Source organism: Dama dama, chromosome 28 (assembly GCF_033118175.1).
Source record: "Dama dama isolate Ldn47 chromosome 28, ASM3311817v1, whole genome shotgun sequence".
NCBI classification, from domain to species: domain Eukaryota; kingdom Metazoa; phylum Chordata; class Mammalia; order Artiodactyla; family Cervidae; genus Dama; species Dama dama.
Genome location: NC_083708.1, coordinates 2,334,866 through 2,406,954, shown reverse-complemented (window position 1 = coordinate 2,406,954; position 72,089 = coordinate 2,334,866). Strand labels below are relative to the sequence as shown.

At 36.7% G+C, this 72,089-nt stretch overlaps 1 pseudogene; it reads left to right on the top strand.

Annotated features, from left to right (window-relative positions):
* The first annotated feature begins 45,026 nt into the window (after positions 1-45,026).
* Positions 45,027-46,296, top strand: LOC133048107 (zinc finger protein 322-like; annotated as a pseudogene).
* The last annotated feature ends 25,793 nt before the right edge of the window (positions 46,297-72,089 follow it).

Genomic DNA, 72,089 nt, shown 5'->3' with positions numbered 1-72,089 from the left:
CAGTAATTGCTACCTTAGTAGCATTGTTAAGGATCCTCCTGAATCCTATTTCTCTTTCTAGATTTCAAAAACAAATACTAACTTATGTGCAAAGATTTAAATAAATTCATCAGGAGGTAATGCTTTAATGACGATAGGGTAGCATTTCTAAAAATTTTGATCTGTGTTATCTTTTTCTACCATTTTATTTGATTTCATTAAAATGTGGCTAAAAGAAGAGCTCAAAAAATAGTTTGAATAGGCCATTATTAGTAAGACTTCGTTGCTTTGATTGCCATTTGCTTTGTGTCTAAGAATATGTGAGTTTTAAAAAATAAGTGAACACACTCATAATGGTACTTATTTTTAATTGGTGGATAATTACTTTACAATGTTGTGTTGGTTTCTACAGTATAATGACACAAATCATTCATAATTATATATATGCAAGCCACACTGCTTACTTGATGTGAAAGCAGCCATCAGTTCAGTTCAGTCGCTCAGTCGTGTGTGACTCTTTGTGACCCCATGAACTGCAGCATGCCAGGCCTCCCTGTCCATCACCAGCTCCCAGAGTTTACTTCAAACTCATGTCCATCGAGTAGGTGATGCCATCTAGCCATCTCATCCTCTGTCGTCCCCTTCTCCTCCTGCCCTCAATCCCTCCCAGCATCAGGGTATTTTCCAACGAGTCAACTCTTCACATGAGATGGCCAAAGTATTGGAGTTTCAGCTTCAGCACCAGTCCTCCCAATGAACACCCATGACTGATCTCCTTTAGGATGGACTGGTTGGATCTCCTTGCAGTTCCAGGGACTCTCAAGAGTCTTCTCCAACACCACAATTCAAAAGGGCATCAATTCTTCGGCACTCAGCTTTCTTCACAGTCCAGCTCTCACATCCATACATGACCACTGAAAAAACCATAGCCTTGACTAGATAGACCTTTGTTGGCAAAGTAATGTCTCTGCTGGAAAGCAGCCATAGATGTTATGTAAATACTGGGTGTGGCTCCAATAATATTTTACTTGCAAAAAAAAAAGAATACATTCCGATTTGATCTGCTTGTCAACTCCCGAGAAGACTGATGTCAGCAATTTTATAACCATTTTTAAGCAAGACTATAAGCAACAAGATAGTTTCACAGTTAATAGTGAATGGTCTTGACTTAAAGAAAAGCATACAACATAAGAAATGTGAGTTTAAGTTCTCCTTAGGATCTTACTGAGAACTATAGCCCAAGACAGCTCTGAGGAACTGCTGTGAAAATATTCGAGAAGAACTAGTGTGTGTGTGTGAGTGTGTGTGTGTGTGTGTGTGTGTATGTGTACATATATATATATGTGTGTGTGTATATATATATAAGCTGGGAAATACATGTAGTCAAGCACACATCTTGGTAAAATGTTACCAATTAACGAGAAAAAATATTTCGTTAATGATTTTAATGCTTTTCTATGTATGAAAAGATGCAAGACTCTGGAATCATTGGAATCCTTCCAGAAATATATATCTAACCATCTAGGGGTTGCTTATCCAAAGCACAGAAGGCCTTATCTTGATTCCATCCTGAATTCTCCCTGGGGGGCACTGTCAGTTGGCAACTGCAGTGGGTTGACCCTTGTAGAACAGAGTGGTGAGCAATGCTCTCTATTTTTTGTTCACAGTATACAAAAGAATATAGTCATGGTCACATTTTGCAGTACAGATACTATAATTCTGTTTAATGCATTACCATGGTGAAATTTACATTTGAAACTAACTTCATCCAGAAAAAAAGAACAGATTTTATGTGTAGGATTTTTTCCTCCATTCTTCTTATTCTAGGAACTCATGTTGGGGTCCTTTAAAGGACCGGAATCTGGAGGTACGGAGTTGACGATAAGAAAGTGAAAGAGGCTTGGTTTACGCAGAGGACCAATAAAGTCCTTGACACAGGACTTGGCGCCCTCTCAAGGGGGTCTTAGAAGCCCGGGCAGAAAAGTGAGCACGACGGGTCTCTACGCTCCAGAGAGTCAGCCAGAAAAGGAGAGAGAGAGAGAGAGAGAGAGAGACAAAAAAGACCCGGGGACCCAAGCTCTGATGGAGCAAAGGTGCTTTAATGATTTTTCTATGAGTATATATAGGCTGCAGTACAAGAAACTTCTTTCGGGAATGATAGAGATCAGAAAACCAAATGTACAGCAACCGTTACCAAGGGAACAAGGGGTAACGTTAGTCACAAGGTCAGGAGACAATGTATATCTCAAGTAAGGGGAAGGAGATTAAGCTGTTTTGTCCTAAGGAGAATGTTTACTAAAGGAGACTCATGCTTGCCTCACACAATGACCTCAGTCCCTGGGAGCAGCGTGCTGTTCCGCTTAAAGAGGGACAAAGGACTCATGAGAGACAGCACGTAGGAATCCTCCCATCAAACATTCCCTGACAATTCCCCCTTATTTATTTATAATATTTGTAAGAAGAGTCCTGACCATCAGAGTTTGTTTAGTTTTTACAATCTTTGCATGAAGGCAACAGTCGACAACAAATATAATTGTTAAGACAATCACCAAAATTATAGTTCTAGACCCAATGCTATGAGTAAGGCTTTGAAACCATCTATGTGGGTCTAGCCCAGATAATTGATTAGCCAATTGTATAGCCAAAGTTTTCATACCAGTGGAAGAGGGCAGATTATTAGAAAAGGTTTTACATATTTCTTTTTGTAATAATTGTACATTCAGAGAGGCATTATCATGTATGTTTTGTAACTGAAACTTGATTTGTTCCCAGTTGTAGGCACTATTATTAAAATGAACAGGAGTAACACAAAATTGAGTAGAATTCCAGTCACATTTTAGCATCACCTGTTTTTGTACATCTGTTAATTGATCTCCAACCCATTTGATGGCTGTTTTCAGTTCCTGTATTTCTTTTTGAATATCCTCATCTATTTGAGACTGAGTGCCCCCCATAGTATGAGCATTTTTAGTCCAATTTTGGATAAAATTATGTGTTTGAATTGAGGTTTGTAAAGTAATGCTAGTGATGACAGCAATGGTGCAAATAGTTATTAATCCTATAATGCCAAAAATCAGCCATCCAATGAATCGTTTACATCGCTAGAGCAATTTAGTAAGCAACCGGGAAGCAAGTCCAGCCATGGGACCTTCTTCCCAGGGCCGTTGGAGATTTATTGGTAACCATAGACTACGTCGAGATCAAAGAATTAAAAGAGAATCATATCTTAAGGAAATAGAGGAGTTAAGACAAGTATATAATCTGCAATTTATGCAAGTTACAAAACATACAGTCTTATTGAATTGTAAATTTTTTATAGCTACAACAAAAGGAAGTGGAACATAGGCTTGTATAAAATATGATTGATTATAGTGAAAGAAATAATTGCTATAGCTATGATTGGTCCCCATGGAATGTTTTTCGGTGTATGCAGCAAGTTTTCAGATGTCCCATTGTTTAGGCCCAATCTGTTTATCAAGGATGATTCGAGGACGAGGCGGGGGCCATTCCATCATCAAGCTAGCCAAGAAGTCCTTTGTCATGGTAATGTTCCACTGATGTATTAGTAACCTTTCATGTTACTTGAGTAATATAATCATACATAGTATTGTTAATATCATCTGAGCAGTTCAATAACCACATATTATGGGGTCCCCAATTGATAATTGTATGATTAGCTATAAACATTAATTTTCCTGGTTTGGCCTGACATTTGTCCCAGTGAACAGGAATATATTTAAAGTTTTTATTAGTAAACCCTTGGCATGTTGTTCTTTGTTCTTTCCCTAATTCTTTTTCTAAAGTTTCAGTAGTATAAACATGGTTTACTGACAAAGAAAGGGCAGTAAATAATTCAAGTAGTGTCCGAAAATCCTTTTCTGGAGGCAGGATGAAAGCCCAAGTTTGTCGACTAACGTTTATACATAATTTTGCTGGGCCCATACATAAAGGAAGGACTTCATAACCTAGAACGATATTAATTAGTTTTTCTTTTTCTTCAGGATGAGAGGGCCCCTCCAAGTTCTAAGGAGGAGGCATATGTGTTGACTCATTAGTGGATATGATTGGTTTTATATCTCTCCATTTTACAGCCTACAATAAAAAAGGGGGGTTAGGTATATAAGCCCAGTAAGTGTGATCAATCAGGTCAGCCTGAGCGGGGGAAGCAAAAGCAAGCAAAGCAAGCATAGCGAAGAAAAATATTTTTAGGATTTTGAGGCATTCCGTGTTGAGAAATCAGGTTTTCAGTTTAATTAGTAAGGGTTTTTATCTGTCCCCAAGTAGGGAGATCATAAGGTTGATGACATCGAGTGCGGCGTTTTTTGGAAATATTTAATGTTGCCATGGCTTATATTGGAATTCTTTTTTCCTGGGTTTTTTGCTGCTTCATCTCTAGTCTGAATGCTGGGGGCCCCCTTAGGTTGAATCTTCTGAAGAGGAAGTCATGTGAGCTTGTTGGATCCATCTGGAGAAATAGAAGCATATCCTTTCCCTGTAAGATTAGTTTCTTAGATTTTTATTGATCAGTTAACCCGCCTTGATATCAAATGGGCAAAGGAAAGGAAGTGTCCTATTATGTTTTAAAACTTCTTTTTTTGTTTGTTTGTTTTTTGCTTTTGTCAAAACATCTCTTTGTGGTAAGTTTAAAAACTTTAAAACAAATAAGGCTATATTAACAATAGTTATAAAAAGAGAGGAAAGTGGTAACGATGAAAACATTCTTAGGAAATATTTCAGTCTAAAAGAAAAAAAATCATTCAGAAATCTGTTTGGGACTGGTATTTGGCTGTGGTTTGTGTTATTTGGGGCAAAGGATTAGGAGTAACCATTCAAATATTTTTTCCTAAGTGAAATTATTGAAAACGTGATGCAGAACAACTTGACAAATGAAATGTTGCTCACATCCAAATATATTTGACCTTGTCTTTGAAAAAGAAATGCAGCTTAGCAACTGTTGAATCTCACTGTTCAGTGTGTTAAAGAGGATGATTACACTTCCAAGACAGACCTGAAAAGAAGGCAAACATTCTACATTTCTGATATTCTTAGGAACAAATAATCTATTCGGGAAATGGTGTCTTTTTTTTTTTTTTTTCGCCCTGTTTTAAGAATCCTACACACTGGGGACAGAAATAGTCACACCAACAATAGTTATAGGCTTAAAGACTACACTACACCAGAATCTAGCAAAGTTTGCTCTGGACAAGGAAGACAAAAGTGTTCCTGTGTATTTTCTCTTATTTAATTTTTTATTTGCAGTTACAGTGTGTAATGTGTTTGTCCAATCATGTCTTGTGTTTGTGGACTATAAGGAATGTCTGCAATCTGTTTAATAGAGAATGAATGTAAAAATTGTTTGAGCTGCTTAGAAATATAGGCAGAGTCATTGTCTGTTTTTATAGAATTAGGTGTTTCCATTATTGTGAAGTAAGTTGATAGGTGAGTTATAACATGTTGTGTAGTCTTACCTTAGAGAGGTGTTGCCCCTAGAAAAGAAGAATTTGTATTGATTGAGACATGTAAGAAGGAAGAGGAAGAAAGTTCAGGACAATGAGTTACATCAATTTGCCATAAAATTTTCCTTCATTTGTCATAAGCCTTTTTAAAATTCTAGCACTAAATATCTTTAAAAGTTAAAAGGCCAAAACAAAGTATGATAGCATAATAAACAAATCCAATGTTTATTTTAAATAAACATACTATACTTTGTGGTTTTTATTGGGATCTACCCAAGCATTTCAACTGCATTTTTTAATATATTTGCAGTCTGAATGTATCTGCTGACCAAAGTTAATTTTATTAAATATTGTTTTCCCAGAATTTTTCTCTTGTTTTCAATTTGGTTTAATTTGGAGAAAGAACATTTGCTGTAGCTAGAACGACAATGAAAAACTAGTCTAGTAAAGTTTATGTAAATACAACTTTATTCTATAATAAATGTTTTAACAATTAAAAAAATATTTTTGTATTCATCATTTTATTTGCCATTTTTTATATCTTTCTATTAAAAGCATATATTTTACTTTTCTATAGCAACCATGAAATGTCTTGTATGTTAGCATTTTATAGACCGTTGAACGTATTTCTCAAATCATATTATATTATATATATATATATCCATTCATATATAAATATATATTTATATTCATTAACAGCTCAAAATCTCTTCAGCTCTTTTGCAAGAAAAACCCCTTTTAAGAGTAAGCCAATGTTCAGCAATTAACGCTTCAAAATCCTACTTCATTTGGAAATGACCCAGCCATTCAACAAACTTCTACTACTTAGTTCAGCACAACTCTAGAAACCTAAGTCACTCTAATCCCAAGAGATGGCTCCAGATTATAGATAATAGATCATTCTATCAAAAATACAATTATTTCTAATAGAGCTTATCTAAAAGTTTTTATCTCATCTATATATTTGTATATATATATATATATATATATATATAAAGAGTTACCCTTTTGTTGACAAACTTAGTTTACCTTAAACCAAGGCATAATAAAAGTATTATATAATGTTGATGACTCAAGACATGTCCCAATTAGATTAACAAATAATTATATTTAAATCACATTTACATTTAAATAAACATTATACCCAACATTGAATACCCTTCAGTTCACGTAAAGCTGAATCTAAATAGAGCTCATTAACTCCACACTATCTAAAAACAAAGACATACATTGAGACATAGATAATTTTAGATACATAGGCATAGTTCTCTGTTTGAAATTTAAAATATCCTTTTGTTTTATTTATTTATTTTGAGTCCACCAATTTGTTAATGGCTGGAGTCCTAGATAGAGTGGGCTGTGTATCCCAAGGACATGATAAGAGTTAACTTAAGGTTTTTTCTTAGGCCTATTTTTGTTTCTCAGGCAGAACTGGAGCTCCAAAAAAAAAAAAAAAAAAAATATTTTAACAAGTTAACCTTTTCCTAACTGCACGTGCAAGAAAAACCGGTTTTGCAATTTTAAAAAATATTTTATTTTTATCAGTTTCCTCCGGAGTCTAAAGAATATCATAGCCATTCAGTGTCAAAAATATCATTTCTCCTTTTTGTAGCTATAGTATATTATTAATGATATATGCATGAGGGAATTGTTGTCACATAGGAAGTAAAGCCTTGGCTACAAAATTCTGACAAACACTAGGACTGTTAGGGAGACGGCGATGGCATCCTGTTTCAGTACTTTTGCCTGGAGAATCCCAGGGATAGGGGAGCCTGGTGGGCTGACATCTATGGGGTCGCATAGAGTAGGACACGACCGAAGTGACTTAGCAGCAGCAGTAGCAGGACTTTTAAGCATACCTTGAGGTAACATAGTCTACTGAAATCTTTTATGAGGCCCGATATGATTAGGATAAGGGAGAGAGAAAGTGAATCTCTCCCGGTCTAAAGGGTGTAAAGGTATATTTAAAAAGCAATCTTGTGAATCAGTAATAATAATGTGTCAATTTTGAGGAATAGTAATAGGTAATGGGATCTCTGGTTGCAAAAAAGAGCAAGATTCTTCAATATGTTTCAATTTTAATTGTGTGTTTATAAGTTCTTTAGTAGCTTGTAATTTTTCTTTCGTAAGGGGCCATTGCTTTGTCTAAATAGGCTCATAATTTTTCTTAGTTATTTTAATAATTGTTTTGTTTGTTAAATGAGCAGTGGCCCCTAGGAAAAATGTGGAATGCATATCTGAGTTTGCCATTGTATAAGTAAGTCCCTTCTTATTAGATTAAAGGGTACATTTATCACATAAGGTTTTAATGTTGCAGGTTGGCCTTCTGGTCCCTCACATGAGTATATTTGAACACTTTGATAAACTTTTTGTACTTTAGTTTGAGAAATTCTTGTAATTTGGCAGGAGACCTTTTGTACAGGCCAGGATTTGGGCCATAAATGTTTGGAAATAATAGTAATATCAGATCCAGTGTCGAGGAGACCAGAAAATCTTTTACCATTAATTTTGATATTTATATTTGGTCAGGCATAGTCAGATACTAATGATGTCTACAAAGACTGTTTTTGATCTGTCCTTTAAACCCATCTGTCCGTACATTATTAGAGGAATTAATAGAAATGTAAGGTAAAAGAAGTAATTGAGCAATTTTTTCCCCCTTTTTGAATTGCCATAGAATCTGAGATGACATTAGAATTTGAATCTCTCCTTTATAATCTGAATCAATTATTCTAGGGTGAACAGTAATTCCTTTAGAAGTCAGACTAGATCGGCCAAGCAAAAGACCAAAAGTTTGTGGGGGCAGGGGTCTAAAAGGTCCGGTAGGCTCTCTAGTAGGGACTGTTTTGAGGGTAAAGGAAAAAATCATTTAGGGCTGGTATATAGACGGCAGTACTGCCGGATGTTGAGGGTTTGAGGGAAAAGATAGAATTTGTTCCTGTTTGGAGTTTCCTGGAATAGGTTTTCCATCAATATCAAATTTAAATTTACAACTTTTGGCCCAGTGTATTCTTCTACGGCAGCGAGGGCAAATTTTTTGGTATTAGCCTTCTTAGGGCAGTCCCTTTTTAAATGATTTTTATTTCCACAATTAAAGCATCCTTCATTTCCCTTTTTAAAGGTAGTAGCCATTGCCTCAATCAGTATTTGCATCTTTTGAGTTTTTGATCTTAGATTGCGATAAGCTTTTAAATAATCAATAATAGACCTAGTCTCACAAATTGTAGCTATAGCTCTTTGACATTTTGATTTGCATTCTCATAAGCAAGTAATTTCTCTAGCTGTTTTTTGGTTTTTTCTCCGATTACAGTATGGGAAATAGCAGCTTCTAATCTAGTTTAAAAATTAGCATAACTTTTCATTAGGTTCCAATAAATGAGAGACTTTTGGAGTTGCGACTGTTGGCAGAGGAGAAGCATTTGGAGCAGCTGGGGCAGGGCTAGTAAGAAAATTTTGAGATATTTTGTATTGTTTTAATTAGGCCTTTTGTAAAGTTTAATCATTTAATTTATATTTATGTAATAAGTGTTCTATCTGTTGCTGAATATTGGAAGGGCTAGAATGTACCTTGAAATGGCAGAATTACAGCTTTAATAAGAGCCCATAGGGGCTAGAGATTAATTGGAATATTTTTTCCTTGTTTGGCTGCTCATTTAACATTTTCTTTGACTTGGAGCCAAATTTTTAAATCAAAACTGCATTTATCAGGAAACTAAGGATTATGTTCAACTACTGTTTGAAGGCAAGCCTCTATTTATTGCCGTGAAGCCAGAAGTCCCTAACTTTAAACAAATGGTGAAGTAAAGTAGAAAAATGATGGGGCTTTCCAGCCGTTTGACCCATGCCTTAGTACTTACCGACCTCAATAGGTCCTTGAGTCACTCCGCCCGATATGCCACGTATACCAGCGTCCCTGTTCGGGCGCCACTTGTTGGGGTCCTTTAAAGGACCGGAATCTGGAGGTACGGAGTCGACGATAAGAAAGTGAAAGAGAGAAAGAGGCCGATGTCCCTTGGTTTACGCAGAGGACCAATAAAGTCCTTGACACAGGACTTGCATCGCTCACGAAGGCACCAGGCGCCCTCTCGAGGGGGTCTTAGAAGCCCGGGCAGAAAAGTGAGCACGATGGGTCTCTACGCTCCAGAGAGTCAGCCAGAAAAGGAGAGAGAGAGAGAGACAAAAAAGACCCGGGGACCCAAGCTCTGATGGAGCAAAGGTGCTTTAATGATTTTTCTATGAGTATATATAGGCTGCAGTACAAGAAACTTCTTTCGGGAATGATAGAGATCAGAAAACCAAATGTACAGCAACCGTTACCAAGGGAACAAGGGGTAACGTTAGTCACAAGGTCAGGAGACAATGTATATCTCAAGTAAGGGGAAGGAGATTAAGCTGTTTTGTCCTAAGGAGAATGTTTACTAAAGGAGACTCATGCTTGCCTCACACAATGACCTCAGGCCCTGGGAGCAGCGTGCTGTTCCGCTTAAAGAGGGACAAAGGACTCATGAGAGACAGCACGTAGGAATCCTCCCGTCAAACATTCCCTGACAATAAAATAGCAATTGTTCTTTACACTTCAAGATATCATATAGTTATTTACTTCTCACAGCCCATTGAGGCAGGTTATACAATCCCATTTTTCATATGAGTAAGCTGAACCTGAAAAGACTACATAACCCTCTCTGAAAATCACAACTATAATGTGACAGATCTGAAATGTAAACCCCAAAATGGCTTTCAAAATCTATGCTATAGTACTGCAATAATTAAATGAGTCTGAAAACATTCTTAAATCTAAATTCTAATTTGTTCTCAACTGGAAAAAAAATAGAGATACTCTTATAAAACTTTATAAGTCTAAATAGTCTAACACTATTTATAATTAAACTTACAGTTCAGAAAAGTTTTCAAATAAAATTTTGTATATTACAGTTTGAATGTTGCCTATGAATGAATGAATATATATATATATAATCAGTCAATAGCTATAAAGACAGTTTGCAGTTTCCAGTCAAAACAGTCTGTGCCTTACAGAACAGACAGAATCAAAATGTGCTTATAATTACAGAACTCAAATTTCAGCTTAATTTGCATTGGTGTTGTCATGATTCCAAAGCAATATTTATCTTCTAACTATAATCTTAGGATACAGACAGATGATGTGAATGTAACATTCTCCCTCAGATCTCATCCATAGTAATTAGTTGTATTAAAAAGAGCTGCTTAAAAGTGGAGAAATAGTTTGACTGAAGTCATAGTAATCTTATTCTACATTCATTAATAGAAAAGAAAAATTTACTTAAAGTATAGAAATCTTCTAATTTGAAAATAATTTAAATCATATAAGGGGAAGGAGTCGGGGGAAGAGAAACCAGTCCCAGCCTCCGTTGTCAGAAAACTCAGTTTTGATCCTGAACTTTTACCACTTAGCTGGTGACTTTGAGAAAATCAGGTAACTTTCTTAAGCATCTTCTTGCTCAGCTATGAAATAAGTAGGAATGAAGGTTATGGGAGTAGCTTTTAAAATTCTGTTTCTGTCACTGAGAAAAAGGATTACTCAAGCCCACATATCTAAGCATTTGGGTTAATTTCTTTAGCATATTATAGGACCATATAATTAGCTTGCCCTGCTCAACTTATTCATCAGGTATTTGGATGGAGATGTAATCTGTTTATCAAATTTCTAGATGCAACAAAGCCAGGGGAAAAAAGTAAAAAACCATTGACAGGCTGGAATAACAGGCCAACTAACATCATATGGGATCTGTCCTTATGTGCCTAATTCTTCAACTACACTTCAGGTATTATTCTATAACACTAGCTAATGGCAATGATGGTTATGCAAGCTTATCTGGAATTTGTAGATCTATAACCCATCTCTTACTAATATATTTAACCTCCTGATCTTCTCTACCATTTTACATGACTTCCAAATAAAATTGAAACCTGGGAATCCATTTTTCCCATGTCACCACCCTGCCTCTTGTGATTCTTTAAAAATAAAGTCATTTAATTGGAAAAGTTATAAATTCATAGTCACCATCTTACTATGAAAATATCTACACAGTTCATAAATATTATGTCTGTTTTTTCAGCCTTCTTTCTCAGTTTCCACAATGACCATTTTAAATCTCCACACTGCCATGCCACAGATCATCACTCTCCCTGCAGTCTCAGAGGATGAATTTATGTCCTGCTTCTCTGAGAGAAATCATTACCTTCCAATGGCATCTCTCAAAACTAACTTTCAGATCCTCATCAATTTATTATTTCTTCTTTCCATACCACAGAGAATATCTAAGCTACTAAGACTCATTCTTCCACCCATGTGTGGACTCTTATAGTACATATGTCTTCTATATTGGATGTCCATCATGTTTAATATCCTTCTATATTCTATAAAATCACATGTTATGAGACTTGTCTCTGTAACATAACACATGGTTCAAATTTCCACCTGCCTTACAATTTGGACATAAATGTGACAGAGGCTCTACCAGTCAGGGAAGTGAATTTTGTTTTTTTGCAACTAAGAACCCTAAAATAGCCATCACATATTTCCTCTCTCCTTTACAGAAGCCTTAAAATGTCCACTTTCCTGTGTCCTCAATTTCTTCAATTCTGCTAGATCCTCTCAATAGCATTTAAACCACTTTAGTCTTCCCATTTAATACTGTTATCCAAAGAATCCCATTACTCTTTAGCTACCACCCCATGGTTTTTCTCTCTTCTTCAAAGAAAACACTCATTTATTGGATCTGTTTTAGTACATCTGGTTTCTTACTTCCAAGCTAAGCCAAATCAGGCTGATCCAGAGCCTCTACATTTTGAGGTTCTCTTTTACCAAAAGACTCCATTTTTGGTTTCTCTCATGCCACACTCCCTTACAATACCTATTTTCTTAACTATCCCATTCAGTCTCATTTGCTATTTTCTCTCCCTCTTCACAATTCCTTAGGTCCTGATCTTTGCTTTCTTTATAATCCACTAAATCTTCATAGGAAATACTTTCCATTTTCATTGTTCAACTTCACCAGCAATATTCCCTTAAGTTAAAATTTATATCTTCAAAATAAACCATACCTTTGAACTTCAGGCCCCATATGGTCAACACACATTATATAGGCTTCTTCATATGGATTCTGTCCAGGTATCACAGTCAAATGATCAAAACTGAACTCTTGATCTACACACACCCACACACATACAGAGTCACCACCTACCAATGTTTTTTTATATGTGATCCACCCATTTACTCCAGTATTGGACCCAAGAAATCACACAATCAAAGGTCAATGCAGTTATCTAAGAGTATATCTAAGTAATATATAGATATTCAAATAAAGTACTAAGTGTGTATGTGTGTGTACAGCAAGCCTCCTATATTTGAACCTTCAAGTTGCAACCTTTCCAGATGGGAATGTGCATTAGCATGTCCAATCCCATATGTTAGTTTACATGTCTGGTGTACGATGTCATACTCTACAAATGGTTACACTTTCGTGTACTTTACTGCACAGAGTGCTATAGTATAGTATCTTTATTCCAAGCCCAGGGTGCCCAAAAGCTAATGTAAAAGCAGCAGTGATGTAGCTGGCATGGCTAAGGAAATAGTCATGACAAAGGAAATGGCAAGGGGATTTCTTTATTTGAGGAGCCACAGTTTTTGAGGCACAGGACCCAAACATAGAACAATACATGAAAGTTGCAGCAACCATTCAGAATGCAATCCAGTACTATCATCTATGTCATCTACATGTCATCTGTGATGAGAAAAAGAGCTACTACCCAAACACAACTGAATCATTTTTTTTTTTTTTCTGAATCATTTTTAAGAGGGTATAATAGAAGTAAATCCAGGAATCTGTGCCATCAGCATTAGGTATGAGAGAAATAGCAGCTTGTCTTCCATCTCCTATTGCTAATGATGCTTGAGCTCTACCATTTCCTTTCTCCTCTCCTTCCTCCAGTCAGTAACTCTTCTTGCCAGTTCACTCGATTGCCAACCCCTACATGCCAGCTATTGTACTGTGATCCTGTACATTTTAAGGTGCTGTACAGAACCTAACAGAAACAGAAGATATTAAGAAGAGGTGGTGAGAATACACAGAAGAACTATACAGAAAAGATCTTAATGACCCAGATAACCATGATGGTGTGGTCACTCACCTAGAGTCAGATATCCTGGAGTGTGAAGGCAAGTGGGCCTTACAAAGCATCACTACGAAGAAAGTTAATGGAAGTGATGGAATTCCAGCTGAACTATTTCATATTCTAAAAGATGATGGCGTTAAAGTAGTGCACTCAATATGCTGGTGGATTTGGAAAACTCAGCAGTGACCACAGGACTGGAAAAGGTCAGTTTTCATTCCAATACCAAAGACAGGCATTGCAAAAGAATGTTCAAACTACTGCACAATTACACTCATCTTACATGCCAGCAAAATAATGCTTAGAATTCTCCAAGCCAGGCTTCAACTGTATGTGAAACAAGAACTTTCAGATATTCAAGCTGGATTTGGAAAAGGCAGAGGAACCACAGACAGAACTGCCAATACCCACGGGATCATAGAGAAAGCAAGGGAATTCCAGAAAAATGACTGCTTTATTGACTACACTAAAGTCTTTGACTGTGGATTGCAACAAACTGTGGAAAATTTTTCAAGTGATGGGAATACCAGACCACCTTATGCCGGGGTCCAGCCTCAGCAGGATCCAGGGGTACCCTCAGGATGAACGGCATCAGCGAGAGAGAGACGTGAGACGAGCCTTGATAGGGCCAAGTCTGCAAGGGAGAGAGAGAGAAAGAGAGAGAGAGAGAGAGAGAATGACCAGACGGGGGTGTTTGCAGGGTCTGGCAGAGTCTGGCAATGCTTTATTTTTTACCATGGCTTTTATACCCTAAATTAGTACATTTCTAAGGGGAAGATAGTTTAACATACATCAGCTTGTTCTTCATGAAACCAGGGTGTTTTCTGCATACTTCTTTGTTTATGAGGGTCTTGTACTTTATCTTCTGGCCTTGGGGCCTATTGACATTTTATCACCTAGGTGAATGCAAAGCTGTTTTCCATAATCTATTCTTTAATGAACACAAAGGTCAGTCCTTTTGCAGAAGTTATCAGTTAAATTTATCTAAAAGGTTTACCACACAAAGACTCTGCAGCTCCAGTGAGGCAGCCCCTGTTTATCATTCCTGGTTAAAATTAACAGGTTTAAACTCTTATTTTTCTAAATCTTTAACTATAACCACTTTTAGAATAGTATTTTTATGTTCTCTAATAGGGCTTCCTCACCCCCAAAGGGCTCTGTGTCTATTAGGGCCTTTATGTGATCAGGTCCTTTATGCTGTTTTATGATTGGGGTATTATAAGCAATCATGCATATTAGTACCAAGGGCATAAACGCACTTGCCAAACAAACTAAAATACCAGCAAAGGAGTTTAAATTAAAACACTCCTTTCACCCTGGATAATCTCATAAAATACCACCACCCGGGAAACTTATTGATTAAAGTTCTAAACTGATTCTTATTTGGAAAGAGATCGAGGAAGGCCTTCTGCCTGTGTCACAGAAATTAGGGAGTAGTCTATTGAAGCAAGCATCAGAAAGACAGATATCATCTTTAAGGTGAGCGCTGGGGGCAACTTTACAGAATCCCTGAAAACCTGATCCGCCTTGCCCTTCAGGTCTTCTCCTTATGACCTTGTCATGGGTGAGATCTCATGTGCTGGCTCCCGGCAACCTTAACTGCCTCCTGAAAATCTGTATGCAGTTCAAGAAGCAGCAGTTAGAACTGGACATGGAACAATAGATTGGTTCCAAATTGGGAAAGGAGTATATCAAGACCGTATATGGTCACCTTGCTTTTTTAACTTCAAGGCAGAGTGCTTCTCTTGTGGCTTCCCTTGTGGCTCAGCTGGTAAAGACTCTGCCTGCAATGTGGGACACCTGGGGTCAATCCCTGGGTTGGGAAGATCCCCTGGAAAAGGGAAAGGCTACCCACTCCAGTATTCTGGCCTGGAGAATCCCAGGAACTGTATAGTCTATGCAGTCGCAAAGAATCAGAGACAACTGAGTGACTTTCAATTTCACTTTCATGCAGATTACATCATGCAAAATGCTGGACTGGATGAATCACAAACTGGAATCATGATTGCTAGGAGAAATATCAATTACCTCAGATATGCACATGACACCACCCATATGGCAGAAAGCAAAGAGGAACTAAAGAGCCTTTTGATGAAAGTGAAAAAAGAGAGTGGGAAAGCTAGCTTAAAATTCAACATTCAAGAAACTAAGGTCATGGCATCTGGTCCTATCACTTCATGGTAAATAGATGAGAAACAGTGGAAACAGTAACGGACTTTATTTTCTTGGGCTCCGAAATCACTGCAGATAGTGACTGCAGCCATGAAATGAAAAGACATTTGATCCTTGCAAGGAAAGCTATGGTCAACATAGACAGCATATTAAAAAGCAGAGTTATTACTTTGCAGGGAAAGGTCCATCTAGTCAAAGCTATGGTTTTTCCAATAGTCATGTATGGATGTGAGAGTTGGACTATAAAGAAAGCTGAGGGCTGAAGAATTGATGCTTTTGAACTGTGGTGATGAAGACTCTTGAAAGTCCCTTGGACAGCAAGAAGATCCAACCAGTCAATCCTAAAGGAAATCAGTCCTGAATATTCAGTCCTGATGCTGAAATTAAAGCTCCAATACTTTGGCCACCTGATGCAAAGAACTGACTCACGGGAAAAGACCTTGATACTGGGAAAGATTGAAGGCAGGAGAAGACAGGGACAACAGAGCATGAGTTGGTTGGATAGCATCACTCACTCTATGGACATGAGTTTGAGAAAGCTCCACCAGTTGGTGATGGACAGGTAAGTCTGGCATGGTGCAGTTCATGGGGTCGGAAAGAGTCAGACTCAACTGAGGGACTGAACTGAACTGAGCAATAATATTAAAAGTGCTTATTTTTTGTATTTGTTTTTTAAGTACTATTTGTGTGAAAATTATTGTAAACCGATTATGGTATAGTACCATATAGCCGATTGTGTTATTTGGGTACCTAGGCTAATTTTGTTGGAGATTTTTGAACAAACTGGACTTATGAACACAGTCTCAGACTTATGGACACTTGTTCATATACAGGGCACTTCCTGTGTGTATATAAACATGTATTTAATATTTTACTCCATTTTTTACCCCTGATGTCTGCATTATTGATATGAAGTAAGTATAGAAAGAGAAGGAAGTGAGAAAGTTTCTACATTTCCTCCATGCTTACAATTTTTAAAAAGATTCTTTAGGTTCTGTGTGTACAAAATGCCATTAATCACTGGGTTCATACTGTGTAGCACTTTATAATGTATTTTTATCTTTGATCCAACAGAAGTACATATCCAGTTATAGAAAAAAGACAGTAGGCCTACCAGCTAAGCAGTATGTTTGCAATCTCTCTAGCTGTGATTTCAAAAAGGCTTCTTTGGAAGCAGATTTCTATCCCACTAGTTTTTAATAAGAGAGGGAAAATTGGTTTACAATACGAACTTTTAAACTTTCCCTTATTTTCATACCAATTGCTTGCCCCACACTTGAACCCAACAATTTCCCATCTATTCAAGAGCTTTTGTACTCATAGTTCTTAGCCAGAATCAAAGCAGTTTGGCTGAATGAGACTGTGCTGTCATATGGGCCATAGATAAAAAGACCAAGCACATAAGTGGAGGCAATTCATGGACTTCCTAATGCACTTTTTTCCCCCCACTTTTGAGCTTATTGAACTAAATGTCTGAACATTTTTAGGTTTATCTCTGGATTTTGACCTTCATGTGTCCAAGTTTTTATTGAACTTTGAAGCATTTCAACTCATGTAGTTATATAGCTGAAATAGTATGCTCCTGTAGTTATAGTCAATTCCTTACAATTTGTAGTAATTTATGCCTTAACTTTTTCAGAATTGGTGATTATTTTTAATGCTTGATAAAACTTACTAATTATATCATTGATATTACATCAGAGACCTCAAAATGACTATGCGTGCTCAGTCGTGCCCAACTCTTTAACACCCTATGGATTATAGCCCTCCACACTCCTCTGGCCATGGGATTTTCCAGGCAAGAACACTGGAGTGTGTTTCCATTTTCTTCTCCAGGGGATCTTCTGTCCCAGAGATCGAATCCATGTCTCCTGCACTTCTTGCATTGGCAGGCAGATTTTTTTACCACTGAGCCACTTGGGAAACCCCCAAAATGACTATACTATGCTAAGTCACTTCAATCATGTCTGACTCTTTGAGACACCATGGACTGTAACCCTCCAGGCTCCTCTGCCCATGGGGATTCTCCAGGCAAGCAAGAATACTGGACTGGATTTCCATGCCCTCCTCTAGGGGATCTTCCCCACCCAGATATCAAACCCATGTCTCTTACTTCTCCTGCATTGGAAGGCGGGTTCTTTACCACTAGCACCATCTGGGAAGCCCCAAAATGACTATAAAGTGAAAGTGAAAGTGAAGTTGCTCAGTCGTGTCCGACTCTTTGTGACCCCATGGACTGTAGCCTACCAGGCTCCTCACTATATGGAATTTTCCAGGTAAAAATACTGGAGTGGATTGCCATTTCCTTCTCCAGGGGATCTTCCCAACCCAGGGATCGAACCTGGGTCTCCTGCATTGCAGACAGCCACTTTACCGTCTGAGCCACCAGGGAAGCCCTAAAAAGTGACTAAAATGACTATAAGTGGCTAAGAATTGTTTTCATATAATGTTGATATCTAGTCCTTAGAAATGCCTATGCAAGTTATAAGAAAAATAAAAGGAATAATAGAAGGACCAATAAATGGGACAAAGAGTTAATGAGAGACTTGGAATAACACTGAATGCCAAATTGTAGTAGGGTTATAAGAACAGACTACTTTATGCCTGTGATGCATTCATAAAATTGTATCATGGGCTAAAGTTGAGGAGGGAAGATGTAGTAATGCTAGACTAATGAGCAGTGTTTTCAGAGATAGATATTTCATATTCAAAGCTGGGAAAGCACAAAAACAGTTTATTTTCTTCCTTGTGCTCTTGCAAACATGTGTGTATGCATGGTGCAGGTGCACACACATAATTTTTATCATATGCTGGTTACTTCTACACAGATATCACATTTGTATAACAAAATCAAATATACAAACTGACTCCATGACCCTTCCCACTGTTAATCCTCTTGTTCCTGAGTTTCCTGCTTTAGTTTCTATCCCTTCTGTTACTATCCAGGTTACTCAGACTTGAAAGCATTACTTTCCCTCTTGAGATCTCATCTCACCTTAACCTACAGTTTACTCATTGCCAAGTCCTATCCCTTCTTATTCAGAATATCTTTTCCATCTGTCCCTCCTTTCTTTTGCTATTGCTATCATCCTTGATTTGACCCTGAATTTCACAACCTGAGCTAATGCTATACCTGCTGAATCTGAATTCACTACATCTCACTCTTCCTACTGTAAGCTATCTGTACATTGCTGGGAGATTTGCATTCCTGAAGGACAATTCTAATTTTATGTTTCTCTGCTCATAAAAGTTTAGTACCTCTGGCTGCAGAATGAAGTTTCATCTCTCTATTCTAGCATGCCAGCCCCTAGGAGGCTTCTTCTGCCTTTCCAAGTCTATTTTTTATTACATAGTCTGTCCTCCTTGTAACCTGAACTAGACTTTTCTCTCCAGGCTGTTCCATTGTTGCCTTTACTCAGGTCCTTACCTCTTTCTCATGAGATAACATGCTCATTATTTGCTGAGTGAAATAATCAATTAATTATTTCACTATTTTTCCCAGTTATAATGGAAGCTCAATGAATTAAGGATCTATATCTGATGCATTTATATCCCCCCATACTTTGAGCAAAGTTGACTTGAAATATTTTTAAACAAACAACTGTTTAAGTTATGTAATCTCGATTAAAACCCAACATTCAAAAAACTAAGATCATGGCATCCAGTCCCATCACTTCATGGCAAGTAGATGGGAAAACAATGGAAACAGTGACAGTCTATTTTCTTGTGCTCCAAAATCACTGCAGATGGTGACCGCAGCCATGAAATTTTTAAAAAAATTGCTCCTTGGAAGAAAATCTATGACAGATCTAGGCGCCTATTAAAAATCAGAGACATTACTTTTCCAACAAAGGTTCATATAATGAAAGCTATGTTTTTGTCCAGTAGTCATGTGTGGATGTGAGAGTTGGAACATAAAGAAGGCTCAGCACCAAAGAATAGATGCTTTTGAACTGTGGTGTTGGAGAAGCCTCCTGAAAGTCCCTGGGACTGCAAGGAGATCAAACCAGTTAATCCTAAAGTAAATCAGTCCTGAATATTCATTTGAAGGACTGATGCTGATGCCAAAGCTCCAATAATTTGACCATTTGATGCAAAGAACTGATTCATTGGAAAAGACCCTCATGCTGGGAAATATTGAAGGTAGGAGTAGAAGGGAATGACAGAGGATGAGATATTTGGATATCATCACCTACTCAGTGGACATAAGTTTGATCAAACTCTGGGAGATGGTGAAGGACAGGGAAGCCTAGAGTGTTGCTGTCCATGGGATCACAAAGAGTTGGACTCAACTGAATGACTGAACAACAACAACAGTGAGACATAAGACCTGAAGTGAGAAACTGCCAGACACCGACAAAAGACACTGAAGACTACACAAGCAGATGGAAAGGCACACCATGTTCATGGATTGGAAAAATTAATATTTTTACAATTACCAACCATTTTATGCAAAGCAATTTGCCTGTTCAGTGCAATTTCCATCAAAATACCAATGGCACTTTTCCCAGAACTAGAACGCAGAATTTTAAAATTTGTATGGAAATGCAAAAAACCTAGAGTAGCTAAAACAATCTTGAAAAAGAAAAATAATCCTGGAGGTATCAAACCCCTGATTTCAAACAATACTAAAAAATTGAACAGTATGATAGTGGCACAAAAACAGATACATAGATGAATGTAACAGAGCAGAGAACTCAGATAAACTATCAAGAAAACAAAAGGGTTACTTTATGACTAGAGGAGATATTCAATAAAAGCTTAATATCCATAATATACAAAGAACTGATGCAATTCAACATTAAAAAAAAAAAAAAAAGTAAAGAATCCAACTTAAAAAGGGGTCTCTGCCAGAGACTTCTCTGGCAGTCAAGTGGCTAAGACTCCACACTTCCAATGCAAGGGGTGTGAGTTTTATCACCGGTTAGGACAATAGGACTCCACATTCTGTTCAGCATGGCCAAGAAAATATTTAAAAAATGGGCAGATGATCTAAACAGACATTTTTCCAAAGAACTGTTAAATTATTCATTCTACTCCTTGGCATTTGTGTGAAGAAAATGAAAATATTACTTAGAAAAGATGTATGTACCCTTCTATTCACTGCAGCATTGCTTACAATAGGCAAGATATGGGAGGAACCTAAGTGCCCAGAAGTAGATGAATGGATAAAGAAGCATAAGTATATTAGATTCTTTGAATGATTTTAGTGTGAAAAGTTCAGGATGTAACAAAAAGCATAAAAGATAACAAAGGTTCTATTCTGCCTACATGTGTTAATAAATGTGATGTATTAAATACTCAACAACAACAGCAAAAAGAAGTAGTACTGGGATATATGTACAATAGAATAGTACTTAGCCATAAAAAAGAATGAAGCTTTGCCATTTGGAACAGCATGAATAGACTTAGATTGTCTTATGCTAAGTAAAATAAGTCAGAGGAATACAAATACTGTATAGTTTCACCTATGTGTGAAATCTAAAAATAAAATGAAAAAACAGAAATGAGTCAAAAAAATACAGAGAACAAGAGGTTATTTGCCAGAGGGGAAGTGGTTGGTATAAGCAGATAAATGGGTGAGGGAGAAAAAAAGATACATAACTTCCAACTGTGAAATAAATGAGTCATAGGTATAAAATTTGCAATATAGAGAATATGGTCGATGATGTAATATCTTTGTATGGTGACTATAGTAACTAGACTTATCATGACGATCATTTTGAAATGTATAGAAATGTGGAATCACTATACTGTGTAACAAGAACTAACAAGTGTTTTAGGTCAATTATACTTCAAAATCAAACAAACAAAAACTAGAAAAAGTAGTTAGATTTGTTGTTCCCATCGATGGGGTATAGGGAATTGGATAAAGGCAGTCAAAATGTACAGATTTTCATTTGTAAGATAAATATGTACTAAGGATGTAATGTACAGCGTTATAAATATAATTTGCACTGTAGTGTATTATATATGAAAGTTTTTCAGAGCATAAATTCTAAGAGTTATAATCACAAGGAAATTTTTTTCTATTTAATTTTTAGCTGAATCACATTCATTAAATTTAAATTATCACCTTATGATATATGCAAATAAAATTACTGCACTGTACACCTTAAATATCTAGTTTCTCTGTGTCAATCATATCTCAATAACACTGGAAGAAAACAATTAAACCTTGATTTAAGGAACTTATAACCATCATATATTAGTTCATACAGGGAAATATCATTGTACAATTCAAAAAGGGTTATAATAAGAATATATAAAAACGTATTTGTGATAATAAAAAGGAAGATATTATCAAGTTGATATTGAGAAGGAGGAATAAATTTCAAAAAAGAAAAATCAGTAAACTGTTTTGGATATGTTTATTTCCGGATGCCTATATTCCTTCCAAGTGGGATCTATATAATAGTTGAATATAGAGTCAGTAGTTATCTGTGTGAAAGACAAAAATTTGAGAGTTTTCAGAAACTGTAAAATAGCTAAAGTTATGGGAATGGATGAGATCACTCAGGGAAAAGTTCTCAACTAAGTGAAGAAAAAAGGGTAGAAATAAACTAAAGATTGGTAACTACTATGATGCCATGCCAAGTACAGTGTGAGATATTGGCGGTTCTTTGTATTTTTCTTGTCCTAGCTTTATTTTTACTACACAGAAGATATTTTTGGTGTGTTAAATGAAGTTTTACTCAGTTTTATTCTGTTAAAGGAAGGAGGTAGGTTTATAACTTTAAAGCTTCAGATTTTTGAGAGACTCAAAGGACAGAACGTGGTTATCAACCTTCTTTGCAGAGAAACCAAAGAATAAAGAAAAGTATAGCTAGATTGGTTGTGACAATGAAGGATGGAATATTTTTTTAAATCACAACTTGTTTCTTTGTGCATTACTTTGATCAGATGCAAAGCAACTCTCCTCATGCTTTAAACTGAGGAACGAAGTAGCAATGGTCAGAAGGAGAAATGTTAGTTCTGTCCTGATTTTTGCAAGTGCTTTCTATGGAGAACAGTAGTTGCAGCAAACACAGCAGCTCTGCTTGCAGCAGCAAGAGTACTTGATAATTCTCATCAGGCACTTAACCAGTTGATGAACTTTTATGAATTAATATAAAGGTGACAGTCTACTATGGGGAAATTATTCAGAATAAAGGTAGCAATTTATTCCATGAGACTTGGTTTATCCAAATATAAATAATTTTTACATATATAAAAAGTATACTTACTATGTATACATATATAAATGTTTGTCTAATACCAAGAATTACATATATATATATATATACACAAATATTTTAGGACACTGAAGTTTCTCATGATTAATATGTATAGCATTTAATTATATTTCATTGGTCTTGATATTTAATTTTATTTTAATAATTTTGGAATAATATGAATGATTATAAATTTTATATGTTTGAATATTCTTGTTAGAGATACTATGTTTATGTGATGAATCTTTAGGAAAAGATATATATGCACTTATTAACTGGTGATACTCTTTTTAATTGTAGAATTTAATAAAATTAGAATTATAAAAGAAGGAATGTGATAGTTTTAAACTAAAAGTATATTTGCTAATAATTGTATTGCATTTTTATCATGTTCTTTCTGGAGAACATAAGAAAAATTGAACAAAAATGTTTCAATATTACTAGTTTTTAATATATACTGAGTAAATCAATTTATTTCCATTACAAAGAAGGACTAGTGTCAATATTATGTTTTGTCTAATACCAAGAATTTCAATGAAGGTATATGGATAATTCATGATTTACTGCATTTATAGCTTTATTTGTATGTCAGTACTATTTTCTGGGGTTAGATCAAGACCTTTATATAAGCACAAGAGGATTGTGACTCACGTAGACAAGGAGTTCCATTTCTTTTTAGAGAGACTATTGCTTGTGCTTCACAGTTGCACTTTGTTCAGAATACAGATATTAATCTCTTCCGTGTTTTCTTTATCATAACAGTCTCCATGGTGCGATCCTGGATACATTTTAATGTATCGTTATTAATTGACTATAGTTCTGCTTCATACTTTAGAAATGCATTTGATAATGCCAATTAAATGCATCCATATTTTTAATATGAAAGTGTGAAAGTGAAAGTCATTCAGTCATGTCTGGCCTGTCAAGCTCCTCTGTCCATGGAATTCTCTAGTCCAGAATACTGAAGTGGGTAACCATTCCCTTCTCCAGGGGATCTTCCCAGCCCAGGGTTGAATCCCAAGTCTCCCACACTGCAGGCAAGCTTTCTTTACTGAACCACCGGGGAAGCCCAAGAATACTGGAGTGGGTATTCTGGATCAAACGGGGAGTCTCCTGCATTATAGGTGCATTCCTTACCAGCTGAGCTACCAGGGAAGCCCATAAGGTGCTTCAAACTCAGACTGAGATTCCATACTTTCTTTAGACAATTTGAGAATTTCATAAAATTTAGAGATTTAAAAGTTCTTTCTCCTGGGTTAATGTGTTATATTTTCCCATGGTTCAGACTGATTTTAAAATTTTTAACCATTTTAAAATTAATATTATATGTTAGATCTATCTATATGATTTTTTAACACATTTATACATTGAAAATATCTATATTATAGCCAGAAGCCACTAATTGATTACTACATGACATATTTTTAAGATGTTTGATATAAATTTTTATATAAGGACCATGAATTATTTTTTTTATTTATAATTATAGGAAAAATAAATTTGGACTGTGTTCAAATAATATTGCTGAAGGGATTTTGGAAGCAGCAGGAAAACACTCCATCTAACCCCAATTAGTCTTGTTTTCTTCATTCAGTGCAGTTCTGCTTTTCAACATATTCACTAAACAGGATGATAAAGAAAATTAATGTGGTTAGAAAGCAATTCAATAGCAAATGTTTATAGCTCATAATTGTTTTTTCCTGTCATCATTTTCATAAAACCTGTCAGCTCTGATAAAAAGGTTCAAGGAGCATGGAAGCTGGGGAAAAGGCACATGCACCTAAATTATACCTAAATTACACAATAGCTATGCTCCTTCAAAGTAACATGGAAGTCATTTTTTTTTTTTTGTCAATTTAAATATAATTTTATTGCTCTTGGTGAGTTCACTATGTCTCAGAATAAGTAAGCCTGATTATGAATCCAAATATTTTAACTCATATGTGAATGCTTATATAAAGAAAATTCCTTGTGGGTTTAAAAACAAAAAAAAAAGTTTATCCACAAGAAAATACCACAGCTCCATCTCTATAGAGTTTCCTTACTCTATTTTAATTATAATAATGTCTTTCTGTCCCATTTTTTCCAAAACTCCCACAAATGAAAAATTTAGCAATAGTTTTATTTGTCTAAGGATGCCTTTGTTGAAACTGTGTGAAAAGCGTCATAGAGAACTGAATGGGTGAATTTAATTCAGATGACCATTATATTCTTCCCTTAGAAGAAATGGAATAGCCCTTATTGCCAACAAGAGTTCAAAGTGAAGTACTTGGGTGCAATCTCAAAAATAACAAAATGAACTTGGTTTGTTTCCAAGGAAAACCATTCAATATCATAGTAATCCAAGTCTATGTCCCAACTACAAATGCCAAAGAAGCTGAAGTTGAATGGTTCTATGAAGACCCACAAGACCTTTCAGAACTCACACCAAAAAAAGAAGTCCTTTTCATCATAGGGGACGGGAATGCAGAAATAAGAAGTCAAGAGATACCTGGAGTAACAGGCAAATTTGACCTTGAAGTACAGAATGAAACAGGGCAAAGGATAACAGAATTAAAAGAATGCACTGGTCATAGAAAACACTCTCTTCCAACAACACAAGGAACAATTCTACACATGGACTTTGCAAAATGGTTGATATCAAACTGAGATTGATTATATTCTTTGCAGCTAAAGATGGAGAAGCTCTACACAACAAAAACAAGACTGGGAGCTGACCGTGGCTCAGATCATGAGCTCCTCATTGCAAAATTCAGACTTAAATTGAAGAAAGTAGGGAAAACCACTAGGCCATTCAGGTATGACCTAAATCAAATCCCTATGATTATACAGTGGAGGTGACAAATAGATTTAAGGGGTTAGATCTGATAGAGTGCCTGAAGAACTATGGACGGAGGTTCGTGACATTGTACAGGTCAAGGTGACCAAAACCAGCACGAAGAAAAAGAAATGCAGAAAGGCAAAATGGCTTTCTGCAGAAGACTTACAAACAGCTGAGAAAAGGAGAGAAGTGAAAGGCAAAGGAGAAAAGGAAAAAATAGACTCATTCAAGTGCAGAGTTCCAAAGAAGAGCAAGGAGAGATACAAAAACCTTCTTAAGTGAACAAGGCAAAGAAATACAAGAGAAAAATAGAATGGAACAGACTAGCAATCTCTTCAAGAAAATTAGAGTTACAAACGGAATATTTCATGCAAAGATGGACACAATAAAGGACAGAAACGGTGAGGACCTAACTGAAGCAGAAGATAAGAAGAGGTGGCAAGAATACACAGAACTATACAAGAAAGGTCTCAGTAACCCAGATAACCACTGTTGTGTGGTCAGTCACCTAGAGCCAGACATCCTGGAGTGTAAAGTCAAGTGGGCCTTATGAAGCATTACTACCAACAAAGCTAGTGGAGGTGATGGAATTCCAGTTGAGCTATTTCATATCCTAAAAGATGATGGTGTTAAAGTCGTGCACTCAATATGCTGGTGAACTTGGAAAACTCAGCAGTGGCCACAGGACTGGAAAAGGTCAGTTTTCATCCCAGTCCCAAAGAAGGCAATGCAAAAAAAAAAAAAAGTTCAAAGTGCAAGAGTCTGTATAAAGTGAAAAATCAGAGTAGGGCCAAGTTAAAAATATGGGACTAAAGTCCTAGAAAATTGCAGCTGGCAAAGGATGTCTAAAGATTACACAAATGTTCATGAATCATACAGTTGCCATATTTAAGAAGTTAGAACATTCAGTTAAATGAGAATTTCAAATAAACAACACATAGGTTTTTCATATAAGTTTATCTCATGCAATGTTTGGGATATATTTACACTGAAAAATTATGTGTTATTTATCTGAAATTGACATTTAATTAAGCATCCTATATATTTTTTTTTTTTTGCCTCTGCTTTTTATTTATTTATTTATTTTTTATTAGTTGGAGGCTAATTACTTCACAACATTTCAGTGGGTTTTGTCATACATTGATATGAATCAGCCATAGATTTACACGTATTCCCCATCCCTATCCTCCCTCCCACCTCCCTCTCCACCCGATTCCTCTAGGTCTTCCCAGTGCACCAGGCCCGAGCACTTGTCTCATGCATCCCACCTGGGCTGGTGATCTGTTTCACCATAGATAATACACATGCTGTTCTTTCGAAACATCCCACCCTCACCTTCTCCCACAGAGTTCAAAAGTCTGTTCTGTACTTCTGTGTCTCTTTTTCTGTTTTGCATATAGGGTTATCATTACCATCTTTCTAAATTCCATATATATGTGTTAGTATGCTGTAATGTTCTTTATTTTTCTGGCTTACTTCACTCTGTATAATGGGCTCCAGTTTCATCCATCTCATTAGAACTGATTCAAATGAATTCTTTTTAATGGCTGAGTAATATTCCATAGTGTATATGTACCACAGCTTCCTTATCCATTCATCTGCTGATGGGCATCTAGGTTGCTTCCATGTCCTGGCTATTATAAACAGTGCTGCGATGAACACTGGGGTGCATGTGTCTCTTTCAGATCTGGTTTCCTCAGTGTGTATGCCCAGAAGTGGGATTGCTGGGTCATATGGCAGTTCTATTTCCAGTTTTTTAAGAAAAAAAACTGAAAAAAAACTTGTAAAAGAATGAAACTAGAACACTTTCTAACACCATACACAAAAATAAACTCAAAATGGATTAAAGATCTAAATGTAAGACCAGAAACTATAAAACTCCTAGAGGAGAACATAGGCAAAACACTCTCCGACATAAATCACAGCAAGATCCTCTATGACCCACCTCCCAGAATATTGGGAATAAAAGCAAAACTAAACAAATGGGACCTAATGAAACTTAAAAGCTTTTGCACTACAAAGGAAACTATAAGTAAGGTGAAAAGACAGCCCTCAGATTGGGAGAAAATAATAGCAAATGAAGAAACAGACAAAGGATTAATCTCAAAAATATACAAACAACTCCTGCAGCCCAATTCCAGAAAAATAAATGACCCAATCAAAAAATGGGCCAAAGAACTAAACAGACATTTCTCCAAAGAAGACATACAGATGGCTAACAAACACATGAAAAGATGCTCAACATCACTCATTATTAGAGAAATGCAAATCAAAACCACAATGAGGTACCATTACACGCCAGTCAGGATGGCTGCTATCCAAAAGTCTACAAGCAACAAATGCTGGAGAGGGTGTGGAGAAAAGGGAACCCTCTTACACTGTTGGTGGGAATGCAAACTAGTACAGCCGCTATGGAGAACAGTGTGGAGATTTCTTAAGAAACTGGAAATAGAACTGCATCCTATATTTTATATGGCATCCCCACTGTAAGAAAAGCAGTTTAAACATCTGTTCTTCTTGGAGAGCAAAGGACTGCTTTTAACAGTATTGATGGCCAGGTCTAATAGCTACTCTTTACCATGAACTCTCTTTCCTTGCCACCCACTTCGTCTTCTCTGCAAAGCTGAAAGTACTTAAAACAGCAGCTAGCTTGAGGGGAGACCCTAAGAGAAAGAACAGGAACTAGCTTCCTCCTGCCCCTAAAGACAGCTGCTTTCAGGTGCTATGCAGGCCTTGACTGGAGGGGGCTGGGAAGTCAGGCCTCTGAAGGAAAATTTAAGTGTTGATAAATTTCTTAGCCTAGATTCATCTTTGTATCATTGTATAACTCAGAAAGAATGGAGGACTTATAGGCACTACCAAGTTTTCATCCAGAGGTAGATAAAATTACCCCCATTGTGAGAGACACAAAACATAAAGTTGGATTGCCAACATCCCATGTATTACATTTGTTCAGTATATCAAGCACATATGACAATAAAATACTATGCAACTTTTATGTGTCTCAAGATTTTATGAGATTAATTCATTTAGAAGAATAATTGTAAAATGATAACTCAAAACTTAGTAATACTATTTATAACATATTTAAGTATCATTAAAAAATACTACATATTACTGAATATTAATAGCCCTTGTATGTAACAAATTTATAATCACTTTGTGTTACAGAATTTTAGCTTCTTTATTAAAGTGTGATTACATTAAATAAAATTCAGAAATTTTAAGTGTATAATTTGATGTACTGCCATTTGGATCAGAATACTTTAAAAATCTAATGAAAACTGTTACTTCACACATGCAGGGACACAGATTTTTTTTTTTTTCCATACAATTTTAGGGTGCTTTATCACCCATTTAAAATTTTTGCTTAAAGTTTTTTTTTTACAGACTGACTGTTAATTATTCAAGACAATGACTTTACAAATGTTTTATACATATATATCTAAATTTCTTGAGGTTGTACCAAATATTTATTTTTTTTCAATTGATCAATTTATTTTAATTGGAGGATAATTGCTTTACAATGTTGTGATAGTTTTTGCCATGCATCAACATGAATCGGCCACAGGTACACATGTGTCCCCCCGATCCTGAACCTCCCTCCCACCCCCTTCCACTCTATTCCTCTGGGTTGTCCCAGAGCACTGGCTTTGGGAGCCCTGTGTCATGCATCAAACTTGAACTGGCTACATATGGTAACGTGTGTGTTTCAATGCTATTGCCTCAAAGCATCCCACCCTCACCTTCTTGTGCCAGATATTTATAAATATCAGTGTTACTGTTTTAAGTGAATGTTAACTATAAATGCTGTATTCTCATCTACTTGATTAGCAATAGAATGCTATTAGAATATATTCATATAACTTTTTTTAGATGCAGATTTATTTTTTCCATTTTTCAATAGGAATTCCTACTTAGAACTGGCTTTTTTTTACAACCCTGGAGAAGGAACATAACAGAATAGTTAACATCTACTTGCGTATAAAAACAAAGGCTTTGAATGGAATGATTCCCTACAGTGAGTATTAAAAGTTTGACCTCCTATATTTCATGTTTCTTTCTCAAATGTTAACCTACTAAATCATTGAAGTATTCATTTAAATGTTTGGGAGAAACCTTTCTAACCCAGTGCATGAAGTATTATTAAAGTGAAATGTTGGTTCTTTCTAGTTTTCTTTAAAATTTCTTCAATTTATGAGTTAGTTAATGAAACATGACTTACAAACAGGCTCTGAACCAGCAAGAAAGAATATAGCAAGCATATATAAGTGATGGCATATGGCTATAGCAGGGAAACAGTAACGCAGGAAATGTTTTAGATAGCACATTTTTATAATATAAATAACCAAACATGAATTGCATTCATATTTGGTAACTTGGAAAAAGGCATTTCAAACCCGGTGTTCATTTAGCAATCAGGAAAATGCCTATCACTCTTAAAGCATTATCATAAAATTAGCTGGCTTAAAAAAATAGCATTAACAATATTTGTTTAAGGAAATACTTCCATGTACAGGGGTCTCTACATTATGGTCTCTGTCATTTACGGATGAATACCACTAAAGTGTATTGCTTTCAGTGTTGCAAATGTGACAATTGGTTTCTATCTTTTGAAGTGAATATAACATAGTTCAAACAGCTCCCTATGTTGGAGGTGTTATGTCTTCAGTACTTGGTCCAATGATCCATTACAAGGTCGTTTCCCAAGTGAGTGTCTCATCTACTTTGAAGTATTTTGGAAACTGATTCATCATTCTGTACTTTTTAAACAAAATTTAACCTCTTTTTTTATTTGAATATGAGAAAAATTCCTTAAAGTAGTATTTTTGGAAAACCAAATACAGTTAAAAGTTTTGAACATTAAGTTAAAAATGAGAATTTCTGTTATATTTTAGAAAGAAATTAACTTATCAAAATTATGTCAGCCTTGTTTATTTCCCAGGAATGTAGACACCCATGTTTAAATAATGGCTTTAGAATACTTGATTATGTTAAAAGAGAGAAGATTAAAAAAAAAAGAAAGAAAGAATAACTGAGTTTTATATGGGAAACCTAAGTGGTGGCAGTTGACCATGAAATTTGGAGGTAATAGTGCATTGCTGGGGAAACAAAAAAATCAAAACCTAGAACAAAGGAGACAAACATAATACTTTAATTCCACAAAGAAACCAAAGTGATTTTCTGGCTTTGCAATGTTTTGAATTACATAGATTTGGAAGGTAAAAAGTGTGGAAGGTAACAACTTATAGCCAGAGAAACAACCAACCTCTGAGAATGCCCTTCCTCTGGGCTCACACAGCAGCCCCAGTTCCATACTGTCACTCAAAGTGCTCTTTTTGAAGGTTATGAAGGTACATGCCATGTGAGCTTGCTCTGTTCAGACTGTTGCTCTAAACCAGTAAACACTGCCATACGAGCACTTTTGTCTTTTGTAGCCAACAACCTACCAGAATTCAAACTAGAAATTATTAGTGAGAAAAAGTGCCTTTGGAATGACAAGCAGCCCGTATCTTAGTCTCACATAATTGTTGCTGTCACTGTGATGGATACACAAAAGAACTGTGGAATACAGAAGAATACACAGAAGAAATGTACAAAAAAGATCTTCATGACCAAGATAATCACGATGGTGTGATCACTCACCTAGAGCCAGACATCCTGGAATGTGAAGCCAAGTGGGCTTTAGGAAGCATCACTATGAACAAGGCTAGTGAAGGCGATGGAATTCGTGTTGAGCTATTTCAAATCCTAAAAGATGATGCTGTGAAAGGGCTGGGCTTAATATGCCAGCAAATTTGGAAAACTCAGCAGTGGCCACAGGACTAGAAAAGGTCAGTTTTCATTACAACCCCTATGAAAGGCAATGCCAAAGAAAGTTCAAACTACTATACAATTGCACTCATCTCACATGCTAGTAAAGTAATGCTCAAAATTCTTCAATTCAGGCTTCAAAAGTATGTGAACCGTGAACTTCCAGATGTTCAAGCTGGTGTTAGACAAGGCAGAGGAACCAGAGATCAAATTGCCAATATCCTCTGGATCATCAAAAAAGCAAGAGAGTTCCAGAAAAACATCTACTTCTGCTTTACTGGCTAAGCCAAAACCTTTGACTGTGTGGGTCACAATAAACTGTGGGAAATTCTGAAAAAGGTGGGAATACCAGACCACCTTACCTGACTCTTGAGAAATCTGTATGCAGGTCAGGAAGAACAGTTAGAACTGGACATGGAACAACAGACTGGTTCCAAATAGGAAAAGGAGTGTGTCAAGTCTGTATATTGTCACCCTGCTTATTTAACTTATATGCAGTATACATCATGAGAAACTCTGGGCTGGAGGAAGTACAAACTGGAATCAAGATAGCTGGGAGAAACATCAATAACCTCAGATATGCAGATGACAACACCCTTATGGCAGAAAGCAGAGAAGAACTAAAGAGCTTCTTGATGAAAGTGAAAGAGGAGAGTGAAAAAGTTGGCTTAAAGCTCAACATTCAGAAAACTAAGATCACAGCATCTGGTCCCATCACTTCACGGCAAATAGATGGGAAAACAGTGGCAGACTTTATGTTTTGGGGCTCCAAAATCACTGCAGATGGTGACTGCAGCCATGAAGTTAAAAGGCACTTACTTTTTGGCAGGAAAGTTAGAAAGCATATTAAAAAGCAGAGACATTACTTTGCCCACAAAGGTCCATCTAGTCAAGGCTATGGTTTTAACCAGTAGTTATGTATGGATGGGAGAGTTGGACTATAAAGAAAGATGAGTGCTGAAGAATTGATGCTTTTGAACTGTGATGTTGGACGGGACTCTTGAGACTCCCTTGGATGGCAAGGAGATCCAACCAGTCCATCCTAAAGGAAATCAGTCCTGGGTGTTCATTGGAAGGACTGATGTTGAAGCTGAGACTCCAATACTTTGCTCACCTGAAGCAAAGAATTGACTCATTTGAAACGACCCTGATGCTGGGAAAGATTGAAGGCAGGAGAAGGGGACGCAAAGGATGAGATGGTTGGATGGCATCACCAATTAATGGGCATGAATTTGTGTAAACTCCGGGAGCTGGTGATGGACAGGGAGGCCTGGTGTGCTGCCGTCCATGGGGTCACAGAGTCAGAAACAACTGAGCAAATGAACTGAAATGACTGAACTGAAGATCTCTTTTGTGTAGTTTTTCTGTGTATTCTTGCCACCTCTTTGTAATATCTTCTGCTCCTGTTAGGTCCATACCATTTCTGTCCTTTATTGTGCCCATCTTTGTTTGAAATGCTTCCTTGCTATCTCTAATTTTCTTAAAGAGATCTCTCTAGTCTTTCCCATTCTATCGTTTTCCTCTGTTTCTTTGGATGGATCACTTAAGAAGGCTTTCTTATCTCTCCTTGCTATTCTTGGGAACTCTGCATTCAAATGGGTATATCTTTCCTTTCCTCCTTTGTCTTTCTAAGCTATTCCTAAGGCCTCCTCAGACAGCCATTTTGCCTTTTTGCATTTCTTTTTCTTGGGAGTGATTTACAAACCTCTCGCCACAGTTTTCCAGGTACTGTATCTAATACCTTGAATCTATATGTCACTTTCACTGTATAATCTCAAGGGATTTGATTTAGGTCATGCTTGAATGGTTTAGTAATATTATGTGTACAAGCAATTAAAAGTTGTGAGGAAATTAAATCAGATGTTTCATATTAGATTGTAACAGAAAATTTTGGTTTGATTTTTGTTTTTTGCAGGTATAAGGGAAGTTGTTTTTTGTTTTGCTAATTTTCCTATTCCCCAACATATTAGCAAAAACTGAATTTCTTTTCACAAACATTTTTTGATCATTTATACTTCATATTATTACCTATTAAAGGGAAAAAGATAAAGAAATATCAGGTTGATATGTCAATGCCAATTATGAATTATATTCCTAGTTCAAAATTGTAGATTTATCTCAGTTTGCCTCAACTAACTGATCCTGAAAATGAACAAAAGAGAAATAAACCTTGAACCTTCATGGGGTTACAATAAAATTCCTTCAAAAGGATAGTTTTAAAAGAATTCTCTGTGGGAGAGAGACAGTTTTGAGAACAGTAGTCAAGATGGAAAGAAAGCTTTTGAAACTGCTGCTGAACAATTCAGAATACAAGAGTCCAGTCAGAGGAGCTGCTGCTAAGTCGCAGGGGGTGGGGGAGTGGCACAAAGCCCTCTGTTTGCACTACCAGGGGATGGTGCCTGGTCAGCAAGCAGCACCAGTCAGGTTTTGTCATGGGGTCCATTACCATGCAGGTTAATCCATCCTGTGCTTTTATTTTGAGAGGAAACAAGCAAACCTTTGGAAGGATGTGATCTGAGAACTAGGCACAGATATCTGACTGAGTTGCAGGAAGAAATTCCGTGAGCAGCTCTAGTAGGAGAACAGAATTCAGAAATAATTTTTATTCTTAGTGCTTACATTAAGAAAGAAAGCAAAAGGACTGGCCTTATGAACTTATTCCTGGTAGGAATTGATAGAACAGATAAGATAACTGGGGTCTCCTTTTTGGAGCATCTAGGAAGGATTGATGTAGAAGGAAATGGCCATCCACTCCAGTAGTCTTACCTGGAGAATCTACAGTCCATGGGGTCACAAGAGTCAGACACAATTTAGTGATTAAAGAGAGAGTGGAAGGATTGAAAGAAGAGATTTTTTTATATTGCTGAAGAGAAGAAAATTAAACTTCAAGATTAAAATTAAACAGAATCATAACTTGTCTTTCTCTATAAAATGACTCCCAGAAGAACACAAAATATCTTCATTAGATAACTTTCATGTCAAGGCCAATGAAATCCCACACTACTTCCTGACACTATATTAAAAAGCATCTTTGCCTATAGAAAGTTTGCTATTTTTTTTTTTAATCAATATTACAATGTGTACCATAAACATACTTGAATATCTTTGCCCCTCCTTACTAGCTCCTGATGGAGCTTCGAGAGAGTGGAGCTGAGAGCAGAAGTGGAAGAAATCAGGCATTACCGTTCATAAGGTACACAAACACTGCTTTAATTGGAACATTGTTTCTGATAGCAAAGTCAAATCCAACAAATTTTAACTGAGTGCCTGTAAAGTGCACCTTACTCTGCTAGGTCCTAAGATGTTCAAGCTGGTTTTAGAAAAGGCAGAGGAACCAGAGATCAAATTGCCAACATTTGCTGGATCATCAAAAAGGCAAGAGAGTTCCAGAAAAATATCTATTTCTGCTTTATTGACTATCCCAAAGCCTTCGACTGTGTGGATCACAATATACTGTGGAAAATTCTGAGAGATGGGAATGCCAGACCACCTGACCTGCCTCTTGAGGAACATGTATGCAGGTCAGGAAGCAACAGTTAGAACTGGACATGGAATAACACTGGTTCCAAATAGGAAAAGGAGTATGTCAAGGCTGTATATTGTCACCCTGCTTAGTTAACTTACATGCAGAGTACATCATGAGAAATGCTGGGCTGGAAGAAGCACAAGCTGGAATCAAGATTGCCAGGAGAAATATCAATAACTTCAGATATGCAGATGACACCACCCTTATGGCAGAAAGTGAAGATGAACTAAAAAGCTTCTTGATGAAAGTGAAAGAGGAGAGTGAAAAAGTTGGTTTAAAGCTCTTTAAAACATTCAGAAAACTAAGATCATGATATCTGGTCCCATCACTTCATGGGAAATAGATGGGGAGAGAGTGGAAACAGTGTCAGACTTTATTTGGGGGGGGGGGGGGGCTCCAAAATCACTGCAGATGGTGACTGCAGCCATGAAATTAAAAGATGCTTACTCCTTGGAAGGAAAGTTATGACCAATCTAGACAGCATATTAAAAAGCAGAGACATTACCTTGCCAAGAAAGGTCCATCTGGTCAAGGCTATGGTTTTTCCAGTGGTCATGTATGGATGTGAGAGTTGGACTGTGAGGAAAGCTGAGCTCCAAAGAATTGATGCTTTTGAACTGTGGTTTTGGAGAAGACTCTTGAGAGTCTCTTGGACTGCAAGGAGACCCAACCAGTCCATCCTAAAGGAGATCAGTCCTGGATGTTCATTGAAAGGACTGATGTTGAAGCTGAAACTCCAATACTTTGGTCACCTCATGCGAAGAGTTGACTCATTGGAAAAGACCCTGATGTGGGGGGGGGGGGGGGGCGGATTGGGGACAGGAGGAGAAGGGGACGACAGAGGATGAGATGGCTGGATGGCATCACCAACTCGATGGGCATGAGTTTGAGTAAACTCCGGGAGTTGGTGATGGACAGGGAGGCCTGGCATGCTGCGATTCGTGGGGTCGCAAAGAGTTGGACACGACTGAGCGTCTGAACTGAACTGAACTGAACTGAAGGGGCCTTAAGTTGAATAAGATGTGGTCTGTGTCCTATATTTAATCATTCAATGGTGAGATTCTCTGAGCCTAACTTCGTGAGAGAGCTAACTGTGAAGATTTTCTAACAGCAGTACACAGTAAGGACAAGGACTGAGTGGAGATTCACCATACCAGGAATCTGGGCTTATGTTTCTTCTCTAACTAGGGAATATCTCATTTCCCCAGTTGGATTTTACATCTATTTCACCTACCCACTCAAGTACTTCAACCACGGCATAGATATCAACACCCGATTAGAATAGTTCTTAAAGTTCTGTTTGTGAGTTACTCAACTTTGATAGTTGCAATAAAAAATTAGTAGTAACTGAAACTTTACTTTAGGAAATTATTCTGTTAAACATTGCTATATTTTATTCCAACAAAAGGATATAAAATTCCAAGGTTTAGTCAAAACAGAGCTTGAATCAAACATAATTTTTTCTTAGGTCTATTTCAACAATCAAGAGCAGAATGGGGGTTGGCAAAATTCTCTGTAACAACCAGAGAGTAAACTTTTTTGCAGGCCAGACAGTGTCTGTCACAAATGCTCAGCTATGCCAGTGTACCCTGAAAGTGGCCATAGAGAAAGCAAGTAAATGAATGTTGTGTTCCAAAAACATTCTCTTATAATACCAGATGATGGAAAAATTTGGTCCATGGGCCAAAGTTTGCCAAGCCTTGACCTACAACAATATGATACATTAAGCATCTCTTGAAAGAGAAGAATTGTGTTAAGAACAATTAGATTCTATTTCTATGACTACATTTTATGAAGAAATAAATCAGTGAGAGATTCAACTCTGCTTCATATATTACTACAAATGGAATGGACCAATAAGGAACAGGTTCACTTCTGATAGACAGAAGAAGAGGCAGAAAGAAACAAATGAGTCCAGTCAGGACTGAATTTCCGGCCATGCTCAGTTCAAGGACGGTGTGATCTGTGATTAGGAAAATTACTCCGGAGCTGCTCCACATGGCTCTGCCATTTGGCACATTACTGAACATCTCTGTAAAATGAAATATTATTAATAATGACAACACCAAAGATGTTTAAATAGTTATTGTTAGGATTGAGAGAGTTACTATATTTAATATGCTTAATAATGTGGTTGAGCACACAGCAAATTGTATAAGAGCTCAAACATCCTATTCAGATAGACTTCAATCTCTCCTCCCTCATGCATTCCTGATGAAGACTCTAGGAATGGGAGACCCAGAATATTTTGCTTGAATGAATGTCATTCGTGTTGCATCTGTTTGGTAGACATATCCACCATGGAAAAGAAGAATTTGACCATGAAAAATTCTAGAATCAGGAATGCTACAGTAGTGGGATGAAATTGGTATAATATTTTGTTTCCATTCTTACCCATTTCTTCCAAATGAAGATGCATTTCTTCTAAGACTCTGCTTTACTGATTAAGCACAGCTAGCAGGTTTGGAAAAATTAAAATTCTCTTTGAATTTCATAAACTGGCCCAATTTGCAGCAGCATGTGGGAAACATGCAATAATTAAGTATGTGTGCCAGCCTGCCTGAAGGCTCCTTCACTCTTTCCAGAGCTTCTCTGCATGCTGTCTGTCCAGGGACCAGTCAGCTCACCCCAACCACATCCTAGATACATGTCACTGCCCACGTGGCCACCTGCTCCCCATGCTATCTGCAAACCCTCAACTGTTGAGGTTGCTGTTGGCTTGCTGTTGCTTCTGCAGACAAATACAAGCCTTTCAAGACAGCAGGTAAAGTGGAGTTCTAGAGCTGCAGCAAGAGACTGTGTTCAACAGAGAACTCAGGGCAAACTTGGAGAATAGTCTTTATCCCATTCACCCAGGTGGCAGGCACCGGGGAGGAAGAGATCATCAGCCGCTAGCACAGGCAGTTCCGATCTAAGGAGGGAACAAAATCACTCAAGACTTGAGCCCAAGTTTAGTTATGAGCCAGCTGCACAACATAGAGTCAATCAGTTAAACTTTCTGTATTTCTGACTACAAACATGCAGATGTAATTTTTATAATCAAATTCACAAAGTTTGAAACAACGTACATAAAAGTGTTTTGAAAAATACAAAGTACCATGAAAATTGTGTTATTTATTTATTTTTTTATGGGAGATGGTATTATAGAAATCCATGTTACTTAATGGAAATTTTTAAATTTGACTATCTGTGTACCTGATTTAATAAACATTTTCTGTATTCATCACCATCAATTCTATAAGGAATGATGTTGAGTTTTATTTTAAATCAAAATAATGATGGTGAATCTCTTCTGATCACTTGTTTATACATGATCTCATATCAAGCTGTCATTCATGTTAGGGAGCATTTATAAGAATAGTTCAAATAGAGAAAAACTCATTTTTAATGGAAGTAGCAAACCATATAATCATATAAACCATAAATATCTTCAATATTTCAGTGAAGTGATGAAGTATTGATGCTTAGAAAATTGCATATCTATAACACAACTCAATATACAAGCAAACCATTTTTTTTTAAAGTTGAGTAGGATATCATTCTTTCTCTCTGAGCTACTTCATTATTATTCTTTTCTTATTAAATTAATAACATATGCATGTGTAATATACACTATGCTATATTTAAATATGTACTATATACACTAAACACATATAAATTTTAGACTCAGGATTATTAGAATTATCTCTTGAAAAGAGATGTATAGAAACTAGAATCCACTGTTTTACAAGTAAGGATTACAGTTCTTCATTTTAAGTAGCATTTCTTATAGTTAATAAATCTTAATTGGGTAACAAATCAATGATTTCATTAAGATGAACAAAATTTCAGAAATTTAGATTTTATAGAATTTCAAAATATTTTCTGGATAAATATCCAGAAAAGCTCAATACATTAAAGATTTATTAAAACAAATTATTACACAACTTAAAAGCATAAGGAATTATTTCAGAAAAAATAGGTTCACTTTTCTGTGTTAATCATTAAGCATCTTTTCAGTGAAGCAACAGATGACTTTTCTTTTCTTTCTTTTTTTTAATGGTAGTAAGCACATAGGATTTATTAGAGAAAAGGAAAGTACAAAGCTCTCAGCATAGATAGTGAAAGCAGGTAAAGAGTCCCCAAAAAGGCAAGGATTACAGCAGCTTTATATCTTTGCCAGTATTAATCTGTACATTTTTGTTGGCTACTGTCCTTAAAATATGTTATTTCTAACCAATCAGTTTAAAGGTCAAAGTAATTAACAACATCAGAATGACTTAGGCAACAGAATGACTTTTCTTCAATGGCTTAATAATGAACTCTTCTAGGGTTTTCAAATCCTGTCCAAAGGTAGTGTGAATGGGAATAAAATGGAGAAAGAGATACAGGAGTGATTCATATTTGCTTTTTGCCTTTGGGTTTGAGCAATGATGAACTAAATTCAATGTGGCATATGGGTTACTCAATCCATAAGGTATAATATAAAAATGTATCTAAGAGTTGTCATTACTTAAAATTTTCTTTAACATTTATACTTGAAAATCTTGTATTTTATTACTCATTTACTAATTATAACTAATTTTTCAATTCTAAAAATCAAATAATTTAACATAATTGTGTTTGAAGTATAATGTCTTTAGTACTGTTTCTGAAAACCAAAGAATTCTTCTAGGTTTTGTGATACAAAATTAAATGATTCAGAGGTGAAGGGATCAATCAAACAGTAAGACTCATATTCCTTGAATAATTTACTTTTGAATCATGTAAATATATCAGTAGATGCAGGTCTTCCATTTCCAAACCCACCATTACATGTTATTATTAGCAAATCTGAATTTCTTTATGTGATTTCCCTGGTAGCTCAGACAGTAAAGAATTTGCCTATAATGTGGGAGTCTTGGGTTTGATTCCTGGACTTGGAAGATCCCCTGGGAAATGAACTGGCTACCCACTCCTGTATTCTTGCCTGGAGAATTCCATAGACAGAAGAGCCTGGTGGGCAATAGTCCATGGAGTCACAAAGAGTCAAACATGATTGAGCAACTAACACTTTTATTTTTTAACTTTCCACTTTCAAAGCATTCTTAGACCTAAAAGTTTGAAAACTACTGATTTAATGTAATTTTCATTTTAAAATCCATGGACAATATGATTTTCCTTTAATAAAAAGAAAAAGAACTTTCTACATATTCATCTATCCAGGTATCTACCTTCATATCTATGGAAGTGTTCACCAAATATTAATGCTGGTCATTTATTTTTTATTTATGGAAGTGAAGTTGATTTACAAAGCTGTGTTACTTTCAGCTGTACAGCAAACTAATCCAGTTATATTCTATTTCAGATTCTTCTCCCTTGTAAGTTATTAAAAATATTTAATATAGTTCCTTGTGTTATACAATAGGTCCTTGTGGTTTATCTATTTTATATAGTAGTATTTATATGTTATTACCAAATTCCTAATTTATTCCCCCAACTTTTCCCCTTTGGTAAACATAAGTTTATTTTTTATGTCTATGAATCTTTTTCATCTTTGTAAATAAGTTCAATTGTATCAATTTTTTTTTTTTTTTTTAGATTCCACACATAATTGATGCCATATATTTGGCTTTGTCTGCCTTACCTCACTTAGTATGATAATCTGAGTGAAAAAGTTAGCTTAAAACTCAGCATTCAGAAAACTAAGATGATGCCATCTAGTCCCATCACTTCATTGCAAATAGATGGGGAAACAATGGAAACAGTGACAGACTTGAATTTTTTGGGACTCTAAAATCACTACGGATGGTGACAGCAGCCATGAAATTAAAAGATGCTTGCTCCTTGGAAGAAAAGCTATCACCAACCTAGACAGCATATTAAAAAGCAGAGACATTACTTTGCTGATAAAGGTCCATCTAGTCAAAGCTATAATTTTTCCAGTAGTCATGTATGGATGTGGGAGTTGGACTGTAAAGAAAGCTGAGTGCTGAAGAATTGATGCTTTTGAACTGTGGTGTTGAAGACTCTTGAGAGTCCCTTGGACTGCAAGGAGATCCAACCAGTTAATCGTAAAGAAAATCAGTCCTGGATATTCATTGGAAGGACTGATGTTTGCTGAAGCTTCAATACTTTGGCCACTTGATACAAAGATCTAACTCATTGGAAAAGACCCTGATGCTGGACAAGATGGAAAGCAGGAGGAGAAGGGGATGACAGAGGATGAGATGGTTGGATGGCATCACTGACTCAATGAACATGAGTGTGAGCAAGCTCCAGAGTTGGTGATGGACAGGGAAGCCTGGAGTGCTGCAGCCCATGGGGTCACAAAGGGTCGGACACAACTGAGTGACTGAACTGAAATTATATATATACATATACCTGATTTGTCTGTCAATGGACAAATAGGTTAATTCTATGTCTTTGCTATTGTAGTGTTGCAGTGACATTGGGGCATATGTATCTTTTCAAATTGTGATTTTCACTGGATATATGCTCAGGAGTAGGATTGCAATATCATACAATAGCTCTACTTTTAGTTTTGTGAGGAACCTCCATATTGTTCTCCACAGTGACTGTTCTAATTTACATTCTTGCCAACAATGTAGGAGGGTTCTCTTCTCTCTACACACTCTCCAATGTCTAACCACTTCTGACAGTTGTAATTTCAGTTTTTAGTGCACTTTCATGCTTATTTTTTATATTGCTTGAGTAAAAAGTACACAATAAAAGAATTATCTTAAGTGTATATATTCACAAAAATAAGTAAAAGTTAAAGAGAATAGAGCGGGAATACTAGAAAATTTAAATATATACATCCAATAAATATCTGAGAATTCAATAAAAACATCATGAGAATTATTTGCTTTGATAATTTTGGATCAATTGGAAATCAAGAGAAAAAACTTGAAAATTGACCCTTTGTATTAATTGTGGCTGCTGTAACAAATTACCATGACCACGTGGTTTAAAACCACAAAAATATATTCTCTTACAGTTCTGGAGAGCAGAAGCATAAAATGTGTCTTATATGATTAGGATCAAGTTGTTAGCAGGACTGGTTCCTTCTGCAAGCTCCAGAGAAGTTATTTCTTGCCTCTGATGGCTGCTGGCATTTTCTGGCTTGTGACTACATCACTTCAATCTCTGCTTCTATAGTCATATAACCTGTCCACTTCCATCTGTCGAATCTCTCTCTGACTCTCTTTTAAAAGGACACTTTTGAATAATTTTATCACCCAATCAGAATAATCTCCCCATCTCAAGATCTTTAATTTAATCACACCTGCAAAGTCTCTTTGCACCTTTAAATTCACAGATTCCAACTATTAGGACATGAGTGTCTTTTGGAGCCATAATTCAACATACCACAACACTTTATTTCACTTCATACACAAAAGTCAATTCTAAGTAGAGTGTAGATCCTAAATAAAGCTTGTGGAAAATAATAGGAGAGAAAAACTTCATGACATTGGGCAGGCAAAGATATCTTAAAGATGATATAGAAAGGACTAATTATAACCACAAAGAAAACAATTAATAAATTGATTCATGCTAAAATTAAGAATGTATGTTCATCAAAAGTGACCCTCTATAAGAGAACGGCCAGATGGTCTACAGGCTTGGAGAAGTTACCTTCAAGACATACAATTGACAAAGAGCTTGTATGCTCTTTTATCTGTACACACTGTTGTGGTTATTGTTTAGTCACTCAGTTGTATCTGACTCTTTGTGATGCCATGGACTGCAGCACATCAGGCTTCCTTGTCCTTCACCGTCTCCCAGAGCTTGCTCAAATTCATGTCCATTGAGTTGGTGATGCCATCAAACCATCTCCTCCTGCCTTCAATCTTTCCCATCATCAGGGTCTTTTCCAATGGGTTGACTCTTTGGATCAGGTGGCCAAAGTATTGGAGTTTCAGCTTCAGCATTAGTCCTTCCAATGAATATTCTGGGTTGACTGCCTTTAGGCTTGACTGGTTTGACCTCCTTACAGTCAAAAGAACTCTCAAGAGTCTTCTACAACACCACAGTTTGAAAGCATCAGTTCTTCAGCACTCACCTTCAATATGGCCCAAATCAATACATGACTACTGGAAAAACCATGGCTTTGACTATATGGAGCTGTGTCAGCAAAGCTATATCTCTGCTTTTTAACACACTGTCTAGGTTTGTCATAGTTTTTCTTCCAAGGAAGAAGAAATTAAATTTATTTTAATTTCATGACTGCAGTCACCATCTGCAGTGATCTTGGAGACCAACAAAATAATGTCTGTTTCCATTGTTTCCCCATCTATTTGCCATGAATTGATGGGACTTAATGATATGATCTTAGTTTTTTGAATGTTGAGTTTTAAGCCAGTTTTTTCACTCTCTTCTTTAACTTTCATCAAGAGGCTGTTTTGTTCCTCTTCTCTTTCTGCCATAAGTGTGAAGTCATCTGTAATATCTGAGGTTATTGATATTTCTCCTGGCAATCTTAATTCCAGCTTGTGATTCATCCAGCCCAGCAATTCACATGATGTACTCTGGATGTTAGTTAACTAAACAGGGTGACAATATACAGCATTGACATACTCCTCTACCCAATTCTGAACCAGTCTGTTGCTCCATGTCCGGTTCTAACTGTTGCTTCTTGACCTGCATACAGGTTTCTCAGGAGGCTGATAAGGTTGTCTGGTATTCCCATCTCTTGAGGAATAGTCCACAGTTTGTTATGATCCACATAGTCAAAAGCTTTAGCATAGTCAATAAAACAGAAGTAGATGTTTTTCTGGAATTCTCTTGCTTTTTCTATGATCCAAAGGATGTTGGCAATTTGATCTCTTGTTCCTCTGCCTTTTCTAAATCCTGCTTTTACATCTGGAAGTTCTTGGTTCACATACCATTGAAGCCTAACTTGAAAGACTTTGAACATTACCTTACTAGCAAGTAAAATGAGCACAATTATTTGAACATTGTTTGGCATTGCCCTTCTTTGGGACTGGAATAAAAACTGACCTTTTCCAGTTCTGTGGCCACTGCTTCATTTTCCAAATTTGTTGGCATGTTGAGTGCAGCACTTTAATATATGTGTATACATAGTGAAAGAAAGTGAAAGTGCAGCTCAGTTATGTCTGACTCTTTGGGACCCCATGGACTGTAGTCTACCATGCTCCTCCCTCCATGGGATTCTCCAGGAAAGAATACTGGAGTGGGTTGCCATTTCCTTCTCCAGAGGACCTTCCCGACCCAGGGATTGAACCTGGGTCTCCCGCATTGCGGGCAGACGCTTTAACCTCTGAGTCACAGTTAAGTATGGATGTGGAAGTTCTCAAAATATCTTGATTCTTTCTGCTAAGTATAGCATTAGCAGAGATGTATTCATTCCTGTCACAATACAGTAAGTACCCCCCAGCAGTGGCTTGATGTGTTGAGTATTATTTTTAAAATGTTACTTATTGTCCCAGCCAGGCTGAAAGGGCTCGGGAAGGTAGCTGGCCCTGTTGGCCCTTAAAAGGCATACTGAATAGCCTGGCCCCAGCTACCCTAGCCGAGCCGCGCAAAGAAGGATGCTCCTGGCTCTCGTCAGCCTCCCAGGTTTGCTTTCTTTCTTTTCCCGAAGGTGGGCCCTTAGGTTCACCGTCCGGAACCTGCTGCCGCCAGGAAAGCCAAACCCGGAGTGTCCGGAGAGTAACCGGAAGTGCACTCCCAGGCGGAGGGGCGGCGCCGGCTGCAGCCAGGGAGAGGGAAGAATTGAGTATTGTTAATAACTATGGACTGGAGAGCTTTTGGAGCCAAACCGAAGACAGTCTTGAGTCTTTCTTGTTATGGGTTGTAAATACCACATAAAGAATGAGTGCATGTGATGCTGGAAACCTGTAGAGAGGAACTACTCATGACTGAAAGGCTTAAAACAGATGTATCTTTCCAGTTCTTATTGAGAAAATGACTATGAAGAAAATGATGGGTCAGGAAGACCAGTGGAAAACTCCCTAGGAGAGAGCCATAGAAAATGTACACTTCAGAAGAGAGATATAATCAGAGAACTCAAAAAAGGAAATATATCATGTATGCCCTCAGAAGGGTAAAAAGATTTTTATTCATGTGCATGAGATTACTCAAATAGATGATCAGATATACCAGTGCCTTGAACGTGAGCGAAACTTTTGTGAAAACTTAGCTCTTATTATGTGTGGGAGAACCCACACTGGGGAGAAACCGTATAGGTGTGATATGTGTGAGAAAACCTTCATCCAAAGCTCAGATCTTATTTCACATCAGAGGATCCACAGTTATGAGAAACCTTATAAATGTAGCAAATGTGAGAAGAGCTTTTGGCACCACTTAGCCCTTTCAGGACACCAGAGAATGCATGCAGGTAAAAAATTCTATACATGTGATATCTGTGGCAAGAATTTTGGTCAGAGCTCTGATCTGCTTGTCCACCAGCAAAGCCATACAGGTGAGAAACCGTATCTGTGTAGTGAGTGTGATAAATGCTTCAGCCGAAGTACAAACCTCATAAGGAACTGAAGAACTCACACTGGTGAGAAACCGTTTAAGTGTCTGGAGTGTGAAAAAGCTTTTAGTGGGAAATCCGATCTTATAAGCCACAGGAGAACTCATACTGGTGAAAGACCCTACAAATGTAGTAAGTGTGAGAAAAGTTACTGACACCGGTCAGCCTTCATTGTTCATAAAAGAGTACATACTGGGGAGAAGCCCTATAAGTGTGGTGCCTGTGAGAAATGCTTTGGCCAGAAATCAGACCTTATTGTACACCAGAGAGTCCACACAGGTGAGAAGCTGTATAAATGCTTGGAATGTATGAGAAGTTTTACCCAGAGTGCCAACCTCATCAGGCACCAGGCAACTCACACTCACACTTTTAGTTGCCTTGAATGTGAGAAGAGCTTCAGCTGTAGTTCAGACCTTATTGTACATCAAAGAATCCACATGGAAGAGAAACCGCATCAGTGGTCTTCATGTGAAAGTGGCTTCCTCCTAGGCATGGACTTCGTTGCCCAGCAGAGAATGAGAACTCCGACAGAGGAGCTGCATTACAAATACAGTGTCTGTGATAAAAACTTTCACCAGAGCTCAGCCCTTCTTCAACATCAGACAATCCACATCGGTGAAAAACCATATATCTGTAATGTAGCTAAGAAAGGTCTTGAGCTCAGCCCTCCCCATGTATCAGAAGCCTCACAGATGTCTTGACCAGACAAGAAATTATTATACCATAAACAAACAAACAAACAAAGATGTACTTACAATGTAAGAAAACTCATTTAAGATGGAGAACTCAAAGCAAATCTCAGATTTTCCTCAGAGCTCAGACTTTATTGGGGACCAGAAAATCTGCAGTTATAGGAACTTGAGAAATGGTTTGACCAGAGAGCTGTCTTTACAGAACCATATCAATCACTCCAGTGAGAAACCTTACAAATGCCCTGAGTTTTTTGAAAACCTTCAGTCCAAGCTCATGTCTGATCACCCACAAGAGGATTTATACAGGTGGGAAACTTACAAGTTTAGTGAATGTGAGAAAGCTCTCTAGCAATGATCACCTATCCTCATTCCAAGAGAATTCAGATCAGAAGACGATATTTTTTTAATGCCCTGTTAAACAGTGCTTCAGGCAATATGCATGCCTCATTGGACATCAGAAAGCCCCACTGGAAAGAAACCTCAACAGTTGTGGGAAAAAAGCCTCTTAACATAATTGTGCCTTTATTACCTATCAGAGAAGCCATACAGGTGAAAATTTGTGATTTGCCTTGAATGTGGCATTAAGTGGAGAGCCTTCTTGGGTTTGCAGCCCCCCCCCCCCAAAAAAAAAAAAAAAGAAAGAAAATCTGATGAAGGACCTTATGGATTCTCTGAATGAGAAAACTTCTGTCAATGATCAGTTCTTGTACACCAGGGAACTTGTATAAGTGAAAGACCCTATAAATAACCCTAAGTCTGGGGGAGAAAAAAAATCCTTGCAGGAAATCTCTACCTTATTGGGCCCCAAAGAAACTACTCTGGAGAGCATTTTATAGACCTCTATAGAGGTCTAACTGTGAACTGTGTACATTTAACAGGTATGAGAAGAACTGTTTTCATAGTTAGTTGACTCCTGTAGTAGAAATTACTTTTAATGGAGTCGACATGCAAACAGTTTTGTTTAGATACCCAGAAACTTGTTCTGGGAAGAGCTAGGGCAGGTCAGAGTAGGCCTGATAGGTAACTCAGGTAAAGATGCTTTTTTATCTGAACCACTGAATGATCGCTTTACTTTCAGTTTTTAAAATTTGGAACTCCAATAAAAGAAAGGACCGTAATTGAGATAGAAAGTGTGGCATGCATTACTGTTGGGAAAAGAAGTACACTGACTTTGCCTCTGTTGATTTTCTAATTCTTGGGTAGAACGGGGACTAGTGTGTTGATACCAGCATGGGAACCTTCTGCTGGTTGTGAAAAGAACCAAACAGCTAGGGAGTAGTTATCCTAAATCAAAACACTCCCCAGAATTTCCCCTTTGGAGGACCAGCCTCATAATAAGGCAGAATGCTCAGCGTTTTACATGGTGTGAATTGAGGCATGCCCTCAGTCCTCACCCTAAAATATCTTTTGGATTATTACTGGTATTTGCAATTTCAGCTTTAGAGGTTTTTTTTGTTATCAACACAGAAGTGCAAATTCCAGGATGAGCGTTATGATTTTGCTTGTTGCCATATTTTTGTGACTTCATTTATCATGTTTCTTTCAATGGTAAGATACAATCAGTCAACTCCTTGCAAAATGTTTAAGGGAAGGCTGACAGAAAGACTCAAGTCTGAGTTGGCACAGAGTAAAACACATACTGATACATTATTAATGGAGAAACGACTGCTTTTAAGAATCCTGACTGAAGAGCTGGTGTTCCCCCCCGCCCCCCACTCCATCATCCTGTTTATAACAAATCCAAGCCTCATGATATACCTTTCATTTATTTTGGTTTTGCCAAGGAAAGAATACTTTTTTATTTCTGGGGAAAAGACAAGTCACCACAGTATAAAGTGTACATTTGGCTTGTAAAGTAGGGTTCTAAATGCTAGAAGGGAAAAGGAGTTGGCAAATTCATCACAGGTTTCAGGATAAGCACTTATCTCCAATTTAGTATAATTATGATTACCTTTAACATTCTTCAGAAATGGTCTAATCCAGGGATCTATAAATGCATGCTTGTGAGTTGTTTTTTCATTTTTTTGTTTTTTTCCCCTTCCCTCAGGTTAAAAGACATTTAATATAAATACTTAAGAGTCCTCCAGTATTTGGGACTGTAGACTGGTGATAAATACTTGCGGTCCTCTGATTTATCTTAGCAGATCCTGAACTCTAGACAGCATTGGTGTTTGGACTCATGGGGGTGGCCAGCTGCTACACGGCCACCTTGTGTATGGCTCCAAGCTTTGATCTTAATGACAGGTTAGTGACCTTGATAATCTTAGGGTCAGAGGAATAAGTCATAGTGATAAGGAATCTGACTCTAGGCTGTTTTTTTCTTTCTTTTAGAAAACAGATCCTGGAAATTTATTTGATCTGATGTGTTTTGGTAATTTTCTTTAGCTCTTACACCGTAAAAACTAGCTCAGTGTGATAAAACACACGAGATGTATTTGTTTCTCTTCGATGAAAATCATGCCTATCACTAGTATATGTTTGACAGTTGTAATTCTTAAAATAGTATTGGATATATGGCTTGGTGGTGATAAAAATTAGTCCTTAAGGCTGCTTGTTAGTCATTAGAACTTGGAGAAGGGCACAGTTGTAACTTTGGTGGGGCAATAACCTGCCACTTTCAACTAATCTTACTGGTAATTGTCTCTAGTCTTTAAGTAAATTAAGGATGGACCATCCCTCAGTCAAAACTTTGAGGTCTGAGGGCTTTTAACCATGGGGAAAAAAAGGTGTTGGTATTACTTATATAGAATAACCTGAGGTTGGAGAGGACCACTTGGGAGCCTGTAACCAAAACTAGAAGGTAACTTCTGGAATGGAGGGGGGTTCTCTTGAGACAGCGCCAACCTAAATCTACCTCAGGTAAGTAGTTAGAGGAACTTTATCAAGATTTCAGACCAAATAAGACACTTGTATTCAGTCAGTGTATTCCTATGCTTTAATTTTTTTGTTTTCCCTTAATTCTTAAATAAAAACATTGTTCTGAAAAAAATAAATAAATGAATAATAAAATAAAATAAAATGTTACTTATTGTGTAATAGACACCCAAACATAGAAATGATGGAAGGAAGAAAGAAAAGAAAGAAAGGTCTCTGAAAATTGTTTTCCCATTTTTTTTTTCTTCATTTTGGTGGAATAAACTATAAATTAAAGTGAGGTACAATTTAATATCATCCAGTATCAGCTAAATTTTAGAGAAGAATCAATATCTCTGAAAATATCTTGATACAATTAAATAGATTAAAGAAGTGTGTGGATCAGTTGAAATTAAGATCTAGTTCAATCATTCAACAAAATATCTACTGAGTGAAAGGAGTACCACTACTAGTAAATGGAGGGTGGAAAGTAGTTAGTGCTGAACTGAAAAAGGAAAATTCAGTAGAAAAAGTTTCCTATTAAATAGAAATGTCTTTCTGGAACATATCAAATTTTGAAGGTAGTCTTGAAAATAAGTCATGCTTCAGAATTAGGAAATTCCAAAAGAGATAAATGTCTACATACGATGGTCACATCTCAAGAGCATTACTGAACAAAATTTACATGTAGCAGTCAAGAATTTAAAATTCTTCATCAGTATAATAATCTAGTGATAACATTTTCCAAAGTTACTTTTTGTCAGTTAAAGATAACATTTTGTGTCTGATTTTATGTGTTAGATGACACTTGGATGAGTTCATCTGATCATTTGGAATCTTGACTAACCTATGAAGATTCTATAAATCCAATAATCTTTCCCAAGTTTGCATCAATCTGAAAATAAAATCAAAAAAATTGACAGCAATCTGAAAATGGAAACCCCATACAGGCAGGAACAGTATTTTACTCATCTTTAATGTACTTAGCAGGGCATTTGACAGATAGCTCATAAATGTCTGGAGAAGTTGAGAAATGGGAGTGTCTGGGAGGGAAAACTCAGTTGGTGACAAGGTAATAAAGATACCCTAAGGTAATGAAATTGTTATTCATAAATTAGGCATACCCTTTTGCAACACTGTGGAACACTACAGAAGGAAACAAAATTTTCAGAACAATAGACTTACCTCTGATTTCAATCATTTCTCCTACAAAGGCTTGCTGTTGATCACAGAAAAGGAGCCAGATGAGAATATTAATAACATAAAGCCAATTTAAAAGGCATTTCTATTGGTAACTTCATTATTTTATACAGTGTCATCATTGTATATAAACATTGGAACATTCAATTACATACAAAGTAATTTCTAATTTTGATCAAGCTTTCCTGAGGAACTGATTGCATATTTTGCCTTTAACTAATGAAGGCCTTGTCAGGCTGTCCTCAAATAAACTGCTCAAATCCTTAGGTAACCTCAAGTTGAAAGCGTTCTGTAAAAAAATTTAAATTACCAACAATCCCACTACTGGGCATATATTCTAAGAAAGCCATAATTGAAAAAGTCACACATACCCCATTGTTCATTGCAGCACTATTTACAATAGGTAGGACATGGAAACAACTTAGATGCCCATCAACAGATGACTGGATAAACAAGCCGTGGTACAGTGGAATATTACTCAGCCATATAAAGAAACACATCTGAGTCAATGCTAATGATATGGATGAATATAGTCTATTATATAAAGTAAGCCAGAAAGATAAAAAGACATATCATATATTAGCACATATATATGAAATCTAGAAAGATGATACTGATGAATCTATTTGCAGAGCAGCAATGGAGATGATGACATAGAGAACAGACTTGTGGACAGAGAGGGATAGGAGATGGTGGGAGGAATGGAGAGAGTAACAAGGAAACATATGCACTACCATATGTAAAATAGATGGGCTTCCCCAGGGGCTCAGTGGTAAAGAATCCACCTGTAATATAGAAGATGCAAGAGATGCAGGTTCAATCCCTGGGACAGGATGATCCCCTGGAGGAGGTCATGGCAACACATTCCAGTATTCTTGCCTACAGAATGCCATGGACAGAGGAGCCTGGCAGGCTACAGTCCTTAGGGTCACAAAGAGTCTGACACAACTAAAGCGACTGAGTATGCATGCATGTAAAATAGATAACCAGTGGGAATTTTCTGTATGACTCAGGGACCTCAAACCGGTGTTCTGTGACAACCTACGGAATGGGATAGGGTAGGGGATGGGATGGAGTGGGTGGTGGGAGGGAGATTCAAGAGGAAGGAGGCATATGTATAACTATAGTTGATTCCTTTTGATGTATTGCAGAAACCAACACAATATTATAAAGCAATTATTCTTCAATTAAAAATAAATTTAAAAAATTGCTGACACATTTAGTGAAAAAAAGTGGAAAACAGTCATATTTATTGATGCAAATATTTAACTCTGATTTGTCTTGTCAGCAATATCCTGAAAGACCTCAGAGTGAAGATAGTTTCATTAAAGGCTAACACTAGGTCTATATTATATATTATACATTACACATTATAGTATTTAAATTTACACAATTTATATAATTTTAAAACATTATATAAATTTAAATAAATTAGTTAAAATAAATTAACTGAAATTAATTTTCAAAATTTTGAGTGCCCATTTGCCCTCTCAATATTTACTAGTTCTTGTTTCTCTCTCTCTCTCTTTTTTGTTTTTCCTATGTCTTCTGGGTTTCTTCCTCTGTTTTTAATTTTATTTATTTATGTAGTAAATGGCTTCTATTATATTTGTAGTACTATACCAAGCTTCTGGAGTTCAGTGGTAAGCCAAATCAGACAAAATCCCAATTCCTATATGTAAAAATTTTATTGAAGGACATTGACAAACAATCACACTAAGGAGGAAATAATTAAAACTTGAGATGTGTTATATATATATATATATATATATATATATATATATATATATAGTGCAAGAAAAACAAAGCAGCCTGGCTTAGGCTAAAGAGTAAAAGGAAACTCTCTGAAAAATGGGTAGAGGTGAACTTGGTAAACATAAACAAGCAGAAACAGTCAAAGCCGTAGTGTATGGATTCCAGGCAGTGGGAAGAGTGTAAGGAAAGAACCTTTGGTGGAAAAAGTATACTAAGTCATCCAATAGGCTAAGGCTTAAGGAACAGAGGTGTAGAGGAGGATGGCTGAGGGTAGTGGGGTGAAGACTGAGGGGTATCAGATGGCAAACCCTGTACGGTCTTATTAACTGTAGGGAGTGATTTAAGGGTGGGGGGGGTAATTAGATGGCTGCTATATGTCCAGATAAAACATATGGTGGCTTGGACTAGGCTGGTATCATAGAAAAATCAACATATTTAAAGCATAATTACAGTTGGTGACCAAGATGACAGAGTGGGAAGACTCTGAGTTCACCTCCTCCCACTGGCACACCAAAATTCCAATGAATTACTAAACAACTGTGGAGAAGAAAGACAAGAAGAAAAGCAGAAAAGATCATCTACTACTAAGGATATGAAAAATCACAAGAAAATGGGTAGGAGGCACAGAGTCATGATACAGTTAATACCCATACCCATGGGTGGGCAGTTCAAAAACAAGAGGATAATTACAACTGCAGAGGCTCTTCCCAAAGAACAGAGGTCTGAGCCCCACATCAGGTTCCCCAGCCTAGGAGTCCTACACTGGGAAAACAAGTCCTAGGAATATTTGGCTTTGAAAACCAGCAAGGCTTATGTATAGGAGAGTCAGAAAACTGTGGGAAATAGAAACTCCATTCTTAAATGTGCACACAAAATTTAACACATTGTAGGACCCAAGGCAATAGAAGTGATTTGAGAGGAGGCTGGGTCAGACCCATCTGTTTATTTTAGTGAGCTTCCTGGAGGAGACTGGCACCCACCATGGAAACATAAATACTGGTGGCAGTAATTTTGGAGAGTTTGTTCTACCATAAGGACATTGATCCTGGCAAGTGCGTTTTGGAATCCTCTTTCTAGGGCTTTTCTGATAGCTCAGTTGGTAAAGAATCCACCTGCAATGCAGGAGACCCTAGTTCCATTCCCGGGTTGGAAGATCCACTGGAGAAGGGAAAGGCTACCCACTCCAGTATTCTGGCCTGGAGAATTCCATGGCCTGTATAGTCCATGGGGTGGCAAAGAGTCAGGCATGACTGAGTGACTGTCACTTTTCTAGCTTATTGGTGTTAGAACCTAGATGGGGCCACCAGCCTATTGGGGCCAGTATTAGAATGCTTCAGCCAAGCCGCTGGTCTTACAGGGACACAGCCCCATGCACCAGCAGGCCAACATCAGCCCTGGGATCCCATGGACCCCCTATGCCAGCTGCCTTGGGATCTGGCCTTACCCACTAACAGACTGACACATGATACAAGACACCCCAATCCCTAAAGTCAGTCATGTCAGGAACCAGCCTCTTCCACCAGCAAGCTGACACCAGCTCTGAGAGATATAACATACAACACCACAGATACACAAAGTCTCATAAAAGAGCACTATGAACAATTCTACACTAAATAAATGGAAAATCTAAAAGAAGTGAATAAATTCCCAGAAACAAATAATCTCCCAAAGCTGAATAAGGAAGAAATAAAAAATATAAACAGACCAATTACTAGTAATAAAATTTAATCAGTAGTTAAAAACCTCCTAGCAAATAAGAATTCAGAATGAGACAGTTTCACAGGTAAATTTTACCAAATATTTAAAGAAGATTTAAAGCCTATCTTTGAATTTTTCCAAAACATTAAAGAAGAAAGAGTTTTTCCAAACTCATTATACAAGGCCAGAATCACCCTGTTACCAAAATAAAACAAAGACAACACACAGAAAAGAAAATCACAAGCCACTATCACTGATGAAAATAGACAAAAAAACTTCTCAACAAAACACTAGCAAACTAAATACAATATATTAAAAGGACCATATAAGACAGTCAAGTGGGATATATCTCAGGGATACAAGGATGGCTCGGTACCTGCAAGTCAATCAATGTGATGCACCCCATGAATAAATTGACCAAAAAAAAAAAAAAAAATTAAAAAAGATCACATGATCATTTCAATCTCAATAGAGGCAGAACAAGTTTTTGACAAAATTCAACTGCTATTTGTGATAAAACTCTCAACAAGGTAGGTATAGATGGAACACACCTCAAAGATATTATAAAGATCATATATGATGAATCTACCTCATACTCAGTGGTGAAAAGATAAAAACATTTCCTCTAACATCAAGACAAGGATGCTTATTTTCACCAGTTTTATTCAACATTGCACTGAGAGTCCCAGCCACAGCAATCAGATAAGAAAAATAAAGGAATCCAAATTAGAGAAGGAAGAATTAAAACAGTCACTATTAGCAGATGGCATGATACTTTAAATAGAAAGTCCTATAGACACCACCAAAAAGCAAGTAAAACTCATCAATGAATTAGGTAAAGTTGTAGGATACAAAATTAATACACAGAAGTCTGTTGCATTTCTATACTCTAAAAAAACTATAGAAAGAGAAATTAAGAAAACAATCATAAAGGGGAGGAGAACAAATGGCAGAAGAGTAGGTGGACATGGAGTACATGTCTCTCCCCAGATACATCAGGAATACACCTTCAGACCCAGAAGTGTCTGCAGAACACCAGGTGAGTGTGGACAGGAGGACCTGACCAGTGGAAAAGAATATATAGAACCATGCAAAACTTGGTAGGATGAAGGAACTAGGGGAAAAAACAGGGGTGCTATTAGGACTGGACCTGCCATCAGCAGGTGGGGGAATTGAAGCAGGGGTCCGATCCCCACAGTGGAGCAACTGTCTGAGTCAGAGGAGAAACATCTAAGGCTGAGAGTGAAACAGCTGACCTGTGGCAGCCTGAATGGAAAGTGAATTAGACAGTCCTTGCTGCAGCCAAAACTATGCCAGGCAGGAACACAGGTCTCCTGGAAGGGGCATCAACTGGGAGCTGGAGTTTAGGGATTGTGAAGCAATCCCAGGGCGAGGGCTGCTGTGGACTGCAGAGAGACAGATTGAGGGGATGTGAGGGAAGAGATCGTGGTGGGAAATGTCTGTGGAGGAAAGCCAGGCAGCCATGGAAGCAAGGAGATACTGCTGAGTCATGCATAGTGGGTGGAGCCATCACCATAACCTCTCTCCCCGCACAAACCAGCATCAGCGGCTGAACAGTAGAGAGGCTGGCCCATCAAATGACTGAAGCACTGAACTACAGAGCAAGACCCCACTCAGGGTGCCCCTTTAAGTGACTGATACACCAATCTACAAAACAGGACCCCAGTCAGGGGGATCCCTCCATGTGTCTGATGCGCTGAACAACAGAAAAGGACCCCAAGCAAGGGATCCCTAAGTGCCTAAATGGGCAGAGCTATGGAGAAAGGCTGGCCAAATAGGCCTTCTGATCGCCAGCTATAAGAGACTTGAAAGAAGACTCTGATAAGTCCACAACTCCTGCCTCGGAGGCAGTTTGTGTCCCTGGACACTTGGCACCACCAGGGTCCACGCAAGCTAAGCAGCTGCACCACTTCCACATCTTCCCCTCCAGGGCAGCCGTAGGAGCTAAACTCCAGTGTATGACCCACATGCAGAGGTGGAACTAAAACCACAATTGAAACCCAGGGGCATTGTGCCTAAGGAAGAAGACCCAAAACCTTCCCACTAGCTGTACAAGCTACAGATTAAATTCACACGATCAACTAAGCAGACTCTGTGTCCATGGAATATATAAAAGGCCATTGAGAGCTCCCACAAAAGAAAACACACTAGCTCTGATAGCTGTGGACATTGGAGGCAAGAACACCCAGGAGTAGGAACAGATTAGAATCTGAGCAGCCACCATAGCAGGTCCAGAGATCAGCACGGTGTTGCAGGGCATTCTAGAGAGATAAGGTGTACTGTGACTCCCAGAGAGGGAAAGGACCCTGACAACAGTGACTCAAGAAAAACATTTATTACTCTTATTTTTTGAGGTGTCCTGTAGATTCTTTGGTGTTCCCCCCCCCCCCCTTTTCCCCTCTCTGCTGTTGTTGTCGATTTTATTTGCACTAAGAAATCCAATTAAACTTTGAGTTTGTTCTTTTTTCTTTTTTCTCAGTCACATTTTTTTATTGTTGTCATAAACCTCTGGCTCTACATTGGGCTTTTGCAGTTCTGTGGAGTTTTCCTCTTTTTTTTTTTTTTTTCTTTTCTTTTTTTAATTTTATTTTTTAATCTATTATTATTTTTTTCTATATTTATTCCTTTGTTTGCTTTTCCTAGTGTTCTTTTCCCTTTGCAGGTAATCTTTAACATATATAAATCTTCTTTATTTACCTCTATTTATCTTTACATATCTATTCTTTCTTTCTTTTCTTTCTCTCCTTTCCTCTTAACATATTTGTTAGTTTTATTTTCATTGTTTTATTACCCAACTGGCACCTTGCTTTAGTCTTGTTTTCCAGTCTGTGTTTTAATTGGTTTTGTTCTGTAGATATAGTTTTTGGTTTCCTCTGTTCACCAGGTCAATCTATTGTACTTAATTTTTGTTGAACTGTTTTGATTTTGCTTATGGGTTTAAATGTATATGTGTATATCCAGTAACACATTCCATTGTTGTTACAAACCTCTGCCTCTACATTGCACTTTTGCAGTTCTGTGGAGTTTTCCTTTTTAATCCCTTTTTTCTTTCTTCTTCCATTTTTTCTTTTCATTTTTTAATAATTTTAATTTTTAATATTTTTAAATCTATTCTATTTTTCCCTATATTTATTCCTTCATTTGCCTTTCCTATTGTTCTTTTCCCCTTGCAGTTAATCTTTAATGATATAAATTTTCTTCATCTGTCTCCATTTAACTTTGCATATCTGTTCTTTCCTTCTTTTCTTTCCTCTCAACATGTTTGTTAGTTTTGTTTTCATTGCTTTATTCCCCACTTGGCACCTTGCTTTAGTTTTGTTTATCAGTTTGTGCTTTAATTAGTTTTGTTCTCAACTGGCAAATATATATATATATATATATATATATATATATATATATATATTACATATATATATATATATATATTTTATTTTCTTTGTTCACTAGATCAATCTACTATATTTTTGTTGGGCTGTTTCCACTTTGCTCACGGGTGTATATGAATGTGCATATATTCCATTATTAAATTATTATTTGCCTGGTTTTGCAACTGCCATTTGTCTCTTTGTTCATCTTTGGTTTCTCATTTTTGGATATTTGTTTTACTCTCCCTTAATACCATAGCAAACCACTTGTGGAATCTTTGTATCTAACCAGCGATCAAACTCTGAGCCTTTGGAGTGAGAGCACTGACGCCAAGACCCTAGACTACCAGAGAACTAACACTCAGTTCAGTTCAGTTCAGTTCAGTCGCTCAGTCGTGTCCAACTCTTTGCGACCCCATGAACCGCAGCGCACCAGGCCTCCCTTTCCATCACCAACTCCTGGAGTCCACCCAAACCCATGTCCATTGAGTCGGTGATGCCATCCAATCATCTCATCCTCTGTTTTCCCCTTCCCCTCCTGCCCCCAAACCCTCCCAGCATCAGAGTTTTTTCCAATGAGTCAACTCTTTGCATGAGGTGGCCAAAGTATTGGAGTTTCAGCTTCAATATCAGTCCTTCCAATGAACATCCAGGACTGATTTCCTTTAGGATGGACTGGTTGGATCTCCTTGCAGTCCAAGGGACTCTCAAGAGTCTTCTCCAACACCACAGTTCAAAAGCATCAATTTTTCGGCACTCAGCTTTCTTCGCAGTCCAACTCTCACATGCAGACATGATCACTGGAAAAACCATAGCCTTGACCAGACGGACCTTTGTTGGCAAGGTAATGTCTCTGCTTTTTAATATGCTATCTAGGTTGGTCATCACTTTCCTTTCAAGAAGTAAGCGTCTTTTAATTTCATGGCTGTAGTCACCATCTGCAGTGATTTTGGAGCCCAGAAAAATAAAGTCTGAAACTGTTTCCACTCTCTCCCGATCTATTTCCCATGAGGTGATGGGACCAGATGCCATGATCTTAGTTTTCTGAATTTTAAGCTTTAAGCCAACTTTTTCACCCTCCTCTTTCACTTTCTTCAAGAGGCTTTTTAGTTCCTCTTCACTTTCTGCCATAAGGGTGGTGTCATCTGCATATCTGAGCTGACTCTAGGGACTATCAAATAGTGAGAACTCACACAAATGAAACCACTTGAATACAAGACCCAGCATCACTCAACCACCAGTAGCACCCTGTGCAGGACGACTCATCTAAACAGCAAACAAAACAAAATTACAAACCCAATCATCAGCAGACAGGAGTACCACCTCACTCAACCTTGTTCATCAGAGGAAAAACAAACAAACAAACAAACAAAAACTCAGCACAAATCTCACCCAATATGAAGCTCACACAAACCACTGGGCCAAACTTAGGAGGACAGAAACCAAAAGGAAGAAAGAATTCAACCATCTTCAAGGAAATAATTCGACTTTCACTGAAGCCTAGGAAAAGGAGAATTCAAACACAATAACTTTTAAAAAAGAAAAGAAAAGGCAGAGAAATACTGCAAAAGTGAAGGAACAAACTAGAAACAAGAAGTCTAACTAAATGAAGAGTAAATAGGAAAATTACCTGAAAAACTATTCAGAATAATGATAGTAAAGATGATCATTTGAAAACAAAATGGAGAAAATACAAGAATCAATTAGCAAAGACCTAGAAGAATTAAAAAATAAATATACAGAGACAAATTCTGGGGCCTGGTGCACTGGGAAGACCCAGAGGGATTGGGTAGAGAGGGAGGTGGGAGGGGGGATCGGGATGGGGAATGCATGTAAACCCATGGCTGATTCATGTCAATGTATGACAAGACCCACTACAATATTGTAAAGTAATTAGCCTCCAACTAATAAAAATAAATGAAAAAAAAATCAATGAAATTAAAAATACTCTAAAAGGAATCAATAGTAGAATATCTGAAGTAAAAGAACGAATCAGTGAGCTGGAAGATAAAATGGTAGAAATAACTTCTGATGAGCAGAATAAAGTAAAAAGAATGAAAAGAGCTGAGGACAGTCTCAGAGACCTCTGGGACAATAGCAAGTGCACCAACATTTGAATTATAGGGGTCCCAGAAGAAGAAGTGAAAAAGAAAGGGTATGAGAAAATTTTTGCAGAGATTATATTTGGAAATTTTCCCAACATGGAAAAGGAGTTCGTCAATCAAGTCCAAGAGGCACAAAGAGTCCTAAACAGGATAAACCCAAGAAGAAACAAGTCAAGACACATACTAATCAAACTAACAAAGACTAAACACAAAGAAACAATATTAAAAGCAGCAAGGAAGAAGCAACAAGTAAGATACAAGGGAAATCCCATACACTTCACAGCTGATCTTTCAGCAGAGACACTGCAGGCCAGAAGAGAATGGCAGGATCTATTTAAAGTACTGAAGGGGAAAAATCTACAATGAAAATTACTGTACCCAGCAAGGATCTCAATGAAAATTGATGGAAAAATCAAAAGCTTTCCAGGCAAGCAAAAGTTAAGAGAATTCAGTACCACCAAATCAACTTTATAACAAATATTAAAGGGATTTATATAGTCAAGAAATACAAGAGAAGAAAAAAGATCTACAAAATCAACCCCAAACAATTAGAAAATCACAATAGGAACATGTATATCAATAATTACTTTAAATGTAAATGGGCTAAATGTTCCAACCAAAAGATACAGACTAGATGAAAGGGTAAAAAAAACAGGACCCATATATATGCTGTTTACAAGAAACCCACTTCAGGCCTCAAGGTACACATAGACTGAAACTAAGAGGATGGAAAAGTATATTCCATGCAAATGGGAAGCAAAAGAAAGCTGGAGTAGCAATCCTTATATCAGACAAAATAGATCACAAGAGATAAGGAAGGACACTATATAATGATCAAAGGATCAATCCAAAAGGAAGACATAACAGTTGTAAATATCTATTACCTAATATAGGAGCACCTCAGTACATAAGACAAACACTAACAGATGTAAAAGGAGAAATTGACGTAACACAATAACAGTAGGAGACTTTAACACCCCACTCACACCAATGGACAGATCATCAAAACAGAAAATTAATAAGGAAACACAAGTCTTAAACGATACATTAGATGAGATGGATCTCATTGATATCTTCAGGACATTCCATCCAAATGCAGAAAAATATACCTTCTTCTCAAGTTCACATGGAACATTCTCTAGGATAGACAACATCTTGGGTCACAAATAAAACCTCAGTAAATTTAATAAAATTAAAATTGTATCAAACATCTTCTACCACCACAATGCTATGAGACTAGATATCAATTACAAGGAAATAATAAATAAATAAACTTCAAGAAACACAAACACATGGATATAAAATAGCATGCTTCTAAGTAACCAACAGATTACTGAAGAAATCAGTAGGGAAATTAGACAATTTCTAGAAAAAAAAAAATACAATGAAAATATGACAACTCAAAACCTATGGGATGCAGCAAAAACAGTTCTAAGAAGGAAGTTTATTGCAATAAAAGAAAAACATCGAATAGACAACCTGATTTATATCTAAACCAACTGGAAAAAGAAGAAGAATTAAAAAAAAAAAAAATTAGTAGAAGGAAAGAAATCATAAAGCTCCGAGCAGAAAGAAATGAAAGAAGGGATAGTAAAGATTAATAAAACTAAAAGCTGGTTCTTTGAGAAGATAAACAAAATTGACAAACCCTTAGCCAGACACATCAAGAAAAAAAAGAGAAGAATCAAATCATCAAATTTAGAAATGAAAAGAGAGAGGTTACAACAGACAATGCAGAAATACAAAGGATTATAAGAGACTATTATGATCAAATATATGGCAATAAAATAGATAACCTGGAAGAAATGGACAGATTCTTAGAAAAGTTCAATCTTCCAAGATTAAATCAGGAAGAAACAGAAATTATGAATAACCAACTATAAGCACTGAAATTGAAGCTGTGATCAAAAATCTCCCAAAAAACAAAAGCCCAGGACCAGATGGGTTCACAGGAGAATTCGATCAAACATTTAGAGAAGAGTTAACGCCTATCCTTCTAAAACTCTTTCAAAAATTTTCAGAAGAAAGAACACTTCCAAACTCATTCTATGAAGCCACCATCACCCTGATACCAAAACCAAAGACAACACTAAAAAAGAAAACTGCAAGCCAATATCACTGATGAACATAAATGCAAAAATCCTCAACAAAATTTTAGCAAACAGAATTCAGCAACACATCAAAACTCATACACCATGATCAAGTTTGGTTTATTCCATGGATGCACGGGTTTTTTTTTAATATATGCAAATCAATCAATGTGATACACCATATTAACAAATTGAAAGATAAAAACCATATGATCATCTCAAAAGATGCAGAAAAAGCCTTTGGCAAAATTCAGCACCTATTTATGATTCAAACTCTTCAAAAAATGGGCATAGAAGGAACTTACCTCAACATAGTAAAGGCCATATATGATAAGCCTGCAGCAAACTTTATTCTCAATGGTGAGAAAGTGAAAGCATTACCCCTAAAATCAGGAACAAGACAAGGGAGTCCACTCTCACCACTATTATTCAGCATAGTTCTGGAGTCCTATCTACAGCAATCAGAAGAGAAAAAGAAACAAAAAGAATACAGATCAGAAAAGAAGTAAAGCTATCACTGTTTACAAAGGACATGATACTGTACATAGGAAACCCTAAAGATGCTATCAGAGAATTACTAGAGCTAATCAGTGACTTTAGCAGTTTCAGGATACAAAATCAATACACAGAAATCACTGCATTTCTATATACTAATAATGAAAAATCAGAAAGATAAATTAAGGAATCAATCCCATTCACCATTGCAACAAAAAGAATTAAATATCTAGGAATAAACTTACCTAAGGAGACAAAAGAACTGTACACAGAAAATTATAAGACAATAATGAAAGAAATCAAAGATGACATAAACAGATGGAGACATATTCCATATTCCTGGGTAGGAAGAATCAATATTGTGAGAATAACTATACTACCAAATGCAATCTACAGATTTAATGCTATCCCTATCAAATTGCCAATGACATTTTTCACAGAACTGGAAAAAAATTTCACATTCTTATGGAAACACAAAAGACCCTAAATAGCCAAAGTAGTCTTGAGAAAGAAGAATGGAGCTGGAGGAATCAACCTGCCTGCCCTCAGATTATACTACAAAGCTAAAATCATCAAGACAGTCTGATACTGGCACAAAAACAGAAATATAGATCAATGGAGCAGGATAGAAAGTCCAGAAATAAACTCATGCACCTATGGGTACCTTATTTTTTACAAAGAGGGCAAGAATATACAATAGGGCAAAGACAGCCTCTTCAATAAATTGTGCTGGGAAAACTGGGCAACCACATGTAAAAGAATGAAAGTAGAACACTTCCTAACACCATACACAAAGATAAGCTCAAAATAATTTAAAGACCTAAATGTAAAACTAAAAACTATAAAACTCTTAGAGGAAAATATAGGCAGAACACTCAATGACATAAATCAAAACAAGATCCTCTATGACCCACATCCTAGATTAACAGAAATAAAAACAAAAGTAAGCAAGTGGGCCCTGATTAAACTTAAAAGCTTTTGCACAGCAAAGGAAACTACAACCCTCAGAAAGAGGAAAGGAAAAGCAAAGAAAAGACAATCCTCAGAATGGGAGAAAATAATAGCAAATGAAACAACTGACAAAGGATTAATTTCCAAAATATACAAGCAACTCATACAAATCAATACGAGAAAAATAAACAACCCAATCAAAAGGTGGGAAAAAGACCTTAACAGACATTTCTTCAAAGAAGGCACGCATACAGATGGCTAACAAATACATGAAAAAATGCTGAACATCACTCATTATTAGAGAAATGCAAATCAAAACTACAATGAAATATCACCTCACACCAGTCAGAATGGCCATCATCAAAAAGTCTACAAACAATAAATGCTGGAGGGGGTGTGGAGAAAAGGGAACACTCTTGCACTGTTGGTGGGAATGTAAATTGATACAGCCAGTATGGAAGATGGTATGGTGATTCCTTAAAAAACTAGGAATAAAACCACCATATCACCCAGCAATCCCACTCCTAGGCATATACCCTGAGGAAACCAAATTGAAAGAGACACATGTATCCCACTGTTCATTGCAGCGTCATTTACAATAGCTAGAACATGGAAGCAACCTAGATCTCCATCGACAGATGAATGGATAAAGAAGTAGTGGTATATATAAGCAATGGAATATTACTCAGCTACAGAAGGAATGCATTTGAGTCAGTTCTAATGAGGTGGATGAACCTAGAACCTATTATACTGAGTGAAGTGAGTCAGAAAGAGAAAGATAAATACTGTATTCTAACACATATACACATAATCTAGAAAAATGGTACTGAAGAAATTATTTACAGGGCAACAATAGAGAAACAGACATAGAGAATAGACTTATGGACATGGGGAGAGGGGAGGGGAGGATGAGATGCATGAAAAGAGTAACATGGAAACTTACATGACCATATGTAAAATAGATAGCCAATGGGAATTTGCTGTATGGCTCAGGAAACTCAAACAGAGGCTCTGTATCAACTTAGAGGGGTGGGGTGGGGAGGGAGATGGGAGGGAGTTTCAAAAGGGAGGGGATATATGTATATCTATGTCTGATTCATGTTGAGGTTTGACAGAAAACAGCATAATTCTGTAAAGCAATTATTCTTCAATAAAAAGTAAATTGATTTAAAACCAAAAAAAAAAAAGAAAACAATTACACTTAATCACATCAAAAAAGGATAAAAATACCTAAGATAAATCTAATTATGGAGAGAAAATATTTATACTTGAACTATAAGACACTGAAAGATGTACTGTGTCCATGGTTTAGAAGATTTAAAGTAATCACTCTACCCAAGGCTATTTAAATGTTCAGTGCATTTCCTGCCAAAACACCAGTGACACTTTATAGAACTAAGGCAAAGAATTCTAAAATGTGTATGGAAACACAAAAGAACCCAAATATCCAAAACAATCCTGAAGAAAAGGAATGTAACTGGAAGTATCTAGCTGCATGATTTCAAACTTGTACTAACAAATATGTAATAACAAAACTAGTATAATCAGAACAGTACATTACTGGCACCAAAACAAACCAACAAATGAAACTAATGGGACAGAAGAGAAAGCCCAGGAATGAACCTAAGCTTATCTGGTTATTTAATCTACAACAAAAGAGACAAAAATATACAATGATGGGGGAAAAGTCCCTTTAATAAATGGTGTTGGGAAAATTGGACAGTTACATGCAAGAGAATCAAACCAGACTACTCTTTCACACCACAGACAAATATCCACCCACAGTGGAATAAAGATTTAAATGTAAGGCCTAAAACCATAAATCTGCTGGAAAAAAATATATATATAATAATAAGTAGTCTGTTCTTTGACACAGATCTTAGTAGTAATTTTTATAATAGGTTATATATTCTCAGGCAAAGAAAACAAAAGCAAAAATAAATAAATGGCACTGCATCAAATTAAAATATTTTTACAGAGTGAAGCAAATTATCAGCAAAATGAAAAGGCCAACTACTGGAAAAGAAAAGATATTTGCAAATGATGTGTCCAATAAGGAGTCAATATGCAAAACATACAAAGAACTCATACTACTCAACATCAAATAATGGTAATCTGATTAAAATTGGGCAGATAATCTGAATAGACATTCTTCCAAAGAAGACATATAGATGACCAACAGACACAGGAAAAGATGCTCAACATCGCTAATCAACAGGGATTTGCAAATCAAAACCACAATGAGATATCATCCCACACCTGTCAGAAAGACTATTATCAAAAAGACAACAAATTACAAGCGCGCACACACACACACACACACAATAAAATAGTACTTAGCCATAGAAAAGAATGAAATATTGTCATTGGCAGCAGCAAAGTTGTACCCAGAGAATATTATGCAAGGTGAATTAGGTCAGACAGAGAAAGACAAATACTGTATGACTTCACTTATATGTGAAATCTAAAAAACAAATCAAAGGAGCAAACATAGCAAAATAAAGTCATAGATACAGAGGACAAAGGTTGCCAGAATGGAACAGGTTGGTGGGGAGGATAGAAATAGGTGAGAGAGATTAAGAGGCACAAACCTCCAGCTGCAAAATAAATGAGTCATGATTATGAAATGTACAGTGGGGGGAAAATAGTCAATTACTTGTGGTTTTCAGAGGCAAGGAATGGGAGAGGGGAGTTGGATGAAGGCAGTCAAAAAGTACAAATTTTAAGTTATAAATAGGGAAATAATGTGATAAGTGACAAATATGATTAGCACTGCTATATGTTATATATGAAATTTGTTAAGAGATTAACAAATTTAACTTCTAAGAGTTCTCATCACAAAGAAAATCTTTATTTATTTAATTTTGCATCTATACAAGATGATGAATGTTTGCTAAATTTATTGGGATAATCACTTCATGATATGTTTAAGTCAAATCATTATGCTGTACACCTTAATTTCATATAGTGCTCTATGTCAATTAGACCTCAACAAACCTAAAAGCAAAAACACCTAGTTAGGAGTAAGGTATCAAAGCAAAAGAGATGTATCAGATATAAATACACATCTGTTGTGCAACCAGATGGATTTTAGCAAACAATGCAAGAAAATCATTTTTGATAGATAAGAATGGTTGAACATTGATGAAATTAGGTGGCTTGATACATCAAGGTGGAGTTTACAAGTTGTATATATGGCTACAACACTCAGAAGAGAGGTCTGACTGGGAAATATGATATATGAGTCATCAGCATGCAGGTCTCAACTGAATCCATGAGTGTAGAGGCTGAGTTGAAAAAAATTGTCTGGGACAGAGTATTGAGAAGCTAACATTTAATGACTGAGTAGAAGAAGATGACATTATGAAAGAGTCTGAGTAGGAGTACCGGCGAAGTAGGAGGCAAACAAAAGGAGTAGAGTGTCAAGGAAAGCAGTGGAAAGGTTTATGAAGCGTTCTGATAATCCATTGCACTGTTTGCATGATTCCATGCTCTGAAGACATCATTGCAGGAGATCGGTAAAAAGACAGATTGGAGGAAATTGAAATAAAAAGTATAGACAGCTTTCAAAAATTTTACTGTGAAATATTAAAACAATAAGATGAGATCTAAAGAGAGGTGAGGAATCAAGAGGGAAAAAATGTAAGATGAAAGAGATTTGAACATATTTAATTGCCATTTGGAATTATTAGAGAGGAAGGTGTTTAATACATGCAAAAATAAATAGTAACCGAAAACAGCAATTCCCTTAGAAGTTTGCAACCAGGAGATGAAATATAAATGAGAAAAGACTCCTGGCAGAGGAGTGAGGAAGTGGTGGAACATGCAGACATTAAGGCTGTGATTTCTGACTTCCGGTAAAACTTTGGCCTATGACTGCCTTGCTTTATCTCAATTTATTCAGTCATTTATGCCTCATTCTCACTCCATCTTGTATGCTCCACTCTTATCTCTTCATCCTTAAAATAGTGAAAGTCACTCAGTCATGTCTGACTCTTTGTGACCCCATGAACTAGACGGTTCTTGGAATCCTCCAGACCAGAATACTGGAGTGGGTAGCCTTTCCCTTCTCCAGGGGATCTTCCCAACCAAGGTCTCCCACATTGCAGATGGATTCTTTACCAGCTGAGCCACCAGGGAAGCCCAAGAATACTGGAGTAGGTAGTTTATCTCTCCTCCAGAGGATCTTCCTGACCCAACAATTGAACCAGGGTGTCCTGCATTGCAGGTGGATTCTTTACCAACTGAGCCATCAGGGAAGCCTGACAAGTGCATACTTTAGAATTGAAATCATGAGTTCTTACTAACAGGACTCTTTCTACACAAAGTCAGAACATGTCATAAAAAGCATGCAAAAAAGTTTCCTTTTTAATTATATGAATGTTGGTGAAATTTGTCTTCTGTATTTAAGAGTTCATGAAGGTAAAATACCATAACATGGTTGATAAGAACTTATTTTCAAAACTTAATGGGATGAGCTCAAAGATAAGCATGTAAAAGGTGGCTTTGATTTTTATTTTGTTATGTCACTACTTCCTCCAACTAAATCTGCATCATATCTGTAGGAGAGGAGATGGCAGAATAGAACAAACTTGAAAAAGCCACTCTCAGTGATTGAGGTCAATTCAATATCATGATAGAAGTTCTTCTTAAATGAAATGGAGCAGAGTACACAGTTCTACAGATACATTGTAATTCATACTCATGCACAGTTTGTCTCTCACTTAAACAAATTTTGAAAGGGATCACAGAAAATCTTGGTTCCCACAAGGTCTATTCTCCTTTGAGGAAGTTTAAAAAGTGTCTTATGATATATATATATATCTTCTAAGCTTAATTTTTATGGTACCTTTTGTGTCTGTTGTATACAAAAGCTGACTCATTATTCATTACTTTTTTTTCCCCCTAAAGAACCCCTATGTCCTTTCTTCCAGGGAATTTACTGTGGTATCTGCATGTTTTAGAACCCCACACCCTCCTCTGCCTTCCCTCGTTCATCATCCCAAACACCTGACAACATTCTCTCAAAGATTTATCCAAAGGTGTAAAGTTATCCGTGTACATCTAAGGCACACTCTGATGTCTAATCATTCATTTTGGTTAACTTCTGAGTAGCCAAAGCAAAGTAGGTATTGGCCAAGAACTGTATGAATGCCAGGACTACATGCAAATCCTTGTCAGCCACTTGTTAATAGCAAGTCAGTGTAAATGAATTAATGCTTGGATTAAGACCAGAACAGAGGCTGGAAAAATTCCTAATAGTTGGATAGCAAGAACCTCAGTACTTGAGAAAGCTCAAACAAATGGTAAGGAAAACCATTGCAAGCATTTCTGTCACATTGGAGGTTGAGTCACTAAGTCGTGTCTGACTCTTGAGACAGGAGTCAGACCACCCATGTTGGTGGCTCAGACAGTAAAAACTCCACCTGCAATGCAGGAGACACAGGTTCAGTCCCTGAGTTGGGACGATCCCCTGGAGAAGGGAATGACTACCCACTTCAGTATTCTTGCCTGGAGAACTCCATGGACAGAGGAGCCTGGTGGGCAACAGTCCATTGGGTCACAAAGAGCAGGACATGACTGAATGACTAACACAGGCTTTGTCACAATACTATCCTAGATACTTTGTCCAGAAAACAAAATAATCTAATAAAAACTGCTATTGAGCTTTATAAATGGATTGATTTTTACCTCTTTTTTGATCTTATTAATTTCTATGAGATAAAATCCTCAGGCAGGTAGATATACATCTATGTGTGAGGGAGATGTGAAGGTCAAATATGTTTTATTTATTTTATTAGTTCATTTCCAACAGTTGTTTGATTAAGAAAGTAGATAAAAAATGTATTATAATGCAAAACCAAAATTAACCTCAAAAAATGGGAAGTAAAAAGGATTCTGATTAGGATTGATTTTGGCTATATCAAATGAATAGATTTACTAGTAAATAGTTTATGAAAAATAAGAAAGGAACAAACAACAGTTTCTTACAGTACCTGCATTTAACTTTCAAAGGCCTTACAGACGATTCTGCTCAAAGTCAAATTGCAGAGCTTTGCTATTTTCCCACGTAAATTTTCTGCATTACAACTCAGCTGGTATTGACCTATAATTCCATATAGAAAATGAGCAGAAGACCACCCAAGTTCATGTAAGAAGAATATTCATAATGGACTTTCAGATATAATTTTGAGAATAGCTCAAAATATTCTTTATGTTTGTTAATTTCAAAAATATGTAGAAATTTTCACACGTTCCTAACAGTTAATATTATATAAGCTAGGATTTAATGACTTTAGTCTTAGAGCCAAGAAACTATGCAATAGTGAAAACCTTCACTTCTTGAAACAGAAGGTGACTTTTGAACTGTGCTAAATCTATAAGATGTTAGATTTATTTATTGAACATTGCCATGTCAATGGAAAGTTTGGCAAGCTTTTCATCTTGAAAAGGTCAGACTTCATCATTTCAATATTAATTTCCTTATCTTCTCCATCAACTCCTCCTAGAGGTATTTCCTAGAGGAAAACTGGAGCTCAGTATAGAAAATACACCATAATACTTTGTTACTACATTGACAAGTACATAAATACATAGATTTAACCATTGCTCTTGCTCCTTCATCTATACAGCACACACTAATCATACATAATATGTGCATACATAGCATACATCAATATTAGCTGTACAACAATCTATAATGCCATATATCCACTGCAAACCTAAGATTTCTTTCTTTAAGTAAATTAAACAAAATCTTTAAAGAATACCCTTGAGTCTAGAAGTTGGTGTAAAGGGTTAAGATTACTGCATAGACTCTTCTGTTAGCTTTCATGTGTATTTTGAGAAGCAAGGAAGTTAAATATCAGTTTGGTACTTGGTGATGCAGAAACAGAGTTTTCTGAGCAAAGACATCATAATTTGAATATGAACCTGAGTCTTCACAGTATGTTCACTGAATAATATATCAATAGATTTGATTAGTATATATAAATTTAGTGTAATATAAAAAATTTCAAGTGATTTTCTCAAATGAAATGGCTAACAGCAAAGTTACAGAAGTGAAGATTCAGGTCCACAGTTTCTCATTTTTCTGTGTGTTTGGATGCCAGAGAACTGGCTGACCCTTGAGTCCTGACACAGCATAAAGACTTCACCTAGGAGGAAGAGAGCTGCAGTCAGCAATAGCATCTATCAAATGCAGAGTGGAGTAGGAAATGGACCGGATCTGCAAGGGGAATCAGGAATTTACCAGTAGCCAGCACATGGAAGAGCATCAGCAAAGACATCAAGGTGAAGAGTAATAGCATCACTTGTGAGGAGACTGTATGGAGACGGGGTATAACGAGGACAATGAGGACATGAAGTTCAAGATACAAAGCCACTTAGCTCTTCAGCAAATCATCATCAAACACTATAATTTCCAGCACAAGAAATAACAATAAATTAAAATAAAGGCCAAAAAATTCTTTTAAGGATTAACAACATACACTGAGGAATGCTTCATACAGTTTTTCATCCTTTACTGTAAGTGGTAGGTTTTCTTCAACTGTCAGAGTTACTGAGGATGTTTGAATTACTCTTACTTGGTGGCAGAGTTTATAGCAAGATAGACTTCAACCTCTAAAAGTCTTCTGTCTGTACAATTCTAAAATGCATTAGCACAAGGTTATATAAGAAAGCAAAAGGAAGCAAATGAAGACTTAATGGCAAATTAAATATAGTAATTTAAGCAGAAATCATAATTGATAGTGCCAGAGAGCGCTTCTTACCACACAAGACAGTTAAATAAAGGGATTTAATATGTTGAAATATGCCTCTTGATATTATGTAAAGGGATTTAAATTAAATTCCTTTGATATTAAATATTAAATAAAATGATTTAATGAATTAAAGATGAATTAAATAAAAATCAAATTAAAATTAAGTAAATAATTAATAAATTAAATAAAGATATTAAATAAAGGAATTTAGTATGTTGAAATGTTCCCTGGTGGCTCAGATGGTAAAGCATCTGTCTACAATGCAGGAGATCCAGGTTCAATCCCTGGCTCAGGAAGATATCCTGGAGAAGGAAATGGCAACCCACTCTAGTATTCTTGCCTGGAAAATCCAATGGATGGAGGAGCCTGGTAGGCTACAGTCCATGGAGTCACAAAGAGTCGGACATGACTGAGCGACTTCATTTTCACTTTACTTTCACTTTTCAGTATGTTGAAACATGCTTCTTGATAATATGTCTTTTTGAAAGAAGACAGTGAAAAAGTTGGCTTAAAACACACCATTCAGAAAACTAAGATCTTGGTATCCAGTCCCATCACTTCATGGAAAACAGATGGGGAAACAATGGAAACAGTGACAGATTTTATTTTTTTAGGCTCCAAAATCACTGTATATGGTGAGTGCAGCCATGAAATTAAAAGATGTTTGCTCTTGGAAGAAAAACTATGACCAAAGTAGACAGCCTATTAAAAAGCAGTGACATTACTTCACCAGCAAAAATCTGTCTAGTCAAAGCTGTTGTTTTTCCAGGAGTCATTTTGGCTGTGAGAGTTGGACTATAAAGAAAGCTGAGCGCTTAAGAACTGATGCTTTTGAATTATGGTATTGGAGAAGACTCTTGAGAGTCCCTTGGGCTGCAAGGAGATCCAACCAATCCATCCTAAATGAAATCAGTCCTGAATGTTCATTGGAAGGACTGATGCTGAAGCTGAAATTCCAATACTTTGGCCACCTGATGTGAAGAACTGACTCATTTGAAAAGACCCTGATGCTGGGAAATTGAGGGTGGGAGGAGAAGGGGACGCCAGATGATGAGGTGGTTGGCTGGCATCACGGTCTCAATGGACTATGAGTTTGAGTGGGCTGTGGGCATTGGTGATGGACAGGGAAGCCTGGCATACTGTAGTCTGCAGGGTCGCAAAGAGTTGGACATGAATGAGTGACTGAACTGAACTGAACTGAAACATATCGATATAAACTATATCACAATTTAAACCTGTGAACTCTGTTCTGCCTCATGCAGACTCAATTAAGAAGAGCTAAGCTTTTTTAAAAGATTTACTAAAATTTTATTTTGAAAGCTGGTTTCACAGCTACACACTAGTACTGGAACCGTAATGTTCTAATTCAACATATATAGAACAACGACTTTTAGTATTGCTTCAGCTAATTGCTCTAGTGCCATTATGAGACAGCTAATTCCTATCTTATGGTGTTTGATATCAAATTCTGTCCTGGTTGCTCCTTACTTCTTAACTTTTTAATAG